Genomic DNA, 58,056 nt, shown 5'->3' with positions numbered 1-58,056 from the left:
CTTTGGGTCCCCTCCCGTTGTATGGGAGCTCTGTTTTCACTCTATTAAATCTTGCAACTACACACTCTTCTGGTCCGTGTTTGTTCCCACTGGAGCTGAGCTTTCGCTTGCCATCCACCACTGCTGATCGCCCTCATTGTTGACCCGCTGCTGACTTCTACCCCTCCAGATCCAGCAGAGTGTCCACTGCGTTTCTGATCCAGCGAGGCACCCATTGCTGCTCCTGATCAGGCTAGAGGCTCGCCATTGTTCCTGCATGGCTAAGTGCCCAGGTTCATCCTAATCAAGCTGAACGCTAGTAGCTGGTTCCATGGTTCTCTTCCGTGACCCACAGCTTCTAATAGAGCTATAACACTCACTGCATGGCCCAAGGTTCTATTCCTTGGAATTTGTGAGGCCAAGAACCCCAAGTCAGAGAACAAAAGTCTTGCTGCCATCCTGGAAGTAGTCGGCCACCATCTTGGGAGCTCTAAGAACAAAGACCCGTGGGTAACAGTACCAGCAGCCATTTTGCATTCCCCTGATGACAAGTTTCACCAGCCTAACTCTGTTGAAGTTCCCCAGCAAGTTATCTGGTGGCTCAGGCCTGATAACAAATTCATTCCCAAGATGTATTGCAGGATGGGAGCTGTGTTTTCTAACCAGGGTTTTGGTGGCAGTCTTCCAGCTTGAAATGCTTTGAAATGGCCTTAACCCAGGAGGTTTTCCTCCTGTAGTTTGTTTTTTAAACTACGTTTTCCTTTCTTTCTGGCAGGTTACACAACCCCCACACATTTGTTTATCAAGGGTGTAAGTTCCTTTACGGCCATAATTTTTGAGTATTGCATCACACATGACCTGGGGACCTCAATGACTTCCTTTATGTGATATGTACATCGGTTCTCTCATTATGGGTTTGCTTATTTATTATTATTATACTGGGGACCTCAATGACTTCCTTTATGTGATATGTACATCGGTTCTCTCATTATGGGTTTGCTTATTTTTTATTATTATTATTATTATTATTATTATTATTTTCAGACAGAGTCTCACTCTGTCGCCCAGGGTGGAGTACAGTGGCGTGATCTCGGCTCACTGCAAGCTCTGCCTCCCGGGTTCATGCCATTCTCCTGCCTCTGCCTCCCAAGCAGCTGGGACCACAGGCGCCTGCCACCATGCCCGGCTAATTTTTTTATGTTATTATTATTATTATTATTATTTTGTATTTTTAGTAGAGACAGGATTTCACCATATGTTAGCCAGGATGGTCTCAATCTCCTGACCTCATGATCCGCCCACCTCAGCCTCCCAAAGTGCTGGGATTACAGACGTGAGCCACTGTACCCGGCCCAGGTTTGGTGATTATTTATCTCCCATCGGGGAGCACCCACCTCCCATCCTCAGTTTGAGCAGCTCCTATCTTGCCCAGTTTTTCCTCCTCCTCTTTAGAAAATTGGGGTCTTAATATCACCTTAGGGATATCTGGGATTGGGCTAAACAGTTTAACTTCTTCCTCCAAGAGGGCTTGCTTAGCAGCTTTATCTGCAAGCATGTTCCCTACAGTTTTTATAGTGTTTCCTTTCTGAAGGCCATTTACTCGAACTATGGCTATCTCTGCTGGAAGCAGGAGGTTTTATAAAACTTGTTGACCAGTTTCCCATGTACCAATTTTTTCCACCTGCTATTTATTAGGCCCCTATTTGTCCAGATTTTTCCAAAGATGTGTACTACTCCATAGACATATTTGGAATTAGTACATATATATGTGAGTGTGTGTGTGTATATATGTATATATATGTATATACATACATATGTATATATATGTGTGTATATATATACACACACACATACACTCACATATATGTAGTGCCTTCTTGGCCTTTTAGGGGCTTTAGGGCCTGGTTAACAGCATAAAACAGAATTTACAGGTTTGGGTTGACAGGTTGGGTTTGGGTTGACCAGTTATTGGGTAATTTACCTTTTATTTACAAAAGGATTGTTTGTTTCTATTAATGACAGCATGGCCATTGTTTCTTTTACCATCTATTAATTGGGATGGCTTACTTACAAACAGCCTTATCCCATTGTGCGGTGGAGTTCTTTTAAGATCTGGTTTAACTTTAGTTTGATATTTTATGATATCTAAACAGTTATGGTTTGATGTCTTCTTACTCTCCTCTCCTTTCCATAAGAAACTGGCTGGAGTTAGGTTAGGCAACTCCGCAGGGCCCATTAACTCCAGGAGGGACCTGGGGAAGCAAGGGACTGACCCGCTGGCCTCCCAGGGTGCCTCTGGGTTTGACTCGGTTTGGCCCTGCTGGGTTTGGCTATGGGCCAAGAGCTGCTGTTTTGAAGAGTTGCCAGCCTGTGGCACCTTCCCTGACGGGCATTCTCATTAGCAAGGGCATTCCTGGCTCCTCCCTCTCTTCCTATTTCTTTGCTTTGAATCCCCCACAGTCCGTACTCCACGCCACCCCTGCTGGTGACCCAGCAACTGCAAAGGATCTTCGGTTAGTCCTGCTCTGGGAGGAGACTCAGTGGCTTTTCATCCTCCTCAGCTGCAAGGATCCTCCCCAACCCAGCCCTGCAGCCCTCCTTATTATTTGCTGGCCCTGTAGTCATTTGTGTTTACAACCCTAGTTTTGATTTTCCTTATGTTAGCGCCCCAATCCCTTTTGCAGTCTTACTGACAGCCGCCCCTGGCGGACTTACGGCCTCTCAGTAAAACAGCAAAACCTTAATGGTTATCTCATCCATTTGCCCTTCCATAACTTGAATCCTTTCTACCGCCTCCTAACAACCAGCCATCTAGTCTTTGCTGTAGGCAACGCACTATTCCTTAAGCAGTCTGATCCTAAACTCTCCTCCACATCCCTTTCTCACTTGCATCCCCCAGGTTCCGAGCTCTGTCCCTCCTCAGTGGCCGCACTGCACCCTTTCTCTGCACCACCTCCTTGTTGCTTGAGCCCCAGAACCTTCGTCCAGCTCTGCATCCTCTCACTTCCTCTTGCACTCTTTCTTTCTTTTTACATTATCTCTTTCCCCAGTTTCATCTTTTGTGTTTCTCTTTGATATTTGTCTTTTCTAATCAATCTTTTGCTATTTTGTCTTCTATTTATCTCTCTTTGTCATCCCCTTATTTCCTTTCTCCCTTACACTCAGTTTCATCCTGTAGCTGATGAACCCTCGTCTATGCTGTGAGTGCAGCCTTGGTGACTGCTCAGAGTGCAGAAGGAGTGGCCAGCCAATTGAGGCTAAAGTGGCTCAGGTGTCTGACTTTCACTTAGTTTGATCCACCCCCTGTAACAACTCTTCCAGACCCTTCAGTGTTTCAGAGGCATCCCTGTACTCACGTGTTGGGCCCCAGCCATCAAGGATAGCAACTTACTGGGCCACAGATAGACATGGATGGCCAGCCTGAGATTTGCTCCCCGCAGGTTTCCACTTCCTCAATCCCATCATCTCCGAACTCACAAGGTCTTCTCCAGCCTCCTGGCTTTTGACACTCCTCCCTCCCCCTAGCAATGTCTACCTGGAAACCCCCATTTAACTCAAAACAAAAGGCCTTATTCTCCTTTTCTATGGACTGACTTCAATGGGATGGGCCAAGGGTTCAAGAGTTCCTCAGAGATAAGGAATTAATCTCCAAGTTGGTCATTCCCAGATTCCTTAGCCCAGAGATATGAACATACATCCTCTTTAGACCATAGAGTCATTTTCAGGGTATGCTTAAGTTATTGCTGTCAGGTACGTCTGTCATACAGAACCTGCACATTAAATGAAACATCATTTTGATATCAACTTGAACAAACTGCAAAAAACAAATTTATCTGTATCTATAGAGTAGAGGAAATAAGACCGCTAGATACTTGATATTAAAGAGTTTTTGTTTATTTGTCAGAAGGTGTAATGAGAATATAGTGGCTGTTTTAAAGGGAAAGTCTTGTCTTTTGGCTTCATTCTGAACTATAAAGAGGTGAAATACGATGTCTGGAATTGTTTTCAAAGTAATCCCACACTGGAAGAGGAATAAAGACAGCGAGCAAGCCGTGATAATTGGTCATGGGTATATGTGGCTTTATTATGTAATCCTCTACTTTTGTGATTGTTTTGTATTTTTCACACTAAAGGGTTTTTTAAAACAGGAGTAAATTTTTTTCAATGAAAATGATGATGATGAAATAAACAAAAAGGAATTCCTAAGGGGAAATACACATTGAAGTATGGATTTCTCAATTAAGTATTCAACTCTACCATCTATAATAGACAAAACTTCTCCATTTTTAGATGATGCAAAACACAGTCCACTGAAATGAATTAGTGTCTTTAACAGTTTGCTTGCAGCATTTAATTTTATATATATAAAAAAAAACTGCTGATGCAAAACACTGCTCTGGCATAATTCACTTCACAATTACGCAGGAGCACTTCATAGCCCAAGCTAGTCTAAATTCATAGGAATAAATTACCCAAGGAATTAATTACCATTCAATTTATTACTCCTCATATCATCTAAGCTGCTGAAGAAACTGGTTACCTGGAAAATTTTGTATTTTTTGAATAGTTGTCAAATTTAATTTGGTTGAACTGTAAGGCAAAATTAACAAGCATTTTCCTATTTCTTGTGCCTAAAGAGCCACAGGTGTGTCTTCTACAGGACAGTAGATTGTAAACGTGTTGGAGTAATCCTACCCTCTCCAGCTGTGCCGTCAAAGCTACCAAAATGTAACATCTCGAAGGACATAGCTGCAAAAATATCTACTGAACTTAGCAGCTGTCAACAGCTAATTGCCTGGTGGCATACCTGGTTTTCTAACATCACAGCAATTGATTTGAGATTTGGACTGGTGCTTGATGTATTTGCATCAAGGGTATATGCATTCTTAAAAAGTAAAACCTGTATTAATGCAGAAGCAAAGTCTTTTTTCATTTGCTTTCTTTCTCAGTTTGATAGGAATAAATTTGGCTGTCCCAACACCCAGAAAATGATTTCAGAAGTCTCAAAAGTTACCTTTATGTTTTATTTCAAAGTGTAAGTACTAATATTTAAATACTATCTTCTGATTTCCCATTAATTATGCCTCATCCAAGTTTTGCTCTCCTTATGGCTGCCAGGCTAAGTAAATAAAAATATAGTACACCCAGTAAACTTGAACTTTAGATAAGCAATGAATGGTTTTCCCTTTATTTTTGTTTTGTTTGGTTTGGTTTTGAGTATAGGTATGTCCTTGGCTATTTAGGGTAAATATGTCTCATGCAATAATTGGGGGTGTTCAAGAACCTCCTGACACACACTAAAAAAATTTATTATCTGACATTCGGTTTTAATTGGGTGTCCTGTATGTTATCTGTACACCTTAGCCCTCTCCAGCATCAGCATTAGAGACACTGCTTCTGAAGCTTACAAAAGAGCTGAGCCTTTTTACATCATTTCAGTTACTTCTATTTTTGCCAGATGGAAAACTGCAATAGTTTCATGCGGTGTCTCAAGGGGATTGTTGTTAAGAGATACTCAGCTACATACATTCTACAACATTGAGCTCAAGAACAAATTTTCACCTGAAAAGCAAAATCAACAGACGGAACAGCTTAGTTGATGTTATAAGTAGACTTATTTGGGAAGAAAGGCATTGGGAAACTTGACATCCTATTTCAAAGTGTGTCACTAACTTTTCTCTGTAACTTGGGGCAACCAAAATCTTGCTGAAAAAAAAATCACAGTAACCTTTACTAGAGAATTGCTTTTCAAACTTTAAAAGTATGCAAATCACTTTAAGATCTTGTTAAAAATGCAGATTCTGGTTAAGTAGGAATGAATTCTGCATTTCAAACAAGCTCCCAGGTGATTCCAATACTGCTGTGGTCCATATACCACTCTTTGATAAGCAAGGAACTGGAGTAAAGCAATCCATATTAGTGAATCTGTGCAACGTTTGATACCAAGAAAAGTTGTTGAATGTCAAGGACTCAAGTCTCAGAAGGGCCTTGAGAATCAGGTAAATGAATTATGCTTAAACTGGGAATATAGCCAAAATTTGATTGAACACTGAGAATATGTGAAACTGTTTCTAATTGTACATAACCTTTGCCTGAAATAAGTCACACAAATAAGTAATAAAAACCTAGGTCAAAATATTGGTATTTATAGAAAATGGTTTTGAGTCTGGGCGCAGTGGCTCACGCCTGTAATCCCAGCACTTTGGGAGGCTGAGGCGGGCGGATCACGAGGTCAGGAAATCGAAACCATCCTGGCTAACACGGTGAAACTCCGTCTCTACTAAAAAAAAACACACAAAAAATTAGCCAGGCGTGGTGACGGGCACCTGTAGTCCCAGCTACTCGGGAGGCTGAGGCAGGAGAATGGTGTGAACCCGGGAGGCAGAGCTTGCAGTGAACCGAGATCGCGCCACTGCACTCCAGCCTGGGGGACAGAGCGAGACTCCATCTAGAAAAAAAAAATAAAGAAAAGAAAAGAAAACAAAAGAAAAAAAAGAAAGAAAGAAAAGAAAAAAGAAAATAAATGGTTTTGAAGCAGCACTGTCGTCAGGGGTAAATACCTGAGGAGTACATGGACACAAGAAGTGGGTTTAGGAGCAGAGGTTTAATAGGCAAAAGAAAGAGAAAGCAGAACACCTTTGTCTCTTGCAAGAGAAAGGGGTGCCCAAATGGGAATTCAAGCCTGCAGCAGAGTTCACTGGATTTTGTAGACAGACTTGAGGAGGCAGTGTCTGATTTACATAGGCCCCAAAGATTGGTTGGACCAGGTATGACATTTACATAATGCACAGGGAAGCTGGCTTCCCCCACCCTAATCTTATTATGCAAATGGACTCTTTGCCTGCTGGTGCCATTACCTGCTCCTTACTGTACACGTGGCTGGCAAAGAAAAGGGAAAATGGATCTACCATTTTGACCATGCCTAGTCCCAGGTAGCCTTTTCCTATTGGCACAACTGCCTGCATTTACCCAGGCAAGGTTCCAACCTGCTTGTCTATGTTTGCAGCTCAATTTTACAGGTTGCTTTTTGTTAGAAAAGAAAATATTTTGGGGGCTGCTTTTCATTAAAAGGAAAACTTTACCGAGAACTCCCAAACCCTCACTCTCTGCCCAAATAATTTCTTCTTAACTCCTATATCAGTTTGAAAGTCAAGTAGCCCACACACTTATCTCAGACTATGGATCAGGAGCCCTTGTCTTGAGGCCCATTGTGCCTGAATGGTCCCCACATAGATTTCTGGAGAAGCTCAAGAATCTCCTGACACTTTACACAAAATTGGGTGCTAATAATGAGATAGAATAAGAGTGAAACGTGTCTCCTCCACATTTTTTTTCCTTCTCTTCACAAAACCCACACTACTACCTAACTGACACTATACGTGCTGACCCTGAGGCTCTAGTTACACAAATAGTCATTTTTCTTTGCTTTCATAATGTTTAGCTATGTCTTTTTACTTAAAGAATTCCAGAAACTGGCCTTAGGAGATCCAAATATTGAAGCAAGGTTTCAGGGTCCCACCTCAGGAAGGAATGCTGCAATTGATATACAGCCTTATTGCGTCTGGTCAGACCACCAGGTGGCCCATTACACAAGATAACCATTGCAGCCAAGCCCAGCCGGTATACCTTACTCCTGATGTCAATTCCCTCACTTTGCCTAATGAAAAATTCATACTGGCTCTTTTTGGAGAGCCAGCCAAAAAAAAAAAAAAAAAAAAATCCTTGTACCTCTGCTGTCCCCCTTGTGCTTGAGCACAAGCCCCACAATAAAGCCTTGTCTGGGAAATCCACTAGGCCCTGCGTTAATTTCCATTACATGAGGAGCCTAACAGCCTGTGGTCCGTAACAATAATGCAGGGCTGATTTTTAAAATATTTAACAACCAGTATGGCTCAGATATCATCCAATCAGAATGTATGTCTGATCAATCTAATCAACTGACAGCCATTATGCAAACATGATGTGCCCCAGCTAAATATTATGAGCCTGTTTCCTACAGAGTTTAACTTTCATCAGATTCTCAAAGGAGTCAGTGGCCCAGAAAATGTCCTGAACCACATAGTTGTCAATGGATCATATCAGACAATGGAAACCCATGCACTTCAGTAACTAAACATATTTAGTGACTGTTATCACTAAATGATGAGTGTTATCATTGGTTGGTTGTTAGTATTATTTTTTCAAAATTGCTTTCCATGAGTTAAATTTTAGAGTGAAGATATCAAATTGTACTGAAAATTGACAAGAAAGAGTCTCACGAAATCAGTTATTGGATTTTCCTAAAGATCATAGCTATTAAATCCCACTGTTTGGCCTACATAAAACAGTTATAGATCAATTCACTGAAAGTCAAGTCAAGAAATGTCTAATTTGCCATCTAACTTACTTAACTGTTTAGCTTTCATTTACCAGGTTTTATTTCATGTTTGTTTACAAAATTATTATAAGAAATATTTTTATTGTCTTCAGCTTAGCTCCCACTGTTGTAGAGGGTTTGAGGATCAGAGAGTGGAAACACTCAAGTTTGGAGGGAGGAAGACTGAGGAACAAGGAGAGGGGAGAATGTAGGGCACACAGATACATCCTTAGAACTGCAAAGCTACTTTAAAAAAACATAAGGGGAAGCTATATGGCATTGGTCTTAGCGATGATTTTTTTAACATGACTCCAAAAACACAGGCAACAAAAACAAAAATGGACAAAAATGGGATTATATCAAATTTAAAAGTTTCTGCACAGCAAATGAAACAACCAACAAAATGAAAACACAACATATGGAATGGGAGAAAATATTTGCAAACCATACATCTGATAAGAGGTTACTATGCAAAATATATAAGAAGCTCAAACATTTCAGTAGAAAGAAAACAATATTATTAAAAACTGAGCAAACTTGAATAGACATTTCTCCGAAGAAGACAAATGCCAAGAATTATATGAAAAAATGTTCAACATCAGTAATCATCAAAGAAATGCAAATTAAAACCACAATGAGATATTACCTCACACCTGTTAGAATGACTATCATCAAAAAGACAAAAGATGGTAAATGTTGAGAAAATAAAGGGCTTCCCTTTACTTCACATCTTAGTACAGCCGTTATGGAAAACAAACAGAAGGGAGTTTACTTTTAAAAAGTGAAAATAAAACTGTCATGTGATACAGAACTTCCACTGCCGGGTGTATATCCAAAATAAATGAAATCGTATGCTGAAGAGAAATCTGTATTTTCATGTTCATTGTAGCACGATTCATAACAGTCAAGGCATGGACTCAACCTAAATGTCCAACAATGGATAAATGGATAAAGGAAATGTGGTAGATAGATACAGTGGAATACTATTCAGCCATGAGAAAGAATGAAATCCTGTCATTTGTGACAACATCGATGAACCTGGAGGACATTATGATAAGTGAAATAAGCCAGGCACAGAAAGATAAATACCATATGATCTCACTTATATGGGGAATCTAAAAAAGTTGAACTCACAGAAGCAAAGAGTAGAATGATAGTTACCAGGGGTTGGAGTCAAACATACAATATTTCATTTAGACAGAAGGAATAAATTCAAAGAGATATGCTGCACAACATGGTGACTATAGTTAACAGCAATGTACTGTATACTTGAAAATTGCTGGGAGTAGATTTTAAGTATTCTCACCACAAATAGACGATAGAAGTATGTAAGATAAGGCACGTTACTGGGAAGTGCAGGGATCCTCAGTTCTTTGTCTTATTTGGAGAAAGCATTCTGCCAAGCAACTGATTTAGCCAAAAAGAGAATTTACTGAAGCAAAATAGAGAGCAGAGGGTTACTTAAAGAGACAGTACATTCTGCAAAGATGAAGCACAGTGGGCAGCTGAAGGAGGTAAGCCAGCAGCAGCTCGAGAGTTCTGCTCGGATTTTTATCGTGTCGGACTCTTTCTTGAGGTTCCTGCCTTTGTCTCAAGTCTCCACCTTTCTTTCTTGTCTAGTTTTCCCACGCCTGTCTTAAGTCCCTGCCCTGTCTCCACCTAGCTCTCATCCCAGGCTTGTGGGACCTTGCTTTATCACTAGTTGGTGTACATGTGTGCACCCCGTGCTGGATACAAATCCTGCCCGATGGCAGTCCTGCTCATTACCATCAACTCAGCAAGGTTGTATTGCAGCCAAGTCTGTATCTATTGTGCCTGCATCTTTCTTTGGAATTTTTCTGCCCTAATCTGTACTTAATGGCACCAGGTTTTTCTTAGGAATGTCACCCTTTGCCCTTCTTTTCAGCATGTAACTAGTGATATTCTTTTCTTTTTTTTCTTTTTCTTTCTTTTTTTTTTTTTTTTTTTTGGTGGAGTCTCGCTCCCTCACCAGGCTGGAGTGCAGTGGCGCAATTTCGGATCACTGCAACCTCCGCCTCCCAGGTTCAAGCAATTCTCCTGCCTCAGCCTCCAGAGTAGCTGGGACTACAGGCGCCCACCACCACACCCCGCTAACTGTTTTTGTATTTTTAGTAGAGACAGGGTTTCACCATGTTAGCCAGGATGGTCTCGATCTCTTGACCTCGTGATCTGCCCACCTCAGCCTCCCAAAGTGCTGGGATTACAGGTGTGAGCCACTGCGCCCGGCCTGTAGCTAGCAATATTCTAACATTTTAACTGCTGAGGAATGATTACTGGGGCATCTTAAGAGGCATCCCTTTCTGTGTAGGTACCTTCTCTCCTTGCTACTCACATTTGACTAAGAGCCCACCCACTCTAGAATTAGAGAAGCTACTAGTGTGCGAATTCTGGGTGGTCCCTCAGGCGTTAGCCTTCCCAGACTTTTCCCTTCTCAGGGGCTCCTTTCTCCTGCCCATGTCTGGGTATCTGCCCACTCTAACACATGTGTTAATTAACTTCATTTAGCCATTCCACAGTGTACACATGTTTCAAACATCATGTTGTATACCATAAATACAATTTTTATTTGTCTATTACAAATACTTTTTTAAAGAATATGTTCTTGGAATATATTCTTAAAAATGTTCTTAGAAACATTAATGTTTAAATGTTACACATCAACATTTTAAATGTTCTTTAAAAATGTTCTCAGAAAATGTTGCAGAACACTTATGAATATACTATTTCATTCATTCCTAAGACTACCTCATGGTCAAAAATGCATTTAAGACTATATTCGACTGGGCACAGTGGCTCACACCTGTAATCCCAGCATTTTGGGAAGCCAAGGCTGGTGGATCACCTAAGGTCAGGAGTTCGAGACCAGCCTGGACAACATGACGAAACTCCTGTCTCTACTAAAAATACAAAAATTAGCCAGGTGTGGTGATGGGCACCTGTAATCCTAGCTACTTAGAAGGCTGAGGCAGGAGCATCGCTTGAACCCGGATTGCGGAGGTTGCAATAAGCTGAGATCATGCCACTGCACTCCAGCCTGGGTGACAAGAGCAAAATTTTGTCTCAAAAAAAAAAGACTATATTCAAGAATACACTGGCCACTTGACAAACTGACTTCCAATAAAATGGTCTACCTTCTGTGAACATATATAAGAAATATTCTTCAGAGTTAAACTGTATGGTAATATTTATTTCTCTTGAGGACCAGTTATACTATATCCTAGTGGTAAATAAGATCTCTATAACAGATTATGTTTACCCTTTTACTTCTGTTACCAGAAAGTTTAGAGCCAAATTTGTGATTCAATTATTGTATCTCATTAGGAGGTATTGATCTTTATATTTGTATTCTATTTCCTTCTTTGGATTACACTTTTTGGTCTTACTTCAAAGCACTGTTGTAGTTTAAATCTCTTTGACTGCAAATTATAGAAGACCACTTCAGATGAATGTCTCTTCAATTTGCTTACAATATTAGAAGAGTGAACAGGGACACTTACTATATGAAGATAACATATTACATGGAATTCAGAAAATGTTGCAAAACCTTTCATATTATTACACTTCCAGACACTTGTCCAGAACATACCTCAAAAGGGTATGTATCACTGGTGTTTCTTTTGATTTTTTTTTCTACTCCCTTCTTTTCCGCCTCTCTGTCCTCTTCCCCATCTCCACAACCTGGCTCTACATCCTAAAAGAGAGACAGCAAGTCTTCATCATATTCCAGACCCAGACTGGAAATGCAGCTGATGGAACCGTGATTTTGTCTCTCCTGTCAATCAAAGGGGACCCTTGAATCTCTCCAAATTTTGAGAAGAAGCATCTACAAGACAAGTCAAATTCTTCTTGCTAATGTTGACCTGCATTTCAATGCATAACGATTGCATCATTTTGTAAACAAAGTTTTCATCTCTATTTTCTATCACACTAAAACTCTTCTAGAGACTGGATGAAGAAGGGGGAGGAAAGAAAACCCCATCCTGCCACATGTGTCAAAAATGTAATTTGTTAGACATATTCCAAAGTATTCCATGTAAACCCAGGAATTGCAGGAACTTGGACATACAGTCTCTCACTCTGTGTGGTTGTACCAGCTTTTCCATATTGGCTCTACATTTGAAATACAGTATATCTTTAATCTGACTACTTCTGACCACCTTCTTCATGAGCATCCTAATAGGAGACACTATCATCCCTAGACCAAAAGCCTATGATAACCTTCTTCCTAGTCTCCCTGTTTCTACTGCTCCCCACTCCTCTCCCCCAACCCCCATCCACTTCATGGTTAATTCTCCATAAGAAAAACCAGAGTGGTCCTTTTAGCATAAATCTGATCGTGTTTAAAAGGTGCATAAAAATTGTACTTGCACTTCTGGGAAAATGCAGTAAACACATTTTTTTTCCTATTCCCCTACTAAGTACAACTAAAACCCCTGTATGTTATATATATTAAAACTTAAGACTGCAAAAGATGGAGAGAAGAAGGTAGAAAGGTTAGGGGCCTTGATTTGAAAAATGACTTAGTGGTAAGTTCCCTGGATTTTCCCTTTGCCTCAGATATCCTAGACTCCGTGCTGAAGAAGCTGGTAACTCAGAAATGCCAAAAATTGCAAACCAAAACAACAACAACAACAAACAAACAAAAAAACAAAAGCCTGTTTCAAAGAGCCAGTCTAGGAAGACAGAAAGCTTTCAGACAATAATTGTTCTACTTCAGACAAACACCACAGGTTAAAAACATGTATATATTTTTATCTCCCTTCCTCTACTCACTCAGCAAGAACAAAATGGGAGCCTGGACTTCTACCCTTGAAAGGCTATTAACAAGGCTTCTCAATACCCCCACTAAGGTTTTATAGAGAAAGCCTACTAGGGAGCTAGAACTTTTAACCTCATCATCTGGTAACAACCCCCATTCCATGGTATCCATGGAGAACACTTAGCAGCTTGGATTCCACTGCCACCCAGCAGTAATAGGGTTCACCCCTCCCTTCTAGGAGGTATCCTTGCTGGGAGGGGGGGTGCAGAGGAGGCTTGTAGGAGAGTCAGGAACTTCAGCATTGCCCACTGATAGTGCAGCCAATGCCAATATGGCATCAGTGGGAACTATGTGGGAGGCTGGAACTCTTACCCTTGTCCAACAGTAATGAGGAGCTCCTGCTTCAGGTGTCAGTGGAGACTGAATGGGATACCTGGACTTGTGATCACATTTGGTGACACCATTCTCCCCCACTCCCCCACCACCCACTTCCTCTGCCATAGCAGTATCAAAGAAAGCCAGCTCAAATGAGATTGAGAGTCTCATAACTTACTATGAAAATGTCCCAGTTTCAATGAAAACTCACTTGTAACAACAAATAGAAAATATATCTAGAAGACATAAAGAATAACCAAACAGAAATTTTAGGAATGGAAGATATAATAACCAAGATAAAAAGGTCAGAGGATGAGCACGACAGCGAGTGGAGGGGAGAGGAAAGAATCAATGAGCTAGAGGATAGAACAATAAAAATCAGTCAATCTGAACAACAAAGAGAAGACATTAAAAAAAAGTAAACTGGGCCGGGTGCAGTGGCTCATGCCTGTAATCCCAGCACTTTGGGAGGCCGAGGTGGGCAGATCACGAGGTCAGGAGATCAAGACCACCCTGTCTAACATGGTGAAACCCTGTCTCTACTAAAAATACAAAAAATTAGCCGAGCATGGTGGCGGGCGCCTGTGGTCCCAGGGAGGCTGAGGCAGGAGAATGGCGTGAACCCAGGAGGCAGAGCTTGCAGTGAGCCGAGATTGCACCACTGCACTCCAGTCTGGGAAACAGAGCGAGACTCCATCTCAAAAAATAAATAAATAAATAAGTAAACTGATCCTCAGAGAACTGTGTGACTATTGCAAAAATAAAAGATTTAAAGATAAAATTTATCTTTAAATTTATCTAACATTTGTGTCATCAGAGTCCTCGAAGAAGTAAAGAAAGAGGGGACTAAAAAAACTACTCAAACAAATCATGGCTGAAACCCTCTTAAAGTTAGCAAGGGACATTAACCTACAGATTCAAGTTGAGAAAACGCTAGAAGAATAAGTCCAAAGAAATCCATACCAAGACACATCAAAATTAAACTTCTGAAAACTAAAGATGAAGAAAAACATCCTGAAAGCAGCCAGAGAATAATAACACCTTACAGGAGAAAAAAAAAAGAAATTGAATAAATGACAGATTTCTCATCAGTAACCATGAAGACCATACGGAAGTGACACATTTTTCAAGTGCTGAAAGAAAAGACATTTCAACCCAAAATTCTACATTCAGTAAAAATGTCTAGTTAGAAATAGACTCCTGAGTTCTGTCCTGGACTAAGCAAACTTACTGAATGACAGAGAAACATCTCTCTATTAACACAATTCTTGGCACATAATGAGGCACATCTTTAAATCTGATGATGAATTAATTTTTCTAGGGCATCAGAACTTTTTTTTATCATACTTTAAGTTCTCGGGTACAGCATCAGAACTTTTTACCATTTTATCTTTAAAGTAACTTTAAAAAGATATACACTGGTAACATGTATATCTTGCTGGAAGCAGGGCAACATAATAAAGTCAAAATTTTGTAAAGATATGTGGTGATAGGTTGTCTTGAAGGGGAAATATTTAAAAGTCCATTGTTGCTCATAATTAAAGAGGGTGTTTGGTCCTCTTAGCAAACAACACAAACAAATTTCAATATAATAAGTTCAGGTCTTTGATTCAGCAACATTTTGATGACCAGTAGTTGAAGCCAAAATACCTTGGCATAAAACACTAAGATAATCAAAAGACATCAATGGCAACTATACAATCCAAGGATTCTCCATATTGTATTCAACTTTTGAGAATTCCTTTAATTACAGGAATATGACAACTCCAACTTGTAGATCTGTACTTTAGAGCTATCTTCAGGGTTTTCCTTGTGCAAAATTAAATAGGCAATGTTAAATTAGCTAGTTGCTCACCAACCCCTTTTTTTCTCTTGGGCACTCAACTACACTACATTTCCCAGCCTCTCTGTCCATTGTGCATGCCATGTGACTGGGTCCTAGCGAACATAAGAAAATGTGATGTGTGACACTTCTAGTACAGAACCATAAAAGCCCTTACACTTGACTGTCCAGGTTTTTGCCCTTCCTCTAGCTTGTTGGAGAGGAACTTAGAAGCCACACATTAAAGATGATAGAACACACGATTCAAGGAATCTAGGTTCCTGAATTATAGCTTAGGAAGACAGCTGCTTGCCAATCAGAAATACTTGTTTTGGACTTCCTGTGAGCAAGAACTAAGTTTTCTTAGGATTAAGCAACTGAAATGTTTGGATTTATCTGTTGTAGCAACAAGTAATATGTTAATTAATGCAGTAGGTTTTGTCATCCATACCTGCCTCCCAAAGCCCCGCTCCCCACCCACCACCACTTTATTTCCTCTCTTCAATGACTTCCTTCTTCCCTTTATTCCCACACACATTTCACCAGTCTCTAGATCCTGAGCCTAGGGCAGGCTCGAGGGCAATGCCCCATCAGTCCCTACAGAGAGCTATCCTTTTTCAGCCTTGCATACAAGGCACCACATTTAGAAGGAAGAGGACTAATTGAGTCCTTGCTGAAGGAGAATGTGAGCCCAGCCTGAACTCCGGGGAAGCAGAAAGTGGAGCAGAAATGGGAAGGGTGATGACCCAGGTTCTCACTTGCTCACTGAGGGCTGGAGGCCTATCTGCAAACATTTGTGGCTGCAGTACAAGCTCTGCAGGGAGAGTCTTGCCAAATCATCCAAGAAAAGAAAAACCTCACTCCTCAGACCTGCTTTCTCAAGGTGAGGTGTTGTGGTTATCTCTGCCCAGAGCTTGTGATTGCTGGAATTTCCTTGTTCTTTTCTTTCCAGGAACCATCTGGCTCACCTCCTTTTTGTGAACCTATGAAAAGAAAAATCATGAAACAAACAAACAAATGAAAAAAACACACCTCTTTGCTACAGGGTAACCTAGTCAACCTTTAAATTAAAAAGCCATGAGTTTCCAACGATCTGCCTCTGACTATTCTGCGTGCTGCCTGACTCCCTGCTGATAGCGGTGATTCAGAAACTTTATCTTAAGAAAGAAGGGCCTGGAACAAAAAGCAGCAAGGGATACAGAGAAAACACAGCAGACCATGAAAAGAAGTTAAGATGGAAAAAGAGGAAAGATGCAGGCTTACTTGTGTCACCCATGGAGACGCAGGAAAAGAAACAAGCTTTGAAGTGATGTGACTGTTTTTAGTTTGTCAGTAAATAGCAGACATCAGCTCGAATGCAGTGGTTCAGTCATAATTTTGATAAAAAGGATGATGTGTGCTTCTTTAAAGAGTAGCTGTTACATAGTAGGTGCTCAATAGATTATAAATGAAGGAATATAAAAAAGAAACCAGGCAATTTTTTTAACAAACAAAAAAACAGACTATGGCTACTGATCATATGACTTCAAGATTTTCTTTAAATTCTTGGAAGAGGGAGGCCAGTAATATCTTTTTATATAAAGAAATCTCATTAAGCCACGTTCAATTTAGGCAAATAAATTTTGTGCCATTTAGTTCATCAATCAGAGGTTGGACCGGCATAGAAGGTGATTCAAAATTCATAATTAAAGCAGATCTAGCCAGTTACCACGTAGACTCAATAATCTTCCTTTCCTCATATAGCTAAAATAAAACCCTTTTGGTCTAGTTTCTAACATTTTCTCTTTGGTGCTTTGATTGGTTTCACTCGTGTCCGTGTGAAGAGACCACCAAACAGGCTTTGTGTGCGCAACAAGGCTGTTTATTTCACCTGGGTGCAGGTGGGCTGAGTCCACAAAGGGAGTCAGCGAAGGGAGATAGGGGTGGGGCTGTTTTATAGGATTTGGGTAGATAGTGGAAAATTACAGTCAAAGGGGGTTGTTCTCTGGTGTGCAGGGGTGGGGGACACAAGGTGCTCAGTGGGGGAGCTTTTGAGCCAGGATGAGCCAGGAGAAGGAATTTCACAAGGTAATGTCATCAGTTAAGGCAGGAACAGGCCAGTTTCATTTCTTTTGTGATTCTTCACTTGCTTCGGGCCATCTGGATGTATACGTGCAGGTCACAGGGGATATGATGGCTTAGCTTGGGCTCAGAGGCCTGGCACTGACAACACTAGAAAAGTCATATTAAATATTTTTATGTTAGTTCCTTTAATCAGGTAATACAGCACTCCAGTTTGCTTACTCCCTTGCCTGTCCATTCTCCCTTATATAATTACTTGAGAATAGATTTTACCTTACTGTGGAGGAGACCAAAAGTGATTTAGATAAGAGCTTGCCTTTAAGATGCTTATAGTTAAGAAGATATATATTTATATACATGCATCATATATATGTATCTTATATATGTATCTTATATATATTATCTATATATACACCATATATAGTATATGTATTGTGTGAATATGTATAAATATATATCTATATATGTATTTTTCATCTAGTAAATACATATACACACATATGTATACACACACACCAGGTAAATACATAAAGGTAAGAATAAACCAGCATGTGCCAGGTAAATACATACATACATATTTTTATATATATAGAGAGAGAGAGAGAGAGTATGTGTGTGGGTGTGTGTGTGTTTCCAGCTAAAGATAAAGTATTTGTGGCAGAAGAAAAGAGAACCAAAGTGGTTTTTATAGAGGAAATGGCTTTTAGCAGGATAATGGGGGATGAATTTTTTTCAATCTGTGGAGATATGGAAGAAACGATATTCATGATGAAGTACTGGGACTTCCATTGACTTTGTAAGAGTTTTGTTTTGTAGTGAGTGAGGAGCCACAGGTAGCTTTTAAGCAGGGCAAGCAGCAAGCTTAGGGCCATGTTTTCAGATCTTAATCTATCAGCACTACACAGGGCAATAGTAGAAAGAGATTAGAGACAAAGAAAGCAGATAGAGAGTTATTGCTAGGTGAGGGGTGGAAAAGGCTGTAGATTAGCCCAGTGACTGTAGCAATGCAGACGGAAAGGCAGATAGGAAGACAGACTCAACAGCATTTGGTCTCTGTTTAATCCCAGAGGAAAAGTGAATAAGAGGATGATGGAGTCACCATTGGCTCTAAGGAGGAGGGTTAGGTTTAGAAGGCAACATGGTGAAATCTCATCAGGGCTAGCATACTAGCACAATTGATTGAAGGCACAGAGCCACTCAGAGGGAGACAGAGCTGAGCACTTCCACGCCCCCTCCCCATTTGCTAGTATATTACAACATGGACAAATATCAAAACAGAACATAGTTTAACGTTATATGATAAATTAATGCTTTTCATAAACACAAACACAAAATCACATTGACTATTTGTACAACCTTGGAGATAATGTCAAAAAAATCTAGATTTGTAGACCTTTTTGAAAAGGAAGTCCATACTCAATTTTGTCAGTGGCTAAGAATGAGAGTTAGTATTTGATAGAGATTAGGGCTATGAGAAGCAAGAAGGAATCAAAGCAAGAGAGAATGTTGTCTGATGACTTGGCAAATAAATACTAATATGTTACTTTAGTGGTTGTACTGTAAGTGTTTAAAATAACTGGGAATAGGTTTAAGGTAAATTGACATTATTGTTAAATGTTTTATAACTTATTTTTAAATGTATTTGTTTTATCTGTAAATTACTTTCTTTTATTGGAATATGTTGTATATAAAACACTTATTTGAGAAGCATCTTCTAAAGACTTTTACACAAGATAATAATCCCACAAATGCATGATATAAATTAAGATGTGCAATTGTTGGCTGGGCACAGTGGCTCATGACTGTAATCCCAACACTTTGGGAGGTCGAGGCAGGCGAATCACGAGGTCAGGAGATGGAGACCATCCTGGCTAACACGGTGAATCCCCATTTCTACTAAAAAATACAAAAAATTAGCCAGGTGTGGTGGCAAGCGCCTGTAGTCCCAGCTACTAGGGAGGCCGAGGCAGGAGAATGGCGTAAACCCAGGAGGCAGAGCCTGCAGTGAGCCCAGATCGCGCCACTGCACTCCAGCCTAGGTGACAGAGCGAAACTCCATCTCAAATTAAAAAAAAAAGGAAATGCTATTGTCAGATGCAGTAGAGACATACTGCAAATTATACATCAGTCAACTGAAAGTTCATAGTGCACACTGGATATCAAGGATCCTGGAAATTCTACCATTTTTCAAGCTGATGCTGTGTGGGGCTCATGCTCAGCCCCTTGTCTCATCTGATCCCCAGAACAATCTAATGCCACAGGTGAAAACTATCTCCATCGCTCAGATTAGGAAATTGAGGCTTAGAGAAGTCAAGCAAATTGCCTGGATTCCAAGGTCATTAAATTGACATGAAATCTTTTTTTCTCTGAACACCGATGAACCCAAAAGGCAGACACGCTTTGGGAAATGTTGCCCTCAGCAGGTGGGTTTTCTTAACCCAAAATCGCTTACTCCTACTTTTCTGTGCTGATTCTCATCCCAAATAGGAGGCAGTGCTTTTTCTTCTTCTTCTCCTTCTCTTCATTGTCCTCCTCCTCCTCCTCTTTCTCCTTCTTTCCTTTCCTTTTCTTTTGGAAGTAGGCATTAGGAGGTCATAATGTGAAGAAGACACTAACTACTACCTTATATTTTTAAATACCGAAATCCTAAAAAGATGATATAAATGTCAACTTGAATTTCCTCTTCTCTAGTAACACATTCTAGGTTTAGACTATTTCTGACTAACTGTATACAGGCTCACCACTTTCAGTGCACCCCAGTTCAACAATTAGAATAAAAAGATGCATTAAATGGACCCATGCTTGCATTGCATTTTTCTAGCAAACTGAACATATAAAAATAATTGCCCCTGCTGGAAATGACCAGACCCTATGTTCAAACAGGAAAATTAATGAATTCTCACATTATAGGAAAAGTATAGGAAGTCCAAGCAAGACTACCCAAATCCATGCTTTAATTTGCAGCCAACTAATTAGATAACAATGAAATGTGTCCTAAGTCACTACTCTAAAGCCCAGCTGAAACTACCAGCTAGCAAATGACTCTAATTATTCTAGAGAATAGTAGATGTCTGTTATTCCTGCTAATAGCAGAATAGAAAATAAGCCCCTGATCAAAAAAGAATTTCTAACAACTCAGAAAAGTGTATAGGATCTCTATGATGAAAAGAAATATAAAGGAAGATGTAGTTTTCTCAAAATCGTTGTCAATATCAGAGAGCAGTTGCTTGGCAAACGTTAAGACCTGGGAAAAGAAACTATTCAGCTTTTAATCTCTATCTTCTTATTTTCTCAGAATCTATCAAAATAATATATTGTTTTGTATTGTAGAAGGGTAGCTTCTTGAAGCCTTAAGAAGAATTTTAAAACTTGGGTATCAAACATCTCATTAAAGAGAAACTTTTACTTACTTCCAGACAATAGAATAACTTGTAAAATTGGAACCTGGTATTTTTATAAAGGAACTGTGATCTTACATTTTAAATCCAAAGTAATAAATCTGTCCTATATAATAAAAATAAATTTTATATTTTTAAAAAGTATTTTTACACTGTATATAGAGAATTAAATGTGAATTTTAGAAAGTTGAGTCAAATTGTAGGCTGACATTTAAAAATATGTATTGTATACAAATTGCAAGTAGAGTAACATGTACACTTTTGTATTTATTGAACTATGGTCTCGTATTTTGGGGTAAGAAATGTATTCATGTGTCATTTAAAAATACCATGTATATGGTCAGTTCTTAAGATATAAATACTGAGCACATTTATACCAAAGTTTCATTTATATTTGACATTTTTGGTTTCTCAAGATTTCCTGTTCTATTCACATTAAATTATGTTTCAATACCTTGGCTAGATAATGAACATTTGGTTCTATTTTTTTGTAACTCATGGGGTTTAAAATATTGATAATTAATGATATTTTTGGATCATTATCTTTGTTTTTGTCTTACTCTGACTTCAAGAATTTTTAATCCTCTTTGCTCCATCCCACCTCCCATGCTTATCTCAGGTGATCCCACAGCTTGATGAACACGTGATTCTTGGCTTCTGTGGCTATTGTCCTTATAGGCTATAGCCATCAATTATGAAGGATGGTTTCTTGTGTTTATCCAGTGAAAGTACAGTAATCCCAGTACCCAAATAGATTCCTGAAAACCCCTAAATTAGAAGACAGCAATAATAGGGTTTTCTTGAATTCACTTTCAACATCAGTCTCTTGAACTGATTTTGGAATTGAATTCAACATCAGCGGTCTGACATTGGAACTGAATTCAAGAAATATTTGTTTTAACTAAATATTTTTATTAACTAAAAAGGCAAAACAGACCCTTCACACAAATTAACAATAGGTCTGTACAGCTGACATTCAACTTACCATCCATTGTTAAATTTTAACCTTCTTCCAATGTGATGTTAAGCAAAGTGGTATTTGGGGCTGGCTGCGCAGTGTAGATATATACACACATATCAGAAACTATAGTGTTTTTTTAAAATGATACGCTCAAGTGCTTTTATTTTACAATTGAGAAAAATGGATACAATCTATGTATGTGTGCATCATTGATCACTGGAATGGCATTCTACAATGTATGCTAGGCTGCTGCAAATTTAGTGGATTTAGTGCTCAACCTGATGAGAAGTCATTAGTCATTAGCAAATGTCTAGAGTAGAAGAGGCCAAGAAAAGACAGCTTTCGTCTCTCTTTGGGGAATATGAAAGAATGCTACAAAGTATCCTAGAGAACTCTGCTAGCTTCTAGTTGTTAATGAAAAAGGAGACCTTGGACATTAATTCATGGGAGTGCTAATTAATTTAGATAACATCAGTGTCCCCATCAGGACCTTGGAAGAGCCTGACCATCCTCTCCTCAAGGCACTGGGCTTCCTTGGATTTGTCCTTTGAAAAATGCTCATTCTGCTAAGCCTCGAGGAAAATCTACAGGACATTAGGAAGTTACAAGAAATGAATTTCAATTCTGGAAAAATGGAATCCAATTTAGATAACCAAAGGTAGTCCTGGATTCAGTGTTCATAGGAGGTTTGTAAAAAAAAAAAAAAAAAACATTCCAAGAGAGTCAATCACTGTTTTTATCAAATGTAATGTTGTACAGTGTAAGACAGGCATTAATAAAGAGGAAATCCCAAATCAGGACCCCAAACTGAAGGATCTGACAAATGTTCAGTTTAAAGTCCTATAACTAAGCTACCAACTCAGCCAAACAATTTCTTAGTAAAGACAGGGCTTCTCCATGTTATTCAGGCTGGTCTTGAACTCCCGACCTCAGGTGATCTGCCTGCCTCAGCCTCCCAAATTGCTGGGATTACCGTGCCCAGCCTTACTATATATCTTGATGCTAGTTCTGAGAGCTTAGGGACTAGACTATGTCAAGACATTGAAGTCAAGAAGCCTATAGGAAAACTGACAGGCCTGGTGGTACACACTTGTAATCCCAGCTACTCTGGGGGCTGAGCTGGAGGATTGCTTGAGTCCAGGAGTTAGAGGCTGCAGTGAGCTATGATTGTGCCACTGCACTGTCTAGCCTGGGTGACAGAGCAAGATGTTGTCTCTAAAAATAAAAACAACAACAACAACAACAACAAAAAAAAAACAAATGAATATTTATTAAAGACTTACTATTTGTCAGGCACTCTTCTAAGCATCCATACATATTAAGTTACTCAAGGTGTTTAATCCTCACAACAAATCTCTCTGATCCCATTTTACCTGTGAGGAAATTGATACATTCAGTTACACAACTAGTTTGTAAAGGAACCAACACTCAACAGTTGTCCAGCTTCAATGCCCAGGCTTTTGGTCAGTATACTGTGTTTCCCTAGATTTTGCCAGAAAAATTATGTGCCTAATAAGGAAGCCAGATATCCTGTGAGCATATCAGAGTTACTGACTTTCACTGACACTCTGAGTGAGGGGTGCTCTGCTGGATCTTTCATTAGCTCCTCCAGATGCACTTCATCCTGTCTGATACCTCAACAGGCTCCCCTGTCGTCCTGAGATCAGGAGTCAAGGAAAGAAGGGTAAGGTATTCTCCTCCACCACCTTCACGCCCCTCTTGCCATGTCCCTGGAGGTCAGCTACTTCTCTCTACTGAAGGTCTCAGGTGCTGTCAGGTTTCAATGACCACTTCTTTGTGCCTTCATGCCTGGGGTGGTAATGACTGGTATTGTTCTCAATCCCTGAGGTTCTACCACTCCTGTTGCTCCTCTTACATATGGCCCCCTCCTTTGTGAAGAATTCCCTTTATTAAGCCATTTTCATCAGGTTCCTACAAGTACCCAGACAGATGCAGGCACCTTTTGATGGATGGAGTGCCAGCAGCCCACTTCTCTGTGTATTTACCATTTGTGAGGCAGCAGTGCGGAGACACAGCATCTAAGTGTTTATCTTCACTAAAGGGTCGTGTTGATGCTCTTTCTGGGCTGTATCTCCAGGCCCTCAGAATCGTCTGAGTTCTCCAGCATATAAGACCTCACCTTGTATGAGGTGGGACAGAAAGGTTGCAACTGTCCTCATTTGTTCACTTATTTATTTATTCATGCAAAAATATTTTCTGAACACTTAATATGTGTTGGGCATTTTGCTATGTGCTGGGGATACAGCCATAAACAAGATAGATTAGAGCCCTGCTCTCATTAAGCTTACAATTTAGTGGGCAGAGACAGAAAATAATCAATAAGCCTAGTAATTTTGATAACTGCTATGAAGACTATAAATTAAGATAGTGGTTACAGATAACAACTTGCTGCTGGGTGAGGAAATGCTGCTTTCATTAGGGTGGTAAGGAAAGGCTTCTTTGAAGAGGTGACAACATGATGGGAAGGATGTAGTCATGTGAAGAGCTGGAGTCAGCATTCCAAGCAAAGGGACAGCAAGTACAAGATCCATGCGGAAAAGTGACATTTTTGAGGAAAGGAAAGTTGGCTAATGTGACCCAAGCAAGGTAAGTGATGAGGTGGGAGACACAGGCAGGAGCATAATCATGTAGGGCTTTTAATTCTATAATGAATGTCAAGTCTTTCACTCTAGGCAAAATTGAGATCCTCTATCATCAATTTTACATAAGAGCCTGTGAAGAAACACGCCCAGAAAGAACCCAGCTAAGGGGAGTCATTCAAGAGAAATTTTGCCAGGGAACTCTAAGCAGAAAAAATTAGGGTTCCCCCCACCAAAAGAAGCAAAGATTTTGTTTTTAGTGTGTTATAGACCAGAACTGATCATGGAGATTTGGAAGGATGAGAGCAATGGTTTCCTCCAAAAGTATCATCTCATGGTCCTGAGAGTTTTATATGTGGCTCTGGCCATCTGGGAGACAGAGAACTATACAACTCATGTCTCCCAAACTTTTTTTTTTCTTTTTACATTTTGTATCTAAGACAGGTAGGACTTTTAATTTAAAATAAAATGCATACTGAGAGATATTCTTCTGTATTTGGTTCTACATACAAACTTGCAATTTCTTTCTGATTTGATGTCTTAGTTGTGAACTTGCTTTTCCTCTACACAAATTTAGCAGCCAAGATAAAGACCAGGAAGAGGGAGGTTTCTGGCTGAAGTTCTCATGTAAAGGAATAAGGATGTTGCCAAAACTGAGAGTGGTTGACCAAAACCTAATGAGAGCAGGAACTGGGAAGGGAAATTTAAAAGCAAAAGTGGTCATGGTTTGAAAGGGCCTACGGGAATTTTGCTACCTGCATGACTTTTTATTCATTTACTGACATCTTTAGGGGTGAGGAGTGCCTGTCCCAATGGTCAAATATAGGTACCACTGGGAGAATGAACAAATAGTGAGATTATTGGGGTAACATTTTAGACATTCAGGATAATTTAAGAGTTATTTCTTTAGGGTCTTCTCTAAACCCCAAGGTTATGTAGCTTAAGCTGTCTCCATGAAAGCATCCTAGCAGTATTGTTATATCTAAGTTCTAGGACCTTCAGCTTCCTTCATCTTGCCAATATTTTGTTAAGGGAGTATTTTTTCTTCTAACCATTTGCTTTATTTCCATTTCCTATTCACAAATTTCCATTCTTTTTTCTCTGTTTATCCCCAAAGAGTGATGAACTGTAGCCAGCGCTGTTGAGGGGCATATGATTTATTAAAGCTGCGCAAAGAGTAGTTTTGCATAAGGAAACCCACTGCTGTAAGGAAGGTGGTTGATAGCTTCTTATACATGATAAACTAAAATTTCCTATAAGAAATCTTCTTCCCCATTAATTCCACATTTAGGAATTCCTCAATTTTGTATACTCTTTCCATTCTATCTAAGCTGCCTCTACCTATATATGTAAGTACCAGAGTTTTCCTAACTTATTGATACTTGATGTCTTTGATGTGCACATGCATTTCTATGAGACCCATTTGCTTGGGCCCAGTGCAGTGATTCACAAGGTAAGGTCAGCTGAGGTTGAGATAGGTGCAGCCTCTTACAGACATCATTATTATAATGAACACATTATCAATCACTTAACTCCCATTCTGGCCAGGAGCGATGGCTCATGCCTGTAATCCCAGCGCTTTGGGAGCAAATGTAGGTGGATCATCTGAGGTCAGGAGTTTGAGACCAGCCTGGCCAACATGGTAAAACCCCATCTCTACTAAAAATACAAAAATTAGCTGGGCATAGTGGTTTATGCCTGTAGTCCCAGGTACTCGGAGGCTGAGATAAGAGGATTACTTGAACCCAGGAGGCAGAGATTGCAGTGAGCGGAGATTGCACCACTGGACTCCAGCCTGGGTGACAGCATGAGACTCCATCTCAAAAAAAAAAAAAAAAAAACCTGCCATTCTGAGGTTTGTCACTCTCTATCTCTCAGCTCTTCATACCTTTTTTGCTATTTTGCCTTTACTACTCACCACATCTTTTAATAGATCTATTCAAGATCCCTGTCATGCCTGGTCATCTAGTTGACATTTTTAGGTGACCTGATTCAGGTGTTTAGCAGATAATGTAGCTTAGTGGATTTAGTAAGCCTGTATTTCATTGTTCCTGGAAGGAAAGAAAGAGGAATCTAAACACCAAAATTTGATCTTGGTTAAAAACTTATTTAAATGAAACATTGAAATGTTGTTTGAAGTCACAAATATAATTAGAAAGGGCTTAATCACACTTGAATTACTTTGTTGAAAAGTACTCACCCCTAAAATTTAATCCATTTATTCCTCAATGATATAAATTCAACAGATTATAAATGAGAACAGCAAAGATGTGGCTTTGAACTATTCAGAACTATTTTTAGCAGAATAGTTTAACAACAGAAGTAAGGTTGGACTAAAGACACCTTAAAAACCAAACTGGGTTTGGAAACAATAGACAAATGTTTCCCTTCCTTATACGTCTGGCTAAAGTAAATTTTTATATGTGGAATTTATTTTAATAGCAAGAACCACCTGTATAACTTAAGACCAGGCCATCAATTTCATTTTATGTAAGTCACTGGACAGGAACATGCAACCCTGATTAATTTAGTTTCTTTGCTCCAAGCCAAACACTTAAGAACAAAGTTGTTTAAATGAACAAATAGAATATTCCTCTGGTATTATCAGACAAGCAGGAAATTTAATAAAATAAACCCATATCCATTTTAAAGAAAAGTCAAGTAAGTGGACATTTTGCAGGTACAGAGCAGGTTTTTATGTATGGTAACTTGAGAACATCTACTGAGAATAATCTAGTTTCCAAAATAAGTCAACCTTCATTATTGAAAGGGTATTTTTTAAAATACAGAATTCAAAAAATGATAATAATAAATAATAATATTAGGAGAAATTGTTGGAAGTCACAGGACGCTGATTGTCCTGTAGGAAAGTAGCCCAACCTTACATGGGGTTGGGAAATTTCAGGGATACACATCAAAAAGAATATTGTTTCTTCAAGGGGCAACCATCCTTTTCAAAATATTGAAATATTAATGTAAGATTGGGGAATTGTCATGTTATGCAGATGTGGATTTCTCAAAATAAATAAACACGCAAAAACTAGAGATAGAGATAGCTACATCTCAATTCTTGCCTTTAAAAAATGTGTATGACTGTGAAATAGCTCACACAAAGACCATTTTCAACAGAAACACAAAGCTCCATCAGTTAAATTCAAGGTAGTATGAGTAAACAGAAAAAAATAATCTGGATCATCAAAAAACTTGTTTTTCACTGCAGTGTTTTGTCTATACTAAAGCCGAAAATAAGTGCAGGAACTCAGAGATAAGCACAACCCAGATATAGGTCTGCTGCAAGAAAATTTTAGAAAAGGTATAAAATCTATTCTCAAAAAGATAAAATGGGACAGGCTATTAAACAACAACAGTTCAGGATAAAATAAAAACAAAATGAAATCCACAATAGACCCAATAAAATTGTTGTTGAAAGCAGCCAAGAGCTGGTTATTATGGGAAGCTGTTAGATGATGGCCTGGAAAGAGTGTGGAAGTCGAAGTCTGAAATGCTTGAATTAAAACTGATTTGGTTATTTATTCACTATATGATCATGAGAAAGTCCGTCAACCTCTAGAGTATAAACTTCTTCATATGTAAAATGAGGTTAATGGTACGTTCCAGGCTGGTCAGAAACATCCCATTGTACAACCCTGAGAAATATAAAGTAGATGGTGCTCTCGAGTTGAATGACACAATAGGCTAAAGTCCTACCATGAAAAAAAAAATCTATTATATACCTATTCCTAGCACATAGTAGGCCCTTCAAACATGTTCATTTCACTTGAAACCATAAAAACGCAGGCCTTGTGACAAAACACTGAATCAGCAAATAGAAAACAAAAGTGACAATCATATTCTGGTCACTGAAGGAATAAATACAAATATTAAAAATTTGCAAAAGATTATCAATCAAGGAGGGTAAATCATAGTAATCTAGCCTACAAATAACAACATTTCGAAGAACACAGAATGAACAGATGTTAGGATCACTGATAAAAAGGTAAAATAGAATAAAGCTCTAAACATATATAAAATAGCAACTAAGATTAAAAATAGGCATCACCATGTATCAGGTTTTAAAAAATAATTGGCAACAAGTAAAAACAATTTTGCAAACTTACAATCTGAAATGAGCATTATATTTAAAGGTAGAGAAAATGAACAATCAGAGACATTTTTTCTCCTCTGGATAAATCAAGGCCAGGACGAAGGAGTTATATCTGAAGCAATCTCTCTTATAAACAGTCAAAAAGGATGATTCAAGACATTGATTATGTGGAACGTCACTTAAATGAAATTCCCAGATCTCCAAAATATCTGAAAATGTATTAACCTTCTCCGAGGAGCCAAGTGAAGAGAGATCTCAGAGTAAAGATTAATTTTTGAATGAAGATGACACCACTGAAAAATTATAATTGTGCTTATATAAATTAAACTTAATGGGAAAAAGTGGGACACATAAATTATAATTATTCAAAAGGATAAAAAAATAATACTAGACCCCAGGGTTCCAGGAAGATAATGTAGCATTCTTCGTCTCCTATACTAATTCCAATCATTCTGGCCCACTAGAGTCAAATAGCTGCTGGTGCCAAGAGAAAACCAAATCCAAGTGAAGCCTTGTGCTCAGCAGATATTCTAGGTGGAAGAAGTGGTATGGAGCTAACCCCTGGAGACTGAGTTATATCTGGAAACCAGCATCAGCAAGCCCCAGGGAGACGATCATAACCAAAGTTGTTGCTGAATGCCTGGTGGAAAGTTTGACACAACCCTGGATGAGCATGTGAAGAATCTCTCTGGCTCCAAAGAGACCAAGGAGAAGCTGCAATGGTGGACTGGGTCCTTCTTGCCTTGGAGTCTGGGAGAGTATAAGGAGACCAGAAAGTAGAGAGGCTTCCTCCAGGTGTCTTGGCTAGAACAACTTTCCTGCTTCCAAACAGCTGGACCAGGGAGAGAGACAGCTGTACTTCCCATACCCTGCAAGATTCCCAGTGGACTGGCAAAGAACAATAGTACCACATTCCATAGGGCCAAGCAACCAGAAAGAGGAATATTAGGCAAGACTGGATACTCAGTAAAAAAGGCATACAACAACATAAATAAACAACCATGAGCACACTCAGAGACTCAAGAATACACAGAAAAAAAATTCTGGAGTTAAAAAAAATCACTTTAGTAGGAGACATGAAGAAGAGGCTAACATTTTTGATACTCAAATTAGAGGCATGGGTGATCAGTACATAAAAAGCTTTGAAGCCACAGTTTAAAAATATAAAAAAGATGGTGTATCAATTTCCTATTGCTGCTGTAACAAATTACTGCAAACATAGTGGCTTAAGGACACACAAATGTATTTTACAGTTCTAGAAGTCAGAGGTCTAAAATTAGTATGAAAGACTGTGTTCCTTCTGGAGGCTCTGAGGGGAAATGTGTTTCTTGCTGTTTTCAGCTTCTAGAAGCCACCTACACTCCTTGGCTCACGGCCCCTTCCTACATCTTCAAAGCAGGTAGCATAGCATCTTCCCTCTCTTCCTTGATATCCTGCTTCTCTTGTAAAAGGAAACATCCCTACAAAAGGACCTTTGTTATCACCTCAGCCTACCTAGATCATACAAGATAATTCTCCCATCTCAAGATCCTTGATTTTATTACATCCACAAGGTAGCATATTCTCAGGTTTCAGGGATTAGGACCTGGACATCTTTGAGAGGAGCGATGGGAAAGATAAGAGAGTTGGATGATAGAGTCAGGAGATATAACATGAAAATAATAAGAGTTTCCAGTAAGAGAAAAAAGAACACGTGGAGGATAAGAAATTGATTACACATGTAATAAGAAAATAATTATCTAAACTGAAGAAATTTTGAACTTGCAAATTCAAATGACTTGATGAGTTCCAGCAGGATGGTGAAAAAGACACACCTAGCCATATTTTGGTAACTTTTAAGCTATTAGGAACAACAAATAAAAACCTTTCAACACAATAGTAAGTTACTTAGAAGAGAAAAGATTCATGTTAGCATCAGACTTTCATGTATAACATTGGTAGTGGGAGAAGGCAATAAAATAAATCTTGACTCTGAGAGTCCACATCTTTCCTATCACCAGTGGCGCTTAAAAGAACTCAACATAAAGTGAGTTTCAAACAGACTATGGGAGACTAATGAGAGAAAAGTATTGCAATCCAAAATTCTATACCCAGCCAAAAAATTATTCACCAGAGAGCTTGAAAGATATTTTAGATATGCAAAAATTCAGAGAACAGATCACATACCCCAACTAAAAAAAAATACCAGAAAAGACTTCACTCAAACTAAAAAATGATGCAAAACAGAGACCTCAAAGTGGGCATCGATGAGAAGGAAGGAAACAGTGGAGAAGATAGGTAAGTCTGAATGGATTTGTCTCTTAGATTTTCTGAGAAAGTGTTGTTTAAATGTATGTAATGTCATTGTATATTATATTCAATAATGACATTATTGTTAATGTTATTTAAATGTAAAACAAGCATCTAAAACAGAGTAGTTTCTGATAATCTCAATGGAAATTCCAATAATGATCTACACCTAAAAAATACTAAATTAGTTTAGCAAAATCTAACGATTGATCCAGCGGAGATGGAAGGAGGAAGGTAAAATTTTTCCACATGCAGTTGAGAGTGAGGTAGACATCTACCTATAGAATGAGGTAGACAGAAATTAAGTTTCTTAATTTAGAAATGAAGATATTCTAAAGGTCTCAATAAGAGTGGGAGCAGGGGAAAATAGAATAACTTGGGGGGTAATAGAACATCTTAGACTAAATAATTGCTAATGTATTTTTGAATAATGGCAGAAAAATAGATGGAAGATTATAAGTATATTAAAAAAGTAAGTTAATAATTAATGGAATGGAAAAGTATAGATGCTTTTCCAAATTAGCAAATGAAAAAGAAATGAATCAAACAGTAAATGATCCAATTACAAAAATAAAGCAAAGAAAAACTGAGGGAGAAGCAAAGGAAAACAAATCATAAAACAGAACAAATCATCAAATAAAATATATCCATTCTTAGAGAAAACGCAAATCAAATAAACTGCCTTTAAAAATAAAGGAATTGTCAGATTTATTTAAAAAACAAACCCAGGCAAAGTATGATTTATAAAAACCACAGTAAAAACAAAATGAGAAAGATATACAGTCATATGTCACTGAATGAGAGAGACACATTCTGAGAAACATGCCATTAGGTGATTTTGTCATCGTGTGAACATCACAGAATATACTTACACAAACCTAGATGGTATAGTGTGCTACACACCTGGCTGTACAGCCTATTGCAGCTACAAGCCTGTACAGCATGTTATTGTATTGAATCCTGTAGGCCATTGTGACACAATGGTAAGTATTTGTGTATCTAAACATAACTATACATAGAAAATATGGTAAAAATACAGTATTATAATCTTATGGGATCGTCATCATATGAGGTCTATCATTGACCAATGTATGACTGTATTACAAATAAAGAGGTAAGTAAAGAGATCCCCATCATATGCAACAAAAATTTCAGACTAGGTAGAACTAAAGTTTAAAGGACCAAGCAGAATCAAAGGACACTATAAAAAAGTAAAAGGCACAATTTATAAAGATGATACAATAATCACAAACCTATACATGCCAATTTATATACAGTTCTAAAAATGCAAGCAGAAGAAAATCCTTGCGTGATTGGGGCCCTGCATTCCTTTTCACCCTCATCAGAAGCCACTTCTCCACTTATTCACTGGTTGCTTGGTTATTAGAACACCTCCTCTATTAGTCATTAGAACACATCAAGTTCCTTTCCATCCCAAGCTGTACCCTCTGTCTTTAACGTGCTTTCACTTACTGTTAAGGGAGGTTAAATGTCATTTTTGAGGTCACTTCTGCTTCTAAGTCATACTAACAGGGACCAGATTTACCCTTCTACCTAGATGCCTAAACATCAAAACAGACAAAATATTAACATTGGTTTTTAAGGTATAGGACATTAGGTAATGAAAGACAGCTATCCCTGAGAACCAGAAAACAAATGGAGATAACTGAAATTGTTCCATCTCACTTCCTGGAGTTTCAAAAAACAAGGAATGAAAATTTTTAAATGAAATTAAAACTCAGTGTGTAAGTCGAATAAATTACACCTGGATGAAGACAAAATTAACAAAGGTAAATAAGGAATCTGAAGAAATTATCCAGAATGAAGCTCAGATTAAAAATATGAACAAAGAGAAGTAAAAATGTGGAGAACAGTTAGAAAGTTCTAAAATATCTTTTATTGGACTTCCAGAAAGAAGAAATAAGGTAAAGGCTGAGGATGTACCAGAACTATTTTCCAATGTTAGTCAGCTTGAAGAAGTCCATGAATTCTAAGAGAGATTGATATACTACTCCATCCCACTGATTGATTACTCAGATCCTCAACTCTTCTCTGTTTCTCACACTCCATTTATAATATGATAGAAATCCTATTGACCCTACCTTCAAAATATATCCAGAATCTGACCACATTTCGTCATTATCACTGCTGCAACTACCAGCATCTCTCACCTAATTACTGTACTAAATTACTACAGTTCTTCCTACTTCTACCCTCAGCCCCAACACCATTTTTCAACACCACAACCACAGTGATTCTTTTAGAACAGATCACTTCTTGTCACTCCTTTGTTTAAAACCTTGAATAAGTGTCAAATTCTTTTTTATTTTTTTTTATTTTTTTTTATTTTTAAGATGGAGTTTCGCTCTTATTGCCCAGGCTGGAGTGCAGTGGCAAGATCTCGGCTCACTGCAACCTCCACCTCCCGGGTTCAAGCGATTCCCCTGCCTCAGCCGCCCGAGTAGCTGGAATTACAGGCGTGCACCACCATGCCCGGCTAATTTTGTATTTTTAGTAGAGAAGGGGTTTCTCCATATTGGTCAGGATGGTCTCGAACTCCCGACCTCAGGTGACCTGCCCACCTCGGCCTCTCAAAGTGCTGGGATTACAGGTGTGAGCCAACACGCCAGGCCCAAGTCTCAGATTCTTATAACGGCCCTACATACTCTGCCCTCTGCACTTCTTTAACCTCATCTCCTATTACGCCATCCCGTATTTGCTTGACTCCAGCCACATTGACCTCATTGTTGTTACTCCAATAGAGTAGGGATATTTTGGTCTGAGGCCTTCGTCTAGTTCTTTCTTTTGCCCAGAATGTTTCCCCCCTACATGTTTATTTATCCAATGCCTTCATTTATGTCTCCCTTCATTAATTATGACCTTCTGAATGAAGCATACTCTGACTGCCTCTGACCCATCCTCTCAGCATTCCTGGTCTTCTTTACTATGATCTACTTTTTTCCTTCCATTGCACTTTTCTGACATGCTGTTTTTTATTTTTTGTCTCCCTCTACTCTCACAGAGTACGTTTTTTAATGTCTTATTATTATTATTCCCTGATTTATCCCAAATTCCTAAGAGTTCTCAACAAAGAGGTACAGTACATATTTATTAAATAAATGAAATCCACATCAAGACACATCATAGTGAAATGGCCAAAGACATTCTAAGCAGCTAGAGAGAAAGGGCACTGGTAGACAGTTGAGTTCTCAATATCAGTGATAGAAACCAGAAGGCAGCAGAGTAATTTTTAACTTTTAACCTATAAATTTATACTCAGTGAAACTACTTTCTGAGAATGATAGCAAAACCAAAACATTTTCAGGTAAAATGTGTTTTCACCAAAAAATATTCAGTAAAAGAAAATCAGAAGTTTGTAATTCAAGATAAAGAAAATAATTCACAAGTAAGATCTGGGAAATAAATAATAGTGAGTAAAGAAAATAATAAACATGTGGATACATCTGAATGTTAATTTAAAACAACAAATAGATAAATGAAAACAACAAATTAATAATAAAATTATGGACTGGGTGTAGTGACTCACATCTGTAATCCCAGCACTTTGAGAGGCTGAGGTGGGTAGATCCCTTGAGGCCAGGAGTTTGAGACAAGCCTGGGCAACATGGCAAAACACGGTCTCTACAATAAATACAAAAATTAGCTGGGCATGGTGGCACACACCTATAGTCCCAGCTACTCGGGAGGCTGAGGCAAGAGAATTACTTGAACCTAGGAAGTGGAGATTGCAGTGTGCTGAGATCATGCCACTGTACTCCAGCCTGGGCAACAGAGTGAGAACCTGTCTAAAAATATACATATATATAGAAAAAAATTAATTAAAATAAAATTATGCCCAATTTGTAGAAATATAAAGAATATAGCTAAGTTGCTTAGCAACATTTGAATGTAAGTCAGAAACAGATGGTATGGCTAGAATTGAACCATTCTAAAGTCATTGATGTTTAAGACAGGGATTGGCAAACTCCGGGCCTTAGACAAAACCTTACCCATTATCCATTTCCTTTTATTTTTTGACAACAGAAATTTATTCTTTCAAAATTCTGGAGGCTAGAAATTAAAAAATCAAGGCATTGTCAAGGCCATGCTCCCTCTGAAGTTTCTAGGGAAGAATCCCTTCTTATGTTGTCTTAGCATCTAGTAGTTACCAGCAATTCCAGTGTTACATAGCTTACGGCTGCATCACTCCGATTTCTGCCTCAGTCTTCCCATGGCTATCTTTCCTCTGTGTGTTTGTATGACCTTTTCATAAAAAAAAAAAAAAAAAAAAAAAAAAAAAAGCTAGTCATCAGATTTAGGACCCACCCTAATGCAGTGTGACCTCATCTTAAGTTGATGACATCTGCAAAGACCCTATTTCCAAGTAAGGCTACATTCACAGGTCCTGAAACTTAGGACATCTACAGGTCTTTTTGTACTTGCAGAAGTCCATGGCTTCCTACTTCACCTCCTGGACCCTCAGCAGTGGAGGACCCACCCTGAGGGCCCTCCTGGCAGCTCCTCATCTATTTCTATAAATATTTATTGGAACACTGCTGCATCTATTCGTTTATGTAGTGTAGTTGCAAAAAGACCCTGTAGCCTGAAAGGCCTAAAATATTTACTATCTGGCTATTTACAGAACATTATTTTTCCAGTCTCTGGTTTAAAAGAAGCATAAATATGTTGACTATATCTAGACTTTAAATTTCCAGAGTATGAAGTAAAACAACAGGAACAGAAAATGTAACTCCCAATGAAAAATAGGGAAGTAAAAGAGAAAAGGAAAGGATAGAGGGAGGTAACCCAGAATTAGTAATTGCAGAAAGCAGTTTCTCTACCACTATCACCACCACTACTACTGCAACTCCATAACCAGGCCTGGAAGAGCACAGCGAAGAGGTTGACGTTATCAAAACATAGGAACTTAGGAGTCTTGCAAACCCGAGCCTCAGATCCAATACAAAGTGAGTTGCAAGGAAGAAAAGTGACTTATAGAGTTTCAGCTCTAGCATTTTGAGTGACTTCAGAACTGAAAAAAAATCATTTAATAACCAGCTCAGATAGATTTAATTGACGGCGTAAAAATGCTTTGTATGGCCAAAAAGAACGTACACATGGTCAATAGACAAACAACAGAACTGGAATAAGGACAAAATCATTATATTCTTGGCAATCTATACAACTGAAAAAAAAAACAGTAGTTTTTTAAATAAGGGTATATTTATTGCCACCTTATTTGTAGTCGTGTGACAGTGCAGAGCAAAAGAGCTAACGTAACTAACTCCATTTTTGTTTAAGTGGCTTTTACCCATTCCTGCACATAGGCTAGGATAATTTTAAAGCACTGAGATAAAACTCAAAAACAGCAATCATGTAGTTTTGAAATGAACTCTGGGATTAAAAGGAAGGATATAAACAACTAACTGGGTTTTGTTAAAGATTTACAGGAGCAATGTGACCTGACCAAGGTCAAAAAGTTCCCAATCTCCACAAACCCTCACTGGCACTCAGTTGTCTGTGGTCCTTGGTCCCTTTTGATCCCAACTCTTGAACTTAGTTTTCTCATATTTTCTCTCCCATAAAAACCCTCCAGCCAGACTGAAAAAAATTTAAGATGGTACTTTAGAACACAATTTCACTATCTTCTTGTTATGCCCAGACCGTTTATTCCCCGAAGAAGACCACCAGAGTCCAGAGTCAAAACTAAGCAGCAAGGATCTTTATTACAGGTTCGAACCTGGAACTCTCCCTCGCTCGTGAAACGAGACGGGCAGGAGAGCTCCCCCACTCAGCTCCGAACAATGTTATATAGTCTAAGAAAAGTGGGCATAGAGTTATTATACAAATCAGATATATGATTGGCTAGTGTTTGAACAAGGCGATTTGGCTAACTATGATTGGTTCCTGCCATTTCTGATATTTTGGTTCAAACTTTGAGGCGGGAGAGCAGGTTTATGGCAGCAGGAGTTTATCTTACTTAAACACGTCTTGTGACCTTGCCTCAGAACTTACAAAATCTCTGGTATGTGCAAAACAAAATCTCTGGTACGTGCAGAAAACCAGGTACTCACAGAACTTACGAAATCTCTGGTATGTGCAAAGATTAGAGAGCAGAACAAGGGTGTAGCGGGTGGGGGGCGGGTACACATCTATCTTTGTGTCCTTTCATTTCCCCCTTCTCATAAGTAACTGGATGTCCAATCTTGGATTTCCAGAGTCTTATAATATAGCCTCACTTTCTGGGTGCAGGAGAGGCTGGTGATGGCTACGGAGGACCATTAGTTGGATGGTATCAAACCTTTCTCTGACAAATTGTAAAATTTTATTTACCACACAGGGGCCTATAGTGAATAGAAGTAGTAAAGACATTAGGGGGCCTAAAAGGGGTGCCAGAAGGGAAAACATTGAAGAGCTCCACCAATTGTTAGCGGCTGTAGTGAATTGTTGCTTTTTCATTTCTAAGCTTAGTTCGTGTAGGCGTTGGACTCTTTCCTCAACTAACCCTGACTCATTTATATAGAAACAGCATTCTTCTTTGAGGAACATACAGGTACCTCCTTTCTCACCCGTGAGTAAGTCTAAGGCTCTGCGGTTTTGAAGGGTGACCTGTGCTAGGGAGGTGAGCTGCCGCTGAAGGGAGGCTAGGGAATAGGCGGAGTCTTCCATAGCAACAGAGAATTGCTGTAACAGCTTGTCGTTTTCTATCATGGAGTGTTGTAGGGCCCCTCCTGCTAACCCCGCTGCGACGACAGAGGTGGTTAAGGATATTCCGGCAATTAGTGGTAGAAAAACTGCTCGTCTATGTCGCGCAGTTTTAGTTGGGGCGGTCCCTGCCCAGCCTATGAACTCTGCCGGGGTTAGCAGTGTCAGTCAGGGAACTAGGGTAACAGGGATACACAACTGTCCGTCAGAGATGCTTTTGGACAGAGTTTTTAACAGAGTCATATTACACCAGAAGAACACACCAGGAGGAGCATATATGGGACTATTAGGGTATGTAGCCGATTGGTTACAGAGGCTGTTGCTAAATGCCAAATAACAATAGGGGTATTTCTCTTGGTATGGGTCACGGTACAGGGCCACATCGGGTATCGTGACTATCGATGAGTTAAAACCTGTATAGTTTGTGGGAGGGGAGGATAGAGGAACAGCCGTTAATGGTGGTCTTCCTAGGGTTGCACACATAAAGCAAGAGGACAGGTCGCCTAAACCAGTGAGGTTGGCGAATGCTAGCCCTTCCCGTAATAGAGTTAGCCAGGAGAAGGGCTGCAAGTCTTGTGATAGCTTGGTTTCTTGCCTGTGGATTTGTGTGTGGATTAAGGGTTGAATCTGGACTAGACTTCTCCACAGATATAAATGGCTACTGGGCCAAGTACTAGTTGATGAGTAATATACTCCCCCATGTTGTGGGGTTGTCCACCGAGAGTCCCATGGGTCTCTAATTATCCAAGTGTAAGTGACGGGAGACTCAGTTTTATAAAAATACCACCCTTGTCGTTCTCTCCAGTATTGGACAGAGTGCGTCTTACAGTAGCTATATGGGCAACCTGCACTCTGGTGCCACCAATAATTTTTACAATTATATTCAGTTTGATCATATTCAAAACAGATCATGGGTATTGCTGGTTGGGCAATCTGGAACCTAGTGAAATTGAGGTAAACTATAGTATTACACCCTGAGGGGGGGCAGTCTGCGCTAGCTAGCAGTTTACCCGCTTGGGGGGTTTCCCCGGGGTGAGTTTTGTTCTCATAGAGCCAGAACCTCCAGACATAGGGATTAGACGGCGCAGCAGTGAGGAGAGTCAGATGCATAAGGCATAAAAGCATAGGTAAGCTAGACATGGTTACGGCTATGGGGATGACGGCGCAGGGTTAGCTTTAAGGGATTGTTCTTAGCTTTGTCTATAGTCCATGTAACCGGTGCTCCAGACGGCTCGAGAAGGTCGGATGTTGGGTCCACTGGTTTGACGTGTGTGTAGTGGATCCACGAAGCGATGCCTTCTACTTTGAGAGCGGTGGGAGTAGTCAGGAGTACTTGCAGTGGTCCTTTCCACCTGGGTTGAAGAGTTTCTTGCTGGTGGCGCTTGACTAGGACCCAGTCTCCCGGCTGGAACGGATGAGGCGTCGGCGGAGGTCCTGCCTCGTACAGTTCTCGTAGTCTGGGCCAAATTTCCTGGTGAATTTTCTGTAAGGCTTGTAAGGAGAACAGGAGCTCAGAGACATTTTCAGTTTCAGGTTTGAGTAAGTCATCTTTTAGACTGGGGACCAGGGGTGGGGGTCTGCCATACATGATTTCATATGGTGTGAGGCCTAGTCTGTAAGGGGTATTTCGGGCCCGGAACAGAGCGTAGGGGAGAAGTACTACCCAATTAGCGCCAGTCTCCATGGTCAATTTAGTTAAGGTCTCCTTCAGAGTCCGATTCATCCTTTCTACCTGTCCTGAGCTTTGGGGCCTATAAGCACAATGTAATTTCCAATTTGCCCCCAGAATGGAAGCCAAATCCTGACTTACCTTAGCAACGAAGGCTGGTCCATTGTCTGACCCTATTTGGACGGGAAAGCCATACCTGGGGAGGATTTCTTCCAAAATTTTCTTTGCTACAACCTGAGCAGTTTCTCTCTTAGTTGGGAACGCTTCTGTCCATCCTGAAAAAGTATCTACAAAGACAAGTAAGTACTGATACCCATATTTTCCAGGCTTTATCTCAGTAAAGTCTATTTCCCAATAGATACCAGGCCTAGTTCCTCTACACCTAATTCCTGCGGTGGTCTGGGTTTGGGGGCAAGCGTTGTTTAGTTGGCAGGCTTTGCAATTTGTTGTGACATCGCTGGCCAGTTCAGCTATGCGCCTGATTCTAAACTTGGCGTGCCTGATTAAGTCCATCATTCGCCGGGCACCCAGGTGGGTTGTCCGGTGGATGTGTTCCAACACCTGCCGTCCTAATTTTTCTGGTAGGATGGTTTGGTCATTTATATCAGTCCACCACCCATTTTTAACCTGTTTTAGGGGAAGCGTGTTCATCCATTCGCGATCCTGTTCGGTATAGTCGGGAAAACATGGCAAATTTCACGGGCCAGGATCGGGGAGCTGGAGCGCGAGGAGCTGACTGGGAGCTTTTGCTATGCTCCTTGCGGTTTGGTCGGCTAAGAAGTTGCCTCGAGCAATTGGCGTAGTTGGTTTCTGATGCCCAGGGCAATGTACGATAGCCAATTTCTTTGGTTTCCACAAAGCAGTTAATAGAGCTAGGATCTCTTGCTTGTTTTTTATTTCTTTGCCTTCGGCTGTTAATAGTCCCCTTTCTCTGTAGATGGCCCCATGTATGTGCGCAGTAGCGAAAGCATAGCGGCTATCCGTGTATACTGTTAGTTTTTTCTCTGCCTCTAGGGTGAGGGCCTGTGTAAGGGCTATCAGTTCAGCTCTTTGGGCCGATGTCCCTGGAGGCAAGGGTTCCGCCCAGATTACCTCAGTCTCTGACGTTACAGCCGCTCCTGCATACCGCTGGCCTTGGTGGACGTAGCTGCTGCCATCAGTGAACCAGGTGAGTTCTGTGTCGGGGAGCGGACGATCTTGCAGGTCCTCCCGCACCCCATGCACCTGAGCCAGTATCTCAGTGCACTCATGGGACGGGGTGTCCAAGTCTGGATTTGGCAGCAGTGAAGCAGGGTTTAAAGAGGTTGGGGGCAGAAAAGTTATTCTGAGGGGGTTTAACAGCAGTCCTTGATAGTGGGTGAGCTGGGCGTTACTCATCCATCGGTCCGGCGGCTGCCGGAGGACGCCTTCAATGGCATGCGGGGTTATAACGCGCAACTCTTGCCCCATGATAAGTTTATCAGCGTCTCGGACCATTAGGGCGGTCGCCGCGATTATCCGGAGGCAGGGTGGCCAGCCAGCAGCCACTGAATCTAATTTTTTTGACAAATAGGCAACTGGCCTCTGCCAGGGGCCTAGGTACTGTGTTAACACGGCTTTTGCAACACCCTTACTTTCATCCACGTATAAGTGGAAGGGCTTGGAGACATCAGGGAGCCCCAGCGCGGGGGCTGATAACAAGGCAGTTTTGATTTGCTGAAAGGCCAGCTCAGCCTCTTCCGTCCAATTGAAGGGCTGCCGTTCCTTTGTTGCCTGGTATAGGGGCTTGGCTAACTCAGCAAATCCGGGTATCCATAACCTACAGAACCCTGCCAACCCCAGGAATTCTCTCACTTGCCGTGTTGACTGGGGTCTAGGGATGCGTAGGACTGTTTCCTTTCGGGCTTTGGTTAGCCAGCGTTGCCCCCCTTTTAATAGGTACCCCAGATAAGTTACCTCCGACTTGCAGATCTGAGCCTTTGTTGCTGAGGCTCGGTAGCCTAGCTCCCCCAGAGTCTTCAGGAGGTCCTCAGTCCCTTGAACACAAGTTTCCGGGGACCTGGCCGCTATTAAGAGATCATCAACATATTGCAAAAGAGTTATTTCAGGGTGTTGCCGCCGGTACTCACCCAGATGTTCATGAAGGGCTTCATCGAACAGGGTTGGCGAGTTCTTGAACCCTTGTGGCAGTCTGGTCCATGTTAGCTGACCGTTGATGCCCCTCTCAGGATCCGTCCATTGAAATGCAAAGAGTTCTTGACTTTTGGGAGCCAGAGGAAGGCTGAAGAAAGCGTCTTTTAGATCAAGAACGGTATACCACTGTTTTTTGGGATGTAAGGCACTCAGAAGGGTGTATGGATTGGGCACAGTGGGATGTATGTCCATGACCCTTTTATTAACTTCTCTTAAATCCTGTACTGGCCTGTAGTCCGTACTGTTGGCTTTACGAACAGGTAACAGTGGAGTATTCCAGGATGAGTGGCAAGCCCGTAGGACTCCCTGGTCTAGGAGTCGGCAGATATGGGGCGTAATTCCTTCTCTTGCCTCCAGGGGCATAGGATATTGCCGAACCCGAACCGGGTCCGTCCCTGGCTTAACTTCCACAAATATGGCAGGTCGATGTTTAGCTAGCCCCAAGCCCCCAGTTTCTGCCCACGCTTCAGGGAAACGCTGGAGCCAAGAGTCAATTCCCTGATCGGGGGGCTTTTGCTCTTGATGGAGTCAGTACTCATCTTCTAAGGTGACAGTCAGGATAGATATTGGCCTGTTTTGGGAATCAGTTATCTTGGGCTCTTCTGGCTCAAAGTGGATTTGGGCCCCCATCTTTGTCAGCAAGTCCCTCCCTAGTAGAGGGCAGGGGCTCTCTGGGATGACTAGGAAGGAATGGGAGACTTTTCCCGTTCCTAAGTCTACAGTCCTCTGGGTTGTCCAGGGGTATTTTTTGATGCCTGTGGCCCCGTGCACCCAGGATGTTTTCTTAGATATTTTTCCAATTGGTTTGGTTAGGACTGAGCGTTCCGCCCCAGTATCGACCAAGAAGCAAACTGGGGACCCCTCCACTTGCAAAGTTACCCTGGGTTTGGGGAGGGGGTCCGAACCCCGTCCTCCCTAGTCAGAGTCCTGGGTAACAAGTACGGAGGTAGGGTTAGCTGGTCTCCGTTTCTTTGGGCAGTCTTTAATCCAGTGGCCACGTTCCTTGCAATAAGCACACTGATCTTTTTCTAATCCTTGCCTAGGGCCTTGCTTTTTCTGCTTTCTGTTTTGGCCATTTCCTGCCTGGGGGAAAGCTGCTACTAAGACTTTGGTCATTTCTTTGGTTGCCTTGAACTGTTTTTCTTCTGGAGTATCCCTATTATTATAAACTCGCTGGGCCATCTGAAGGAGGTCCTGAATCTGCTTTCCCTCTAAACCTTCTAATTTCTGGAGTTTTCTTTTAATATCTGGTGTTGCCTGGTTTACAAAGGACATTACTACCGCTGCCTGATTTTCCGGTGCTTCCGGGTCCACAGGGGTAAACTGTCTGAAGGCTTCCATTAATCTCTCTAAATACACAGCGGGGCTCTCTGTCTTACCTTGTAACACAGAATATACTTTAGCCAAATTGGTGGGCTTGCGAGCTGCAGCCCGGAGACCCGCCATTAGAGTCTGGCGATAAATGAGCAGTCGTCCCCTACCTTCTGCCGTGTTGTAGTCCCATCTGGGCCGGGTCAAAGGGAAAGCCGCATTAATGAGGTCAGGATTTGCAGTTGGCTGGCCGTCATCTCCTGGAACCAGTTTTCTGGCCTCAACTTGGATTCTTTCCTGCTCCTCCGTTGTGAACAGGATTCGGAGGAGCTGTTGACAGTCATCCCAGGTCGGCTGGTGAGTAAACATGACACTGTCTAACAACGAGGTTAGATCTTTGGGATTATCTGAGAAGCGAGCATTTTGGGACTTCCAATTGTATAAATCACTGGTGGAAAAAGGCCAATACATGAGACGGGAGAGCCCGGTATCATCGAGCGATCCTATTTCTCTGAGAGGCAGGGCTACAGTGGAGTCAGGGAGTCGGGAAGCTTGGTCCCGCTGTACGCGGCCTCGTGTTCGGATGGCCGGCCCCCCCAGGTTACTTTCGCTCTCAGCTGCTTCCGCTTCTCGGTTTCCCTCTACGGAAGCACCACCCTGGGGGACTGGGTCCTGCGGGATAAGGTGCGGATATGGTGGGGGAAATGTGGGTTCTAACGTTAGGGGGTCCTGGCTGTCCAGCAGCACAGGGGCCGAGGGAGCAGAGGGAGTCTTTTGTCTTGTAGGTCGCGTTACTAGGACTTTGCAGGGCTCAGGAATGAATGGAGTTATCCAGGGTGGTGGGTTTTCCACAAGATCCTGCCACACTAGAATATAAGGAATTTGATCAGGATGTCCTGACTGCCCTGGCAGGAAAATCTTAGTTTTTACCTTAGTAATAATAGAGAGACAGAAAGTTCCTTCGGAGGGCCACCCTACGCCAAAAGAGGGCCACTCCGAACGGCAGAAAGTAACTAGCTTTCCCTTCTTTAGTTCTACGCTTAAGTTACGCCCCCGAGCCTTCACATCCTTAAAATTGGTAACAAGGAGTGAGAGCGGCGTGCTCTGGTTGTTGCCCATCTTTGGACTGCTCCTACAAAGAGAAGGGGGGACGAAAATGAGTGTGAAGCAGAGGGGAGTATCCGACAGGTCCGGTCCTGGAAGGGGAAGAAAAGGTTTTATGTTTCGTTTTGGGCTTACACTTAACACTTAACAATAACGGACAGACAGTAATAACGATGAGCATTCTCGAGCGCGTGTCGGACTTCCGACCTGAGTCAGACGGGGCAACCAAGGATGGAGGCCCCCAGATGGGCACTGGGGAACATCTCCCACCAGTCCCGAGTGGCTGTCTTCTAGCGCGTCCGCCAAGACCGTGCCACTTACAGAACAGACCAATACAGATTACAGATTACGGATTTCGCGAAATTTCAGGGAGACAGACAGAGACAAAGACAGAGACAGTGACAAAGCCGGCTTACCTACAGATTAAGATCCGTTGACTTGGGGGTCTGGTGGGCTTGGGGGAAATCCCGGACGAGCCCCCATTTGTTATGCCCAGACCGTTTATTCCCCGAAGAAGACCACCAGAGTCCAGAGTCAAAGCTAAGCAGCAAGGATCTTTATTACAGGTTCGAACCTGGAACTCTCCCTCGCTCGTGAAACGAGACGGGCAGGAGAGCTCCCCCACTCAGCTCCGAACAATGTTATATAGTCTAAGAAAAGTGGGCATAGAGTTATTATACAAATCAGATATATGATTGGCTAGTGTTTGAACAAGGCGATTTGGCTAACTATGATTGGTTCCTGCCATTTCTGATATTTTGGTTCAAACTTTGAGGCGGGAGAGCAGGTTTATGGCAGCAAGAGTTTATCTTACTTAAACACGTCTTGTGACCTTTCCTCAGAACTTACAAAATCTCTGGTATGTGCAAAACAAAATCTCTGGTACGTGCAGAAAACCAGGTACTCACAGAACTTACGAAATCTCTGGTATGTGCAAAGATTAGAGAGCAGAACAAGGGTGTAGCGGGTGGGGGGCGGGTACACATCTATCTTTGTGTCCTTTCATTCTCAGTTTTGCTGCCTTTCTGGATAAACCTGCTTTTCCTCCCACCAACTCTCATCTCTCGTGCCTGGCTTTTGAGAGGCTATCAGCCAAACCTAGGTTTGGTTACAGTGGCAGAAGGTGGAAGAGAGAAAAAAATAACCTATAATAAATAGAAGGCCCATCAGTATGGGAATGATCCAGTGAAATACATTTACACAACCATCACATCATGGATATCATATCCACTACATAAAAATGAAATTGGTCTAGGTTCTGGTAATAGAGAAGTAACAGATGTATGAATGGCCCTCTATCAAGGGCTGCAGAGGCTCTTAACCTTGTTTTTTTTTTTTTTGTTTTTTGTTTTTTGGTTTTTTTTTTTTTGAGACGGAGTCTCGCTGTGGATCTCGGCTCACTGCAAGCTCCGCCTCTCGGGTTCACGCCATTCTCCCGCCTCAGCCTTCAAGTAGCTGGGACTACAGTCACCCGCCACCACGCCCGGCTAGTTTTTTGTATTTTTAGTAGAGACGGGGTTTCACCATGTTAGCCAGGATGGTCTTGATCTCCTGACCTCGTGATCCACCCGCCTTGGCCTCCCAAAGTGCTGAGATTACAGGCTTGAGCCACCGTGCCCGGCCTTAACCTTGTTCTACTTGCAAGGTAACAAGTTAGCCCGCCACAGTTTCATAGATACTAGGAGAAGAAACAAGAATCTAAGAAAAAACAAAAACAAAAACAAAAACAGAAACCAACTTTCTTATTCATGGCACAATAGGCCATTTTCTACTCAAACATCCTAGTAAAGCCTTTCTGGGACAAAAGCTACCATAAGATGTATAGGAACATCATGGAGAATTATTCTCCAACATCCTTCTGAAAAGAACAATTACACATTCTAAACAAAATGTAAAAAATTAAACAAAACATTTAAGGGCATTAGAGAGAGATCAAAAGCAGGCAAAATTTTGAAAGAATTTAAGTTTTTTTTCTTTTTTAAAAAAAGATGCACATTGGGTAAGACCCAAGTTTAGACAGACTTTTTTTGAGGACCCTCTTCATCCCACTTTAGCGGAGCCACTAGAACTCAAGAAGAAAACATCTTGGTTTAAGTTGCCAAAGGACAGAATTGGGGGCTACCAGAATGGCTAAAAATTGAGAGGGAAAAAAAATCTGAAATAAGAAAGTCATTCTTTGGAAGAAGCCCCCAAATTAGTAGGATAAAAGACAACAACAAGAACAGCAAAACCTTTTTTTAAGTAATTGGCTGACCTCTGAATTGCACTTCAAAGGGGAGACTGCAAAGACAGTAAAAAGAAATTAAAGGCATCCAGATTGGAAAAGGAAATATACAACAATCTTTGTAGATAGAATCTAAAAAAAACTCTTGGGACAAGTAAGTGGGTTAAATAAAGGTTGAACAATTCAAAGTCAACGAAAACATCAATTGAATTCCCCTATAGTAGCAACAAACTATCAGAAATTTAAATAGAACTAAGTATCATTTTACAATACCATTAAAAATAGGAAATACTTAGATTCAACATTTAAATGTCATTTGTAGGCCAGGGGCAGTGGCTCATACCTATAATCCCAGCACTTTGGGAGGCTGAGGTGGGTGGATCACTTGAGGTCAGGAGTCTGGTCAACATGGCAAAACCTGTCTCAACTAAAAAATACAAAAAAATAGCCACGTGTGGTGACGGGCACCTGTAATCCAACCTACTAGGAGGCTGAGACAGGAGAATCGCTTGAACCCAGGAGGCAGAGTTTGCAGTGAGCCGAGATCATGCCACTGCACTCCAGCCTGGGCGATAGAGCGAGACTCCGTCTCAAAAAAAGAGAGAGAGAATAAAAGCTGTAGAACTTATGATACTTTAATAGTACAAAGTAATCAAAACAGTGTAATATTGGCATAAAGACAGAAAAATAGTTCAATAGAATAGTGTTCTGAAATACAGCCAAGAATTGGATAACTGATTTCCTGCAGAAGTGCAAAGGCAATTCAGTGAATCAAGGATTGTCTTTTCAACAAATGCTGCTGAAACAATTGACTGTATTTATTCAGAATAATAAGCCTCGATGTATAAGTTGTACCATATACAAAAATAACTTGAAAGTAAACTTTACTACTGAAACTTTAAGAAGAAAATTTAGGGGAAATTTTTGAAAAATATTTAGGCAAAGTTTCTTAGACATGACACATGAAACATAAAAGAATAGATTTATAAGTGAGACTTCATCAAAATTAGGAAGTACTGATCTTGAAAAGGTACAGAGAAGAAAAAAGTGAAGACACAAACGGGGAAAGTATTTGTCAATCACATAAAGAACTTGTACCTAGAATAGATAAAGGACTCTCAAATGGCAAATCAACATATGAAAAGCTGCTCACCATCATTAGTCATTAGCAAACTCCCTCTCTCAGAATCTCAGCAGAAGTACAATGATTGCCCAGTTCATTCACCACTGACCCACAAGAATAGACATTCACTGCTGCTGGTAATGGATGGTCCAAAACAATTTGAATGTTAAAGGAATATAACCTCCTCAGCAAGAAGAGCAAAATCAGAATACGCTTGGACCATGTAATCCAAAAAAGTAAGGCAAACTGATTATATAGGACAAGGACTTCCTTTTGAAGAATAAGTGAAGACATAAAGAAATTAAAAATAAATCTTGATGGGAGTGGACAAGATGGGTGACTAGAAGCAGCTAGTGTGTGTGGCTCTCACAGAGAGGAATGGAAGGGGCAAGTAAATACATCTGCAACTGAAATATCCAGGTACTCACATTGGGACTAATCAAGGAAACAACAGAGACCTACCAAGAGACATAGACTCCTACACAATAATAGTGGGAGACTTCCACATTCCACTGACACTATTATACAGATAATTGAGGCAGAAAATTAACAAAGATATTCAGGACCTAAACTCAACATAGCCCCAAATGGATCCGATAAGCCTTTACACAACTCTCCACCGCCACCCTCCCCAAAAAAGAAAAACCAAACAAAAAATCCAGAATAAACATTCTTCTAATCACCATATGGCAAATACTCTAAAATCTACCACAAAATTGGACATAAAACAATCTTCAACAAACGTAAAAGAACTAAAATTATACCAAACACACTCTTGGACCACAGTGCAATGAAAATAGAGTTCAAGACTATGAAAATTGCTCAAAACCATGCAATTACATTGAAATTAAACAACATGCTTCTGAATGACTTTTGGGTAAAAAATTAAGACAGAAATCAAAAAGTTCTTTAAAACTAATGAGAACAATGATACAACATACCAGAATCTCTCAGACACAGCTGAGGCAATGTTAAGAGGAAAATTCACAGCACTAAATGCCCAAATCAAAAATTTAGAATGATCTCAAATTAACAACCTAACATCACAACTGAAATAAAGCAGCAAGAACTGCTGACTTTAAGAAAATAATTAAAGTCAGCAGAAGATGAGAAATAAAAAAAATTAGAGCCGAAATGAAGGAAAACGGGACACTAAAAACCATTCAAAATATCAACGAATCCAGGAGTTTTTTTTTTTTTGAAAAAATAAAACAGGCCACTAGTTAGACTAACAAAGAAGAAAAGAGAAGAAAATCAAATAAACATGATTAGAAATGACAAAGAGAATGTGACTACTGATCCTACAGAAATAAAAACGACCAGAAGAAGCTACTTTGAACACCTCTACACATACAAACTAGAAAACCTAGAAAAGATGGGTTAATTTATGGACACATTCACCCTCCCAAGACTGAGGCAGAAAATAATTGATTCCCTGAACAGATCAATAATGAACTGCAAAATTGCATCAGTGATAAATAGCTTAGCAACCAAAAAATGCTTGGGACCTGATGGATTCACAGCCAAATTCTACCAGATGTACAAAAAAGAACTAGTACTATTCTTACAGACACTATTACAAAATATGGAGGAGGAGGGATTCCTCCCCAACTCATTCTATGAGGCCAGCATCATCTTGATACCTAAAACCTGGCAGAGACACAACAATGTCAACAAAAAAAACTTCAGGTTAATATCCTTAATGAAGATCAATGCAAAAATCCTCAAAAGACACTTGTAAACCAAAATAAGCAATGGTGAAAAGATTCCCTATTCAATAAATGGTGCTGGGATAACTGACTAGCCATATGCAGAAGATTAAAGCTGGACCACTTCTTTACACCACACACACAAAATCAATTGAAGATGGATTAAAGACTTACAACTATAAAATCCCTGGAAGACAACCTAGGCAATACCATCCTGGACATAGAAACAGGCAAAGATGTTATGAGAAAGACACTGAAAGCAATCACGACAAAAGCAAAAATTGACAAGTGGGATCTAATTAAACTTAAGAGCTTCTGCACAGCAAAAGAAACTATCAACAGAGTAAACAGACAACCTACAGAGCGGGGAAATCATTTGCAAAGTATGCATCTGACAAAGGTCTAATATCTGGCATCTATAAGGAACTTAAATTTACAAGAGAAAAACAACCCCATAAAAAAGTGAGCAGAGCACGTGAACAGACACTTCTCGAAAGAAGACATACATATGGCCAATAATCTTATGAAAAAAACTCAACATCACTGATCATTAGAGAAATGTAAATCAAAACCACAATGAGATACCATCTCACACCAGTCAGAATGGCTATTATTAAAAAGTCAAAAAATAACAGATGCTAGCAAGGTTGCAGAGAAAAAGGAACGCTAATACACGGTTGATGAGAGTGTAAATTAGCTCTAACATTGTGGAAAGCAGTATGGCAATTCCTCAAAGAGCTAAAAGCAGAACTATCATTAGACCAGCAATCCCATTACTGGGTACATACCCAGAGGAATGTAAATCTTTCCACCGTAAAGACACATACACGGGAATGTTCATTACAGCCCTATTCCCAATAGCAAAGACATAGAGTCAACCTAAATTTCCATCAATGACAGATTGGATAAAGAAAGTGTGGTACATATACACCATGAAATACTATGCAGCCATAAAAAGGAACTAAATCGTGGCTTTTGTGGGAACATGGGTGGAGCTGAAGGTTATTATCCTTAGCAAACTAACACATGAACAGAAAACCAAATACTGCCTGCTCTCACACAAAGAAGGAAACAACAGACACTGGTGTCTACTTGAGGCTGGGAGGAGGGAGAGCAGCAGAAAAGATAACTATTGAATATTGGCTTAATACCTGAGTGAGGAAATAATATGTACAAGAAACCGCCATGCCACGTGTTTGCCTGTGTAACAAACCTTCACATGTACCCCCAAACCTAAAAGTTTAAAAAATAAATAAATCATAAGGAGATGAAATGAGAACACAAAATGGACTTTCTGAAAAAAAGTACTTGCAATTTAATTGATTTTAATATATTTACTAAATAATCATGTATAACTCATAATCATTTAATTAAAATTTAAATATATACATATATATGTATAATAAGCAATTAAAAATTTCAACAGAAAAACTAAAAGAGAAGATGGTCAAATCATAGAACAGTCTTATTACTCTGGAAAAGAGTCAAAAACACAGAACTAAACAGAGAGAGTTGAATAGAATAGAAAGGACAAAGAAAGGGCTGTTCTAAAAACCTGGAAAATACGGAGACTTTTCACGGAGCCATCCCAATAAATAATCTCCATTAGTTTCCTTCTTTCTTCACTTTTCTTGTGCTGCTGATCTAGGGCACAAACTTGGAAACCACAAGGCTACAGAACTCAAAGTACCAAAAAAGTTAGTACAAAGGCTGCCTCTTTGTCTTGTAAATGTAACTTAGTTTTAATGATAGAAACTTCACACACACACACAAATATCCCATACATAAGTAAAAACTTGAGGATATTTAGAATGAGAAAGATCACAGAAACATCAAATCACCATAACAATCGGCCTTTCCCTTTTTTCCAAAAGTGAGGACACAGTACAAGTCTAACATGAAAGTATTATCCAAGTTTGCAAGATTCCATTACTTTTCAAGTCATCAAAAGCATAAACTGATGCTTATGTATACCCCAGATGTGTCTCCCTGAACAACTTAAATTTCCAAAACATTGTTTTCATAGTGAATTTCTAAAACACTAAGGCATATCCTGCCCCCACTTTGACCCTTTTAACTATAGATGCTTTTCTTTTAAAATTGTTGATTCCAAATCTTAATAAAAATGGAAAAATAAGATTAAACATTCAGGTAAAAAGGATGTTTTCATAAAGTGGATTTATGTAATACTTTTAGCATTATTTATAATAATACACTAACTACACTATACCCAAACTGTAAAGCCTTACAGCTTGAGGAACATAAGAGTTAGTAATTTCAGCAGGTAAGCTAATGGAGCTGTGTGCTTCTCTCTAGTATGAAGGAATCTATTTACTGCCTGTAAATATTTATTTTTAAAATCCTAACATTGTAAGTCAGAGCTCAGTATTAATATTTCCTAATCCTTTATCTTTGACAGTGTTTATCCAAAGTTTTTTGTACTTAAAAGGATTCTTGCTTGTTTGTAAAAATCCTTAATTCTTTCATGCCTGATTCTCGATGAGGTGGAATAAACAGCTCTACTTGGCATTCTGGTCAGAAAAAATTTAGGAATACTGATTACTTGCTTGTTGGGTACAGCTATGAGTTTAAATAAACAATATACATATGTCTCACGAGGTGGGGTCTAGGACACCTGCTGATGACTGGGAAACACCATCACAGATCAAATAACTCACAATGATATAAAGAGCTTCTTTTGAGGGAAGGTCACAAATTATTTGCAGTGAAGATGAGAGATTCTGGAAACAATGTCACCAACCAAATGTGGACAGAAGCTTTCACAACGAAGGTTGTTGATATTATTGGCCTCACACCATCATTTAGAGTCATCACATCTGTGCTTTTCTGAGACCTCTTGAGTGAGCCCACTTATGAAATGTTACTTCCTCAGAGGTGTGACAGGATTCTGTTTTGTGGTCCTTATTAGTCTTTGTAATCCCAGCTTCATCCAGAATCTGGCACACAGTAAAAGCTCACCACATGTTTCAGAGTGAAGGAGAGCTCTGCATTTGATAAGTGACTATAACTCCTTGTAGGAATTGTTGTTCTCAGGAAAATAATATCATAGGAATGCTGCTATAAATATAAAGAAAGATTTATCCTGAAAGATTCATATGTCATAGCTAGATTACCTCTTCAGTATCTATTAATTGAAGATCAGACAAGAGACTCCTTAAGGTCTCTACACTCTCAAAAATTATGACTCTTGAAACAATTGCCAACGTTTATTTTCATAGAAAACATCTGCTGTGCCTAAATGACTAAACATTTCCAACAGACATAATTTTTATACAAGGATGTAGGGAAGAGGGGAGGCTTGGATGAAATAAATTAGCAAACTGTTATTCCAACCACTAAGATAGAGAGATGATTGGGCAGAATTAGTTCTGTTTGGAGAAATACCAAAGTGCAAAGTAATTGCAACTACCTTTTATTGAATGCCTACTAAAAACCAAGGCATTACAGTAGGTGATTTGTACACACTATTGAGAATTCTGACAGCAAATTGCCCCACATCACAGAGTTAATAAGCAACTGAGCTGCATCCAGGCCTAGGGTCAGCCAGGCTCCACAGTCTTACAGGTTGGTGTAGTTCTTTAGGGGCTGTTCCAGTAAAGCCAAGGTGGAGAAAGGGATCAAGCGAGGTTGCTGAGCAGCAGCAAACGAAAGGGGGATGGAGGTAAGGTGCTGAGAATGGGTGGAAATGAGACTCGGAGACTGAGATGGAGGACTAAGCAAAAACCAGGTATGACAAAGGCATATGACACAGAGAAATGACAAAGGCAAGCTTGCTCGTGCTAGTTGTTAGAAACCAGTCAAGCTCCTGGGCCAATAGTTTAAATTGCTACTGCAGAGCTGGAAACCCCTCTCATGGGGCTTCTGAGGTTACAGCCAGGGCATTGCCCCTGGCTTTCTTTTATGGAACCTTTAGAAATTTCTGTGTCCCCTAATGACTTTCATCTTCTTTGATGATTCTAAAAGTGCTTAATTTTATAAATACATACATTTTTATATCTCTATTTCGAAAGGACAATCAGAACAGAAAATGTCACTTTGAAGTTGCTGCAATTTTTTGGTAGTGAGAGCAAACCCCGTTTTTCGTTTGGTTGGTTTTTATTTCATTTAAAAATTTATGATAGGGGGACAAATTCATATACAGGTTAAATATGCTGAGTAGCTACATAGATTTTTCAATATTGCTTTAATATATATTGAGTGAAAAGTATGGCCCTTTTACATATGAGCAGCCTGGATCAAGGCAAAAATTTGCAATAGGCATAAAGAAATCCAGTAGAGAGCGAGTTGACTGTGGCTTAGAAAAGGTGAGAAACTGCTTTTACTGAGTAGAAAAAGAGAGTCATGCTGGGAAATGTGGGACTTCCATAGTTGAAATTTCTTCTTTTTCTGTCAAACCAAAGGGAAGAGAAAGACAGTTTTGAAAGAGAGAAGCAAAAAATCCCCCAGGGAAATTACTTCAACAACTAAATTGGGAGAGGTTGAGATGATAGACAGCTACCACATTGAGAAAGGCTATTGGGGGTTGTTCATCTTTGATTCCTGTGAAACCATATTTTTTACACAGAAAATTGACACCTTAAGTAGCATAGATGAAAAAGGAGAGGTTCAGTTTTTACAGCGTTAGGAGAAAGAGGAAAAAGATTAGGACTGGGAAGAATTAAAGATAAGACAGAATTAATTCATTATATTTTGCCTTTACATTTTACTGCATTTATTTGCCTTGGCCATAATATACTATGTAATTCCGTCCTAGCCATAATATACTATGTAACTTTTAAAATTTATTTTCTTTAGTTTATCGGGGTATAATTGAAAAAAATCATATATAAGTTGTGTAATGTGATGTTTTGATATACATATACATTGTCAGATTATTATTACAATCAAACTTATTAATGTATCTACTACCTCACAGGGTTTTTTTTTTTTTTTTTTTTTTTGAGACGGAGTCTTGCTCTGCCGCCCAGGTTGGAGTACAGTGGCCGGATCTCAGCTCACTGCAAGCTCCGCCTCCCAGGTTTATGCCATTCTCCTGCCTCAGTCTCCCGAGTAGCTGGGACTACAGGCGCCCGCCACCTCGCCCGGCTAGTTTTTTTTTGTATTTTTAGTAGAGACGGGGTTTCACCGTGTTAGCCAGGATGGTCTCGATCCCCTGACCTCGTGATCCGCCCGTCTCGGCCTCCCAAAGTGCTGGGATTACAGGCTTGAGCCACCGCGCCCGGCCTACACAGGGTTTTTTTTGTGTGTGTTTTCGTGGCGAGAATACTTATAATCTAGAAAATTTACATTATTATTAACTATAGTCACTAGGTCTCCAGAACATATTCATCTTATAACCGAGAGTTTGTACCCTTTGATTAATATCTATTTTTCCCACCCCTTGGCCCCTGGTAACCACCCTTCTACTTTCTGTTTCTGTGAGCTTTATAGTATGTAATTTTAATTCCAAGTTTCAGGGAAATAGAACAAATCATTGAATGGAAAAGTTCTCTATTGGGCAGGGCCCATGCTTTATATGTCTTTGTTGTGAAAGGACACAAAGATACAAAAATGCGTACCCTCCCTTTCCCCCCCCCCCCATGTCGCTAAACTCTTTGTTCTGCTTTCTAATCTCTGCATGTACCAGAGGTTTCGTAAGTTCTGTAAGTACATGTTTTTCTTTCTGAGGCCAGGTCACAAGGAATGTTTAAGTAAGATAGCCAGGTCACAAGGTGTGTTTAAGCAAGATAGCCATAAACTGGTTGTGCAACCTGATGCAATATAATTAACTGCCTTTGTGTAAAACTGCTCTTCTGCCTCAAGGGTTGTACTGAAATATCAGAAATGGCGGGAACCAATCATAGTTTGCCAAATCACTTTGTTCAAACTCCAGCCAATCATACCTCTAATTTGTATAATGATTCTATGCCTACTTTCCTTAGACTATATAACATTGTTCGGAGCTCAGTGGGGGAGCTCTCCTGCCCGTCTCGTTTCACGAGCAAGTGAGAGCTCCAGGTTCGAACCTGTAATAAAGATCCTTGCTGCTTAGCTTTGACTCTGGACTCTGGTGGTCTTCTTCGGGGAATAAACGGTCTGGGCATAACAGTTGCTCTCCTCTTCTGTTCAGTCAGCTCACAGAAAATGCTAGATGGGGAAAAATCTGTGTTTTTATATGTGTCTGTGTTTTTGGTATTATGAGATCTCAGAGTAGTTTTGGTTTAACTACTCCTCTGGGAGGCTTATCCATTTGAATTCCAGGGACAGAACCAACGGCCCAAGGTCCAAGGCAAAAGCCTTCTAGGAGTATGGAGTACATATTTGCAAATGTATGATACTACTGGGTGGGGAGAGTGGCCAACTGGAGTTTATACACCCTACCTAAAAGCTGTCAATTTCATTTTAGCCTCCAACTCTGTGCTTTCCAACTTGGTGCTTTCCAATTTTTTCCATTTTAGGTCTCCAACTTTACGTGTTTAGAGTGGTTCTTGGTGATACTGGTTGAGTGTCTACTACGTTCTGAGTGCTGTAAATCCTTTTGATAATGCAGCAGAGTAGGTAACGTGACTCCATTTTACAGATGAAGAAAGAGACTTACAGAAGCAAAATAACTTGCCGAAAATCACTCAGTTATTAAACAACCCATGTTAGATATTGATATGGTTTGGCTGTGTCCCGACCCAAATCTCATCTTGAATTGCAATCCGAATTGTAATCCCCATTGTTGAAGGAGGGACATTATGGGAGGTGATTAGACGATGGGGACGGCTCCCCCATGCTGTTCTTGTGATGATGAGCTCTCAGGAGGTCTGATGGTTTTATAAGAGGCTTTTCTCCCCTTCACTTTGCACTTCTCTCTCCCGATGCCATGTGAAGAAGGTTGGGTTTGCTTTCCCTTCCACCAAATTGTAAGTTTCATGAGACCTTCTCAGCCATGCAGAACTATGTCAATTAAACCTCTTTTCTTTATAAATTACCCAGTCTTGGGTATTTCTTCACAGCAGTATGAGGATGGACATTAGTCACAGGTAAGTCTTCTCTTTCTACTTTTACCACCCTATTGAGGGCAGTAAGCTTACTGGAAGTGTATGAGGAAACAGATGCTTATGTGTACTAAATTGCGTATTTTAGCCTGTCAAGTGACAGCAAATGTTTCATTCCGTTTTCCTTTTTGTACTCTGCAATGATGGTATGTACACAAATTTTTTATTCATTCCTTTAACAAAAAGTAAGTTTTACAAGGCCAGGCACGGTGGCTCGTTCCTGTAATCCCAGCACGTTGGGAGGCCAAGGCGGGCGGTAACCTGAGGTCAGGAGCTTGAGACCAGCCTGACCAACATGGAGAGACTCAGTCTCCACCAAAAATACAAAAAAATTAGCCAGGCATGGTGGCAGGTGCCTGTAATCCCAGCTACTCAGGAGGCTGAGGCAAGAGAATCCCTTGAACCCGGGAGGCAGAGGTTGCAGTAAGCCAAGATCATGTCATTGCACTCCAGCCTGGGCAACAAGAGTGAAACTCTGTCTCAAAAAACAAAAAGGTTTACAAATGTTAGTTGTGAATTCACAATGTTCCAATGAAGAATTGAAGAGAAAGCTTTCCTTCTGTATATTAAACAGAACAACAAAACTGGTAGGCAAAGAATACACTGTAGTCTTTTCAAGACAGCAGTGTGAAAAATGTGGAACACAATGGCTTGTTCTAGGTAATTAAGTGCTCTGACTGCTTCTACTCTTGAAATAATTGTAATGTGTCATTCTTGCATTTCATTATTTGGAGTTTTGAAATACAGTTTGAAGAAAATAAGATCATTAAACAAAAAACATAGAGATGATAATAGGCATGATTTACATTACAAAAACCTATTATTTTAGTCTCAAAAATATTTACTCTTTAGGGTTCTTTATGCTTTGAGCTCTCATAATACAACTAAGTGCTTGTTTTTGACTCATTAGTTACTTAACCTAGGGTTAAGGTACAGGAAGACAAGGAATGAAGCAAAGTGAAAAAGGGGTTAAGGTGCATTTCTTAAAGGGTTTGAAGCCCTGAGTGTTAAAGAGCATTATGAAATAAAGTATCTTAGAAATAGTAACAATAGTAGCTAATAGAGTTTACCACTTCACAGGCACTATACTAAGCACTTTATACAAATTTAGTGCCCTCAGTAGTCCCATGAACAGGTTAGTATTATTATCCCAATTTTGCAGATGAGGAAACTGTAGCACAAAGAGAAAAATCCCTTGTACTCAACGATTTTTAACCCTGGAGTCTCGCTAATAATTCTCTTTAATCAAAAGAAAGAAATCGCTCATAAATATTAGACGTGAAGGTCACATAGAGATCAATTTGTCCATCATTTCTCCAACTGGGTTCCATACGAGAAGATGTGGGATGAATGGATCCCCAAATAAATGTGAAGATCACTGCACATTCTGCTCGCTCACTTTCTTGTTCAGCCACAATTTCTGAGTTGTTTGAATGATTTTACAAGTTCCTATCACCTTTAAACTCAGAAGAAAAGTTGTTTAGCCTTTAAAAAATTGTGAAACGTGCTAAAAGTGTTTGAAAAAAGTTCTTTCTCATTAGCAATCTCCCTTCTAAGTTTGTATTAGTCTTTAGCCTACTTGTCTTTGTTCCATCAAGCTCAAACTACCTTAAGCAAAGTGATTAATGGAATAATTCAGGGGTTGGCATACTACAACCAGGAGAACAAATCCAAGCATTTTATTTATTTATTTACTTTTATTTTTAAAGGGTTGTAAAAAGGAAAAAAAAAAAAGACAGGGTCTTTGTGTGGTCCTGAAAAGCCTATTTACTATCTATCTGGCCCTTCATAGAAAAAGTTCATCAACCTTGAGAATAATCAAACATTCTGAAATAATAAGTACAACTTAAGAAGGTTTTACTTTGACAATGTAACTATAAAAATGTTTTCTGTATTCCACTATTTACAGAACGATTAAGTGGCAAGTTAAAATCAGAATATTTACTAGTGATGTAACTAAGAATATTTAGCTTTGGTTATGAACAACTTTATTTTGCAAACTTAGGCATGGGAGAAACAATTTCTGTCTGTAGTGACTTCATTTGTTTCTCATACCACTTAGGGAGCAGAAACTTAATGTCAGTTGATTTGGGGTTTCCCTTTCACCCAGCGTTGACTGTATTTTGAGGGAGACATCTGGTTACCACGTTTCACGTGTTTGTACTGCTGAAACAGGCCCTACTCTTCTCCCGGCCTCCCTGTCTGTCTCACCTGTCATGCAGCAGCCCTGCTTCCCAGTCACTCAGCACCCTAAGTCACACAGCCCCTTG

General features: G+C 40.0%; 1 long non-coding RNA gene across 2 annotated transcripts; it reads right to left on the bottom strand.

The window, feature by feature from the left end:
* Positions 1 to 17,151: 17,151 nt before the first annotated feature.
* LOC102124960 (uncharacterized) lies at positions 17,152 to 50,381 on the bottom strand. 2 transcript variants are annotated; one of them, XR_006697637.2, is made up of 3 exons: positions 50,299 to 50,381; positions 23,016 to 23,105; positions 17,152 to 17,523 (listed from the first exon to the last, which is right to left on the bottom strand). It is a non-coding gene; the product is annotated as an uncharacterized lncRNA (long non-coding RNA). The 2 variants fall into 2 exon arrangements; XR_006697636.3 differs by lacking the exon at positions 50,299 to 50,381 and adding an exon at positions 26,251 to 26,378.
* Between the last annotated feature and the right edge of the window lie 7,675 nt (positions 50,382 to 58,056).

Source organism: Macaca fascicularis, chromosome 4 (genome assembly GCF_037993035.2).
Source record: "Macaca fascicularis isolate 582-1 chromosome 4, T2T-MFA8v1.1".
NCBI classification, from domain to species: domain Eukaryota; kingdom Metazoa; phylum Chordata; class Mammalia; order Primates; family Cercopithecidae; genus Macaca; species Macaca fascicularis.
This window is presented reverse-complemented; position numbering and strand designations above follow the sequence as displayed.